The sequence below is a fragment of the Adiantum capillus-veneris genome, chromosome 17 (genome assembly GCF_014529385.1).
Source record: "Adiantum capillus-veneris isolate H3 chromosome 17, ASM1452938v2, whole genome shotgun sequence".
NCBI lineage: Eukaryota > Viridiplantae > Streptophyta > Polypodiopsida > Polypodiales > Pteridaceae > Adiantum > Adiantum capillus-veneris.
The window spans coordinates 34,565,062-34,637,150 of record NC_140947.1 but is presented as its reverse complement, the minus strand read 5'-3'; the positions used below and the strand labels follow the sequence as shown (position 1 = coordinate 34,637,150).

The following is a 72,089-nucleotide window of genomic DNA, read 5'->3' as shown; positions in this document are numbered from 1 at the left end:
ACAATCTCATTGGGATGTAAAGGATGCACAGGCTCATGCACTGATTGCGTTGTCTGTGAATCGCACAATTGTTCCTCACATTCGTTTAGTAAAATCTGCAGAACAAGCTTGGGATATTCTAGCAGGTCTTTATGTAAGCCGCAATAAGGCTAAAATTGCTTTGCTGAATAAAGAGCTGGAATCGAAGATTATGCATGAGGAAGATGATATGGACACTTTCCTTGCTGGTATCAAGGATATCAATGAGAAACTTATTTCTGCAGGTGAAGCCATTTTAGATAGCTCCCTTGTGCAGACTGTTCTTGATGACTTACCAGATTCTTACTAGACTTTTGCTAGTACTTGGAGACTTATGACCCAAGGAAATCCTTTAGTAGGACAATACTCTAGCTCCACAATTTCATCCTCAATTAGCTCTTGAACATAATGATATTGAACCTCAATATTCTTTGTGCATGCATGGAAGACGAGGTTCTTGGCAATTGCCATGCAACTCTGGTTGTCGCATTGAAGTGTTGTTGTTGAATGAAGAGAAACACATAAGTCCACGAGGACTCGCCTTAGCCAAACTGGTTCACAATCTGCAAAACAAGCAGCTTCATACTCTGCTTCCATTGAAGAAAGAGTGACGGTTGGCTGCTTCTTGTTGATCCAAGAAAACACTTCAAAACCAAGTGAGAAACAAAATCCAAAAACTGACTTTCTAGAGTCACAATCTCCTACCCAATCATAGTCACAATACCCACTAAGAGTGTTTGTGCCAATTCCATAGGCAATGCCATGGCCCAAAGTACCTTTGATGTACTTAAGAACTTGCATACCTGCCTTCCAGTGAGATTCTCTTGGTTGGTTGGAAAACCTGCATTAAACACCTACTGCAAAAGGAGTATCCAGCCTAGTGTTGCACAAGAAAATTAAGCTTCCCACAAGTTTTCTGTACTTTTTAATGTCGAGTAAGGGAGAAGATTCTTCCATGGAGAGTTTTTCATTTACCTCCATTAGAGTGCTCACAGGTTTGCAATCCATCATGCCAAAACCTTTTAGGATCTCTGTTGCATACTTTTGTTGAGAGATGAAGATACCTTTTGAGGATTTCCAAACCTCAATCCCCAAACAATAATGCAGCAAACCTATCCGCAAACAATAATGCAACAAACCTAATTCTGTCATTTCGAATTTAGAACTCAAACTCTCACAAGTTTGTTGGATGAGTTCTTTGTGGTCACCTAGGATTATCAAGTCATCGACATACAAGATAATAACGACTTGTTTTCCATTCTCTCTATGCACATACAAATTTGCTTCAGAAGCACTTCTTCTAAACCAAGTTTTTTAAAAAACTTATCATTTCTGACATACCATGCTCTTGGAGACTGTTTCAGGCCATATCAAGCCTTCTTCAATCTGCAAACCTTTTGTTTTGAATGAGGCGTCTCAAACCCTGGTGGTTACTCACTATACACCTCTTCCTTGAGAAGTCAATTCAAAAATACAGACACGACATTCATTTGGTAAACAACCCATAAATAAATTGCAGCAAGAGCAAGCACAAGACGAATAGTTGTCATTCGAGCTGTGGGAGCGAAGGTGTCACTAACATCAAACCCTTTGACTTGAGAGAATCCATGTGCTACTAACTTGGCTTTGTACTTTTGCAAAGAGCCATCAGCTTTATGCTTTAGGTTGTACACCCATTTTGTGCCGATGACTTTCTTCTTTGGAGGCCGATCCACTACTTCCCAAGTGTCTTTCTTTGTGATGCTGTTGTATTCAGACTGCATCTCTTCCTTCTACTTTGGATCAGCCATGGCCACATCAACGGAGGTTGGCTCCTTCACAGAGCTGACAATTTCTATCATGAGAGCCATGTTGACGATGTGTTCGGAGGCTCTCCTTTGCTCCTCTATTCTCTTTGACCGTCGCAAACCCCCCTCCTCTTCATGAGGATTGTGAACTTGAGGGTTTCGAGCGTCAAAAAGCTGTTAAGTCCACTTTGGTAGTGGCTTTTCGTGTGATGCTGCAACAGGTTGGTTAGATTTATTTGAGTTGTGATCATCGGAGAACTCCTCCTCTTGATTTTTAACCTGAATTTGGTTTGGCACATGGTGAGTTATTTCTTCATTTGATGAGAAAGTGGACAAACCTGGTTTCTCCACCATAATGTGGCCCCTCTTCAAATACCACATCTCGACTGGTGAGTATTTTCTTTGCCTCTGGATCATAGAGTCTATAAGCCTTAGACTCTTCACTGTATCCGAGAAATACGCACTTTTTGCTTTTGGCTTCTAGCTTTGTTCTTTGTGAATCAGGAATATGTGCATAACAAAAACACCCAAATGTTTTGAAATGCAAGATCGAAGGTTTCTTACGATAATAGGCTTCTTGAGGTGTTTCCCTTTCAAAGCCTTTGTGTAGCTTTGATTTAGAATGTACACTGCTGTACTTACTGCTTCGGCCCAAAAGGAATCTGGCATACCCTTGGCTTTGACCATACACCTTTCCATTTCTACGACTGTTCAATTGCGACGCTCCACAACTCCATTTTGTTGTGGTGTGTAAGCTATAGTAAGGTGTTGTTTTATGTCATGCTCATTGCAGTAGTTGTTGAATTCATTTGAAATGAATTCTCCTCCTTGATCTGTGCAAAGCTTCTTCACCTTCTTTCCTATTTCATTTTCTACAAGCTTTTGCCACATTTTAAACTTTCCAAAAGCTTCAGACTTCTCATGAATGAAATACACCTACATCTTTCTACTAAATTCATTGACTAACAACAGAAAGTAGAAAGATCCACCCAAAGTAGATGTAGATAATGCATCAACAAGTGTGAAAGAACTGCCATTTGCAACAATAAGCACAATCTTTCCAACTCCCTTGACCGGATAAGAGGCATTGTTGGCACAAGTGACTGGATTCCCATGAGGGATATCCTCGAGAGAGGTGAACAAGTCACGATGAGAGGTAATGTGCTTTGTAGCACCACTATCAAAGTATTACACTTGAGCATCTGTAGCAATTGACAAACATACATCATGGACATTAGGATCATAAGTGCACTCTCTGCACTTAAAGCCCATTCTGCATCAACATTAGCATCACAGTTTCCTTTCACAAAAGACTCAACAATAACTACATTTGTAGTGAAAACAACATTAGTAGTGGAACCAGCCTCTTTCTTCTTAGTCTCTTTGGCGTTCAACTTAGTACACTACTTGATCAAATGATAATTAGCTTTACAATAATGGCAACACATCTTCTTTTTTCCCTAAGATGTAGTTACCAATCAAAACATCAAAGAAAGAATAATATACCAAAGAGGATTCTAAAAGAAACAATTCAATTAGTTTCTAGGCAATATCCAAAACATAATTCTATATGAAGTACAAAACCAAATTGTTTATTTATTTTATCATATCAAATCCAAAAGCAATTCCAAAGAATACTTTCAAAAAACAAATTTACCAACCAAAGTGCTCTTCTCCTAAAGCTATAGAGTAAGAAGCAGATAGTTGTCCCATTAAGTGCTCCACAACCTCAAAAGATATGGGTACACGATGGATGAGATAAAAACACTAGATGTTACCATTGCTTGAGTCATTAAAAAAAAGGGAAAACCAAGTCCAAAGCAAAGAATCTCAAGGTTAACTTGATTGAAACGCTCATTATCAATCTCTTGATTGAAAGCTCAAAGCAATTTAACCATGTGGGTATTTGTCACTATTTAACTCAACACCACATTAACTTATAAATAGGCATAAACAAGATCATTCAAGACAAGATAGCACTCAAGACAAACAACTTACTTTTTCTTGTGATTATAAAATCAATTATAGGACATATACATCCAAAGCCCAAATTCCCTATGTTTCTTAAGGAACTAGATCCATAAATATCTTCTAAAGAAGTACGTCATAAATTTCCTATGCTTCCTAAGGGCCTAAATCCATAAATGTCTTTCAAGATAAACTTCTATCTTTTACCTTCGATAATCAATAAAGTCTAAAACTGTTTAAAACTATAGAGTGATCGAAGGGTGCCTACGGCTTACACTTGGCACACCCAATGGTTACAAATTTTGGTAGATGAAAGCATGGTACAAATGTATTGGCAAAATGCCTTAGTATTACGGGTATTTTAACCAAAAGGGAACAATAGTCTTAATCTATGTTTTGCAAGATTTTGGATAGATTTTTTCACAAAAGGTATACTTTATTGAATCAAATGCACGTAAGCACTCACCCTCATGATTTTCATCTCTCTCTCTCTCTCTCTCTCTCTCTCTCTCTCTCTATCTATATATCCATATCCCTTGTAGCTCATTCTCCCTCCTTCCATTTCTCTATCATAGCCTTCGTCTCTTAGCACTAGTTCTGTGATTGGACACTTAAGTGTCCTGAGACACTAAAGTGTCCTGTTTTTCTACCAAGTTTTGGCAATTTATTTGTCAAACTAGAAAAAAGTTTTTTACACTTTGCTTCTACCATAGATTGGTTATGAGGGAAAGAAAACACTAGATTTTTCTCCATATCAAAATACAATCTATATGGAGAGAAATCTGGTAAGTTCCAATACATAAATTTCAGTAAAATTTCAAGCTGTTTTGCCAAAAAAATAATAAAATTATTATATCTTTTTGTAGAGATGGCCTATTTTATGTTTATAAAAGCCAAGTGTTAGCACTTAGTGTTACAAAACAATGGAATTCACTTCAAAGATAAGTTTTCAAGTCACATGCAAGCTATAAACATAATTTCATACTTGAGCACGTACTTGATAAGAGCATAATTTTGGGCTTCCAAAGGTCCCCTCATGAAATTGGTACTATTCTAGTGCAATTTGACAACTAGAAATGACTTTATATGTTTAAACCAAGAAACTACGTATTTTTTGGGCTCCCTAACTCAATTAAATCTCGTTGCTTGAACTCTATCTTGAATTCTTTATCATGCAAAAACTCTTGAAAATCTTGAGTTCTCCATAATAACATTGAAACCAAGGTTTTAAGCACCCCAATTGTGTATGTACCACGTACTTTGATACATTTAATTGATCTACATGGAAAGTTTGATATTATTTGAGGTTTTGAATGCTTATGTCTCAAGAATGAAAATATGAAAGTTTTCTCTTATGCAGTTTTGAATATTTAAAATGATCCCTTGACATCTTCAAGTGCCTCACTATGTCTGCAAAAGATACCACCAATTTGAGGGACAGATAGAGTAGCAGGGGTACTGATAAAAGATGGATTGAGGCCACATAAAATTTTCAAAGTATAAAGAACACTCGCCCTTTTGTTGGTATACTTGCAATGCCCACCTCTCTCAGTTTTGCCACAATATATGATACATAGTTTGTAAGGCCCCCATATGAGGAGAAGCCAATGGTGCACATATATTTTGTGGATTCCAGCTTTGCACACTAATGAGATCTCTATTCGTGATCGTGGATGGTACGGAGCAAATTCATGGCCAACTTATTTTTTATTCCTTTTGCCAGAATATTCCTTTTCGCCAAAATATTTTGGCTGGACGACGACCGGAAGACAATCGGAAAATGGCCGTACGGTGGCCGGTTGTTTGTGGTCTTTGGCAGGTGGCCGAGTTTTAGGAGGACTTGTCTACCCAAAAGCGGCTACACATGCGTGCATGGGAGAGTCCTACTTGGACTTGGCTATCTAAGGGCAGCTGCACATGGACGTTTAGAAGCTCCCTTACATCTATATAAGGAGGCCTTCTCATGAGTAATTTGGTAGAATGGTGTGCACACTTGATACACACAACACATCCTTGTTGAAGGATTGTTAGTCCCTTGTATTCCTACTTGCTCTAGTTGTCTAAATCGTCATCTAAGCTCTACCTTGAGAGCGCATGGATGGATGACGCCATCACTTTGTAATAGTGTGCTAATCTAAAGTTTTTGATTTGCCACTAATCTACTTTGCATCATTTCTCTCTCTACTCTCCTTGCTACTAGATCCTTATTGTATTCCGCATTTCTTACATGGTACGAAAGCTCTAAGTGCTCGTAGCTAAGAAAGTACGAGAAGTACGTTTATTACTTTGTAAAATCAATTATGTCGGCATCTTCAAGTGTTGTTGTCGGTGCTACTCTGCTTCCCATTCGTCCACCAGCATTCACTGAAGGAAAGTTTGACGGGACCAACTACACATTGTGGAAATTCAAAATTTTTGCAATTTTGGATTCATATCAATTGTTGGATACGGTGTTGGGGCCAAATGGTGCAGACCTGGAGCGCACTGCAACAAATGATTCGACAAATCCAAGCGTTGTAACTCCCCCGGATACTACTCTTCTACGTGCCTGGAAAAGAAGGAATGCAGATGCATTATGCGCCATTGTCATGTGTGTAAGTGATTATGTCCTCACTTTGGTTCAGCATACCACTAAAGCACATGAAGCTTGGAACATATTGGATCGCCAATATAAGGCGCATAATCACACCAGAATTCAAAATCTAGAAAACCAGCTTGCTGTTGAGAAACTTTATGATGAGAGAGAAGGTGGAGGCCTTTATCAAGTGGATTAAGGACCTCCAAGATCAATTAACTGCCATTGGTGTGGCTATTTCTCCAGAAGATTTAGCTCGTCGTTGCATTCGCATACTTTCGGTGAGATATGATGGTCTCATTACGGCACTCCACGCTCAGGTACGTCCAACCCCTCTTATGTTTAAAGAATTGAGTGCAATGTTTCCTGAAGAGGAGCTACGACTCCGGACTAGGGATGGTGGAAGTGATGTTGCCTTCACAGCTAATGAAAAGGCAAGGGGACTACATCAAATGCTTCTAAGAAGAAGCCCAAGAAGAGAAATTTTTTAGGTAGCTGTTTTTACTTTGACAAAAAGGGTCATGCTGTTAAAGACTGCAGAAAGAAGAAAGCAAACAAGAAGAAATGGCACCATGAAAGCTTCTTGGAAGGAAAGAGAATCCGCCAACAATGCTGAAATCGACCTTGAACTATGGGCCGTCATAGAAGAGGTATGCTCATCAGCACAAACTCCGCTTGTTGATGGTTCTTGGATTCTAGATAGTGGTGCATCCCGACATATGACTAGTAACAAAGACTGGTATAGTTCCTGAAAGCCTCTACAGGAACCAATAAGTGTAATTGTTGGGAAGAATTCCAAATGTCCAGCTGAAGGGTCTGAGACAACTTCTTTTCTAGCAGCTATAGGTGAAACTAAAGAGCTCTCTAATGTGTTGTACATGCCTCAAATCAAGAAGAATTTGTTGTCCATTGCTGTAATCACTGATCGTGATCTTGAAGTCCGTTTCAAGAAAAATGGAGCTGAAATCTTGGATTTTAAATGCAACACAGTGGGAAAGGGCCTAAGACACAACAACCTCTACGAACTTTCTGCACTTACAGTCACTACAGAAAAAGATACAACTCAATTATGGCATGAGAGATTTGGTCACTTAAGCAATGTTGTGCTAAAAGAGAGGCAAAAATCTGGGATGGTGGCACACATGCCTCAAATCGCAGATATGATTGAAGTTTGTGAAGCTTGCATGGTGGGCAAGCAACAAAGAAAGGCATTTCTACAAGAGAGTAGTAATCGAGCTTAGTCTCCTCTAGAGTTGGTACACGTAGATCTCAGTGGAAAAAATGTACTTGGGATAAAGAAGAACCTTTTGTCTATATGTGCACTTGCTAGACTTGGTCTTGTAGTCAAATTTGTGGATGACAAATGAACAGTACATGATCTTAGTTTCGATGATGAAATTGTTGCATCTGGCATTTTATGACGTGGCTATATAAGCTCACTTAATATGACAAGTGTGGGCAGAATTTTGCAAATGCAGTTGTGGATTATAAGGCTATTTCAAAGGAAAAACTTTGGCATGCACGTTTTGGACATCTGAATTTTGTCAGTTTGCTGCGTCTACAAAAATATGATATGGTTGCTTCTTTGCCGCCTCTTGAAGCACTTGTCAAACATGTTTATGAAGGTTGTATTTTGGGTAAGATGTAGCATTCTAAGTTTCCAAAGGATGATACAATTAGGGCCACATGCAGGTTGCAGCTTGTGCATAGTGATGTTTGTGGACCCATGTAAACTCTGTCCTTGGGCAATTACCTGTACTTCATGACTTCTATTGATGATTACTCCAAGCATGCATGGGTATATCCGCTTAAAGCTAAGTCCGAAGTGTTTTTGTGCTTCAAGCAATTTCTGGCTATGGCTAAAAATGTCTCAAAATGTAATATGGACACCCTCCATTCTGATCAAGGGGGGGAGTATATGTCTCATGAATTTAATGCATTTTTGGCTAGTCATGGGATAAAACACCAATATACAATGCCTTATACGTCTCAGCAAAATGGTGTTACTGAGAGGAGAAACATGTCACTTACAGAAATGGCACGATGTATGCTGAAAAGTCAAGCTTTACCGCATTCGTTTTGGCTTGAGAACATTACGTGTGCCACTTATGTACTAAACAGGTGTCCTACAAAAGCTTTGCAATCTATGACTCCATATGAAGCAAGGCATGATAGAAAGCCTTCTATTGAGCACATGCATGTTTTTGGTTGTTTGGCATATGCTTGGTGCCACAAACACAATGCAAAAAATTGGATGATAAGGCTGCCAAATGTATTTTTGTTGGTTATAGTGCTGAAAGCAAAGGTTATAGGTTGTATCATCTACAAACAAAGCGTATCTTGGTCTCATGGGATGTTGTGTTTGTGGAAGATTATGTTCAGCCCTTGCTATCATATACTAGAGACATTAATGGTAAGCTAACATGACATTTGTGACGCTCTGTTGCCTCTTTTCAGTGGTGGAAGTTTGAAAATAAATTCCAATGAGACAAATATACAGCCTATGGGGGTTTCTGAAAATGTTACAGATCAGCCTATTACTGATGCAGATGTACATGATGTACTTGATGAGGAAAGGGTTGAGAATGAGTAGGTTAGAGGTATGCCTAAATGGAAAGTGCATACTTTGCGTGGTAGTAAATTGGATACACCTTTTTTTAGTCGTACTCGTTCAGGTTCTTGCCATGCATCTTATGCATCAGATTGTTCTGCTTTGGCTGTGTCTAACTTACATGATGTTGAAGAACCTCTGTCTTTTTATGGAGCACAAAATTCAAAAAATTAGATGACTGCCATGCAATCTCAATATGATGCACTTATAGAAAACGACACATGGACTTTATGTGATTTGCCTCCTGGCAAAAAGGCCATTGGTACAAAGTGGGTTTACAAGTTGAAACGCAAGTCGGATTGATCTTGCTATAGGGCTCGACTTGTTGCAAAAGGTTATGCACAACAAAAAGGCATAGATTATGAAGAGACTTTTTCTCCCACTTTTCGTATGACTACTGTGAGTTTTCTATGTGCATTGGCAGCTCATTTTGGTTGGGATTTACATCAGTCAAACATTGTTACTGCTTTCTTGAACGGTGACATACTTGAGGAAGTTTATGTAACGCAGCCTCACAGTTTTGTCAAGAAAGGACAAGTGGATAAAGTGTGCAGATGTAAGAAAGCTTTGTATGGGTTGAAGCAATCTCCTCGTGCTTGGTATGAGAAAGGTGGCACTCATTCGGTCAAACAAGGCTTTCTTAACAATCCAACTGAAAGCACATTGTATGTAAAGCATGAGGGTGATGTACTTCTCATTGTGGTTCTCTATATGGATGATTTGCTGATCACTGGACCAAATAAGAGACATATTGCTGAATTTAAGGCTGATTTGATTGCTACTTTCAAGATAAAAGATTTTGGGTTGTTGCATTATTACTTAGGTATACAGTTTAAGCAGTGTGATGGTGGTATTGCCTTGTGTTAGAAAAGTTATATAGAGACATTGTTATGTAAGTTTGGACTTGAGGATTGCAAACCTATTGCCACTTCCATGGAAACAGGTTTGAAGTTGAGTCTTCATGATGCTGGTAATCCTGTCGATGTCACTCTTTACCAAACTGTTGTTGGTTGTCTCATTTAGGGATGCAACACAAGGTCGGATATTCAATTTGCAGTCTCACAGGTTAGCAGATTTATGCATAGCCCAGGGTCTAAGCATTGGCAGGCTGTCAAGAGGATTTTCTCCTACCTTAGTGGCACTTTACATCTTGGCTTGTTTTATCCCAAGGGGGGATCATTGCCGCCAAACTTACATGCTTTTTCGGACTCCTATTGGGCTAGTTGTTTTGACACGTGAGTGTCCACAAGTGGTGTTTGTTTCATGCTTGGCATGTCATGTATATCATGGTTGAGCAAGAAGCAACCTATTGTGGCCACTTCTAGTTGTGAGGCTGAGTACAGGGCAGTTTTCACAATTGCGGTTGAGTGTGTATGGCTCAGACGTCTTATGGTTGATTTGGGTGTTGGAAAGGACAATGGCAACACTATCTACACTGACAGTCAGAGCATATTGGCAGTTGTGAGGAACCCAATTTTTCATGCTCGCACAAAGCACATTGAGGTGCATTACCACTATGTCAGGGAGAGGCTCTCAACAGGAGAGATCACCTTGGCTTATGTGCCAACACAAGACAACCTTGCAGATCTTTTCACAAAAGCATTGTCTCAAATGAGAAGTTCGAAGCTTTCCGCAAAGCTTTGGGCTTACTTCGCTTTGTGGATTGATCATGTCCGCAGGGCATGGCACTTCCCTATACTCTATGTGCCAGCTCTCGTTCACCGCATCACTCCCAGGGGGGGTTTGTTATCATATACATGTGGTAGTGATGTGTGTGAACACACTTAGGACCGTCGTGGCCTCTTTTTCCTCACTAGGAGGTTCTTCCCCCCGTGCATTGTATGTACACCCATCACTCTAGGGTTATCTATGTTTCCATTGCAGACTAAGTAATACACTCTCTGTTGTGTGCCTTGAGCTTCCTTCGCTTCTCCAAGTTGTGTGTGTTTTCCGACAACCCTAATTCCAACATTTTGAAGATGACTAAATTTGAGACAATTATGATATGGAACAAACTTCCAAAAAAAAGGGGGAATTCTCTTATAGCAGATCATTCAAGTCTTGAATTGTTATTTCCTCAAATACTTGAAATGAGAAAAGAATCCTTTACTACATAATTTTTTGCTTTGACTTAAGTGGGGAGCACAATAGTTGGTTTTTATTGTCTTCGTGTTCACTTAGCATAAGATTACTGCCTAATGCCACAATGCTAATTTGTCTAAATCTCCTCACATTTTTCAATCTTTGATGGTCCTTGCTTACTTCGCATGCACAATATGCAATTTGACTACAATTAGGCTATGTCTTTATGTACTATATCACTCTAGACTCTTCAATAACATGCTGGCATTTTCATCAATGCATTCTCCATCATTAGCTATTGTTAGAAGCAACCAACATGGACTTAGATATGCACGTCTTACATAAATTGTAGAGCCCTACCAAGGGTTGTGGAACTTCAGTATGTGATTCTTAATCGAATGGTTGTAGATGCAACAATTGTTTTTTTTTTTTTTGTAGCTTTCTAAGATGCAAAAGAGTTATCCATTCTAGTTGTTTCATATGGAGGTGAAGGATAGATGACTCGTTGGTAAATGAAATGCAAGAGAAACACTTGTGTTGTGTCTTGAAGGACACTTCCTCATGGTCATTTTAGATGGGTAAATATTTTTCTACCTTGGTTTATTGAGATAATATGGTGATAGATATGGAGAGCACTCTGTGATCTCTATCCTATACTTCCTACTTGCTATTGAATTTGGTACTCTTCTAGAGCATGGAAGGATTGGGACTCTAAAATCCACCATAGAGCTGCTTTAGGATTCTTTGGCTTAGCTCTATTACTCCCTTTGGATCGTCAATAAATGATAAAAAGCTAATCATTATTATGGCTGTAGAGAGTATCTTTCCCTCACACTTATGCCCAATACATTACAAAAAGAATGACTTTTACCGGACATACTTGATTGCAACAATACATAAAACTCATCCATTACAACACAATCTTTAGCATTGACTATTAGTTTGTGCCAGAAACTCTATTCTTTTGTAGACTTCAGACTCTGTTACCACTTTTCATAGCAACTCTAGTTGGGAATATTCAAAACCACCATCGACATTTGCATCAACATGTAGCATACTATCGCTTGGGGTTAACCAAACATACATTCAACATCATCTTCGTATTTGAGTTATTGATCTAATCCTTTGCATCTTTTGTTGCATTTGCTATAGGTAAAATCTGCAGAGGGACAAGGTGATATTTTCTCCAACTTAATGACAACCTTTGGAGTTGCAAGAACATCTACCCACCCCAAAGGTTCTCGGTTTTGTTCGAAGCAATCGTTCAATTGCAAGCTTCATCTCTAATGTGCCATTCAATCATGTTGACCACGCATGTCCTAGATGTTGACCTTGCATGGAATTCTAGAGCTCCGCACATCCAAAGCTCTAGCTTGAAATATTTTTATGGTCCCTTTTCTTCCCTCATACTAAGAGTCAACTTTTTCCATAGAAATGTAGGTCCACCTACCGAATGGTCATGGATGTACACCCTTTTGATTGAGGCTGTTGCACAGCAAACCAGTAAATGTCGTCATATGGCCAAAATATTTTAATTTTTGATTGCACTAAAAAGGTTGAACACCCTGAAAAATTAGTCAATCTATATCTGTATGGATTTAATGTGGATTGATTAATTCTCCAAATAGATTTGAAAATATCATAGCTTGTTGTACAACACTTAATCAAAGAGAGAACTAATGCAAAACTCAAAATCCAAAGAGAGCTTCACAACCCTTCCTTAGAGAAATCGTTTTTCCTTTTATTTCTTAGAGACGGTTGATGATGCAATCGGATACTGGTCCTTGCAGAGCTTTCACAAAAACAGAAACCGCAAACAAATTACAAGGACGTTTATTACAACCTCGGATTGCCTTTCACAAAAACCGCTGAAAAGCCTTAGGACGGACAAAAGCAACACTATACATGATGAGGACCCAGGAACAGCTGGTTTGGGCCCCCTTGTCCTGCTTCTGAAAAGCTCTTTCTCAATATGTGGGTACTCTCCTGCCTCTTCAGCATAATGTCTTCAATTGACTTTGCACACTTGAGAGTGAGTATATCTGACTCGCAATCATTTGCTGCTGTAAGCAGCTTGATCCAGTTCTCTGTAGAAAATTGCAAGGTGGTGAGTGAGAAACTCTTTATTGCTTCCTCATCAATGTCATGCTTCACACTCATTCAGTAAGTAAAAATTGAAAAATCGAAGGGGGAGAGACTACTTTCAGACTTCTTCCTCCTCCACACAATGCTATCTTCGATGTTAAATGCAGCAAATCACAAATACAAACACTGCTAGAGAAGTAACAGAACCTTCAAGGTCCAGGGTAGTGGGGCAGCCCATCTGGCACCGTTGATGGACTGTCCTTTACTGACCAGAATATGATGGCGCTGCTGCTGGATTTCCGACAGCTCAGCATGAAGAAAAATATGAGCCGCCCATGGATTACTCACATGTCAGCACGCGGAAAGAAAACACAGACCGGAGTAAGATGGTGACTGGAGAGAGCCTGCACGGTTGTCCACTCCCCTTTGGATTGGAGAAGGAAAATCTCTTCCGAAGGTTGAAGCAGCCAGTAAGTTTCCCAACGTCAGCACATGAAAACAATCAGGAGCAATGTCACAAATTTCTGACTGAGCAAACTTTACGGCAAGGAGCTTCGGCTCTTGGATGAGGTGGAGAGGTGCGTGCTTGCTGACATGGAGAGGAGCTTGCTGGCTTGGTAGGCGTGGCAGTAGATGCATAGTAGGTAGACACACAGGCACTCCTTGCATGGCAGGTGGATACATGGGTGGACACACGAGTCCTTTGGACCCCCATGCACGGTAGGAGAGCAAGTACATACATGGCCAAGCGACCTCACAAGTGGCAGATACGTGTGAGAGAAAATCTCACGTGCTACATTTTATTTCAAGGCTCAGTTTGCAGGAGGTAAGCTTGGACAAATTGGCCCGGTTCATGGGCAACCACAAATGGCACACCTACTTTAAGCTAATTAAACACACCTAATTAAAGTGAAAGGGAATGGGGTTGTGGCAGAAGTGAGTGTGCCGTTCATGGTGTAAATAGTGTGCTAATTACATGAGATTAGAGAGAGAGAGATTGACACTAAATAGAAGCAGCAGCTCCAAGCAGGCGCGGGCAGCCCGAAATTGAATGAATGTGTGCGAGCGCCCCTTTTAAGGGCTTTTGACTTTGAGGTCCCCTATAATAGGATGTACTCCCACGTTTTCGAAGACTTAAGAGGCTTTGAAAAAACACCTTTTACTCCCCAAAAATTACTCTGAGCATTAAATGCTCCCCACACATACACAAGATGTTTTTGAGCTGCAGTTCTGCAGAAATTACTAAAGTTGAAAGAGCACTAATCATGCAAAAATTGATTGGGCAATAAATTGCATATATGAAGCCCGGTTGGAGCAAATAGATGGTCGACGCATAGCCCTCAATGAATGCGTCTTCCACACACAAGTAATGCGATGTAGTATGAGCTCTGAAGGAACTAATTGAAGATAGCAAATATGCAAAAAACCGCACTGATGCAAGGCTAATTGAAGATGAAAATTGTGCAAGAAATCAAGAAATCAAGAAATCAACACTAAATGTAACTTTCTCCTCTCGTAATCACCAGAGGGTAGTGAAGCATGCTCAAGCCCAAGTGGTGATAAGGGAGTGGGATTATTAAGAATGCTAATTCAAGAGATTAATAGCCTTAGGTGTAAACCGTCGGCTCTGATACCACATGTAAGGGAATGGGGTTATGGCGGAAACAAGAGTGCGCCGTTTATGGCGTAATTAATGTTCTGATTACGAGAGAGAGAGAGAGAGAGAGAGAGAGAGAGAGAGAGAGAGAGAGAGAGATAAATGAAATGTTATATTAACGTCTTCAAAAGGCCAAAGTGACCTATGAGACCAGAAAGTTACAATGTGGTGGATCTGATACAAAGTCAGAGTCACAAAAGTAACAAAATGACAAAATAAACATACTATGCTATGGAATCCTAAACTACTAGGTGTGAACTAAGCAGCTATAGCTGGGAAAGCTAAATCACAAGAGATCCAGCATCGGCCACTAGCGGATCTCATCAATCTCCTCCATGGTCAGTCCTCCATGGTCAGTAGTCTGACTGGGCGTCGTGCATGTCGGGCCAAAGTGATCCAGATCCTTTGATGCAGCCTCCATCGATGTTGTGTAGTCCTCTGCAGTCGTGGGCGTCCGGATCTCCCCATCTCGATCGCTCGATCGATCAGTGTGCCTTTGGTGTAAGGCAACGAGCTCTGTTGTGGTGGTAGCTCCTCCGGGTGTCCAGTGTCTGCTCTAAAGAAGTTTGTGATCTGTCTCTGAGACTGCCTAGCCTGTCCTCTCGTCAAGCTCTCTCTGTGTCTGCGCATCTCAAGCAAAAACAAACCCAGGCATCTCTGATCCTCGTGAAGCATTACTCTGGAGAGTGGTCCAAATCCCTCTCTGAACAAGTAGTGGAAGCGGCCTCGTATCTTGTAGTAAACGGGGCAGTGGCATGTGTAGTGCAACTCTGGGGGCATGTCCTAGCCTCTACTCGTACTCCACTGTATCTCCCAGTCTCGATCCGCAGCTGGTGTGAAGATGTGTGTATCTGGCCAATAGCACATCGTATCCCATGAGACAAGTGGGTGTCCATGTATCAGGGCCTCGTCACAAAACCGTCCTCCGTAAGCTAAGAAGATGCTCTCTGTAGAAAGCCATCTTCGTGCTCAGCTCCTGTACTGGCTGTATCCATGTCCTCCTGGTGTCTAGCTGAGTCAAGTCCTCGCGGATGAGCCTACTGATCTCGGACTGTGTAAGAGTCAGAGAGGGTGCATCCAGTGCGTACTGGAAGGGGAGCAATCTGTCTATGCTGAACCCATGCGCCTGAAACCATGATGTCATCTCCCCATACCAGCATGCTGTATCTCCTTGCATGGCTAACTGTCGAGAGGACTCAAGTGCAAGGCGGGCATATCTGTCTCTGGGAAGTTCCCACATGCGGTGTATGAAGGAGACAGATCTGGTGAGTGCCTCAACCACTAGTTGGGGGGCAGCTAGCTCTGCTCGGATAATGGCACGTGGTACTGAAGCCTTGGCTCTAATGAGGCGCGAGATCATAGAGACCAGAGGCTTCTCCATGTCTCCCCATTCATCAATGCGACCCGTCCTCCCGTGATGATCCAATGAAGGTTCCCATATCGCAGCTCCATAGAGCAATGAGGAAGCCACCAAAGTGTCAAACAGCCAGAGCTTTGTCTGAGGCTCCTGAAACTGAACCTGTGAACACATCCTCTCCAATCTACCGCTCTCCTCAATGAAAATGTTGGTCCACTAAAAACCACTCCAAGGTAAGTGTAAGCATCTGTATACTCCACTGTCTCCTCGCCATATATGTGAATGCGGGTGCTGACCTCCTGATCCACTGTGGGGTGGTATTAAATACCATGACCTTGGTTTTACCAAGGTTAACAGACAAACCACTTTCATGGGCAAACCTATACAAAGCATCCAAGTGACGTTGCATCCCCTCTCGAGAGTAAGAGATCAACACAATATCATCAGCATATAACAATAGTGGAATCCATGTCCCTGCCAGCTGTGCACCTCTATCACCATCTCTCTCAATGTAGTCAGAAACCTCATCCACATACATAACAAATAGAGTAGGAGAGAGCAGGCAGCCCTGCTTCACCCCAATAGTGGAGTAAACCGGTGTAGATAGACCCTCCGAGGTGCATACATGCCCCACTACTGACCTGTATAATGCCATGACCCCCCAAATGAGCTCTGTGGGTACTCCCATCTCTTGTAATCTGTGCATCAATCTAGCTCTAGGTACTGTGTCAAATGCTTTGCAGAAGTCCACAAAACTACAATAGATCTGTCTCCCATGTGATCTGCCCTCCTGAATGATGGCTCTGAGTGCCAAGATATGTTCAAGAGTAGAAAAACCTCTCTTGAACCTTGCCTGCCCGGCTGCGCGTATCCCCTCCCTCTCTGCCCATCTACTCAGTTGCTGCTCAAGAATGGATGCGTACAACCGTGCCAATGTGTGTCCAATCATGATAGTGTGATAATTCCCACGCTCCATAGGGTCTCCTGACTTGAAAATAGGTACAATAGTAGATAGGCTCCAAGTATCACGCAAGCCCTCACACATGGCACGGTTAAACATAACTGCTAGAAGCTCTGCTAGTAGATCTCTGGCATGCATAAAATGCTCAGCCACTAAGCCATCATGATCATATGCTCTCCCAGTCCTCATCCTGTCAATGACCTTCTTCACTATCTCAGCGGTGAAAAAAGCACGTGTGTGTGGGCATGGATCGGGGGGTCGGGAAGGGGCGGCTGTCCAGGAACTGTGTACAGAGAGGAACTGTGTACAAAGATGATGCGTACTGGCCGAGCCGCCATGCCTCACGTGAATCCTAACTCAGAAATAGCTGGTATGGATCCTGTTCTAGGCGAGCCAAAAATGCTCTCTTCTTCCGCCGCACTGGCGTCGGAAGTCAATGTGTGACTGTCTGTGAGTGATGTCCCCCAAAAGCACCTCCTCTGAAGTCTAGCTCTAGTCTCACGGCATTCCTCATCATAGCAGCAATTCTGGGGCATGCTCCCAGAACGGCTTCTCTGCTCAGGCTGGGTGTGTGGGTATGCCCCTACTGCTGCATCATGTAATGTCTGTGTCAGTATAGTAGTAGGCTCCTCCAGCGGTCGCCCTGGCTCCTCCTCTGTGCACAGGCGTCTGTAGATCCCATGTATGTATACAGAATCCGTCTCTCGCGTGAAGGTGTAGCGAGTAGGGGCTGCTTCCCGTAGCCTGTGTGCTACACTAAACTGAAAAGAAATGGTCAGCGACACAAGAGCATGATCCACTACTACACCAACGGGTCTGGGTCCAACTGTGAGGTCCTCGATACTAGAGATGAGGCTCGGGTGCCATGACATAATCCACTGTGTTGGCTCCATGTCTGTGTGGAAAGCATGTAAAACCCCCGCGGCGGGAAATCTCTGTAGGCCATTCAGGATGGCCAATCCATGTGCAGTCCCCATGTCTATCAAGTGTCGTCCATACTCAGTCTGTTCTCCATCCTGTGATAGTCTGGATAGGCCCGTCTCTGCAACATCCCAACTCTCTCAGCATCTCCTCTGAAGTATCATAAAATATGTCTGATGATGGGCAATCCTAGCATTGAAATCCCCTAGAATGATGATGTCACCATCTCTAGAGAAATTCCATATGTCATCATCCAGAATAGAGAAGGGGGACTATCCTCTGGGTGGTGCATAAACTGACGTACTCGGGGGAAAGTAGCAAATAGCAATGTAAAGATATCTGCCTGTCTCTGCTCTCAATCTCACCCACATGTACCTGGCTTGCTCATCCCTGCGGGCTATATGTATCAATGGCTGCAACTCCTCCTTGAATAACACTGCCACTCCTCCTTGAATAACACTGCCACTCCTCCTGAGTCCCGCCCTCTGTGCTCTGATCGTGTCTCCAGTCTACAGGTTGTCTCCCATCTATACCCACTAATGTGAGGCATAGATTGCCCCGAGGCCTAATGTGTCTCAGAGTAGAAGACGATGTCTCTTCCCGTAAAACTATCCTCAAAAGCACCCACATCAAGGCGCATAGATCCATTACAATTCCAGGTGGCAACTTTCAATCTGGTCCCATAGGTCTCGTACCATCATGTGGAGCGCCGCTCTACAATCACCACCCGGCCATCTCTGTAGAAGGCCGTCTTTCCTTTCTCCCTTGCCGCTTGAATCTCTGGCATTACCTCTCTCATATGCGCAAGCTGTGTGAGAGTGAGGTCATCTCCAAGGAATATGCCCGTTTTCTTTAGTGTAGGGCGCTTCTTCAAAAAGTCCTTCTTTGCCTCCATGGATGGGAAACGGATGATTAAAGCTCTCCCTTTTGAAGTCTCCCCATTGCCTTGTGTCTTCTTCCCTACCCTCCATGCCTTTGTGTGAGTAGCCTCACGACCCATCATGCGGAGAAGTTCTTCGACTTCTCCTTCCACATCATCTCAGTCTTTTAGATCGGTTACTCTTATATGCAAGGCTCTAGTTTTCCTTTGCTACTCTTCTTCTAGAGTCATGTTGATGATTGTAGGAGTGGGGACAAATGTGGTTTCTTTCCCTTTCCCTTTTGTTAGCGACTTCTATCCATTTCTCGGCCTCATCCGCCTTCTTCTATGTCTTCGTGATCACATCCATCCACGAAGATGTCTTTACCACATTCTGTTTCTCCTCCTCTTTGATCATCCGTACCTGCTCCTTGATGACCTTAATTTCCTCTATCACCGAGGGTTGGAATTCCCCTTCCTCTAGTCCACTGCTTGCTCCATCAACCAGCTCTCGCTTGAGGGTTGAGACCTCTTCTTTGAGTGCTTGTGAATCCGCCTTAAGTGCTTGTAGCTCTGTGTGCAAGTCTTCTTTCTCCTTCTTCCATTGCGTGCCCTCGTTGAGGAACATTTGAAGAAGGTAGGCCTTCTCTTTCCACCATCCTTCCGTATCTGATTTCCATTCTTTCATCTCCCTTTCCATTTGTGTTATCCGCTTGTTTGTACGCATGAAGGTTGCCTTTGTATGGGGCTTGCAAGCTGGTAAAGCGCTTATGACCATTCTTTCATCTCCCTTTCCATTTGTGTTATCCCCGCTTGTTTGTACGCATGAAGGTTGCCTTTGTATGGGGCTTGCAAGCTGGTGAAGCGCTTATGAACTCTATTTGTATTCGAGTTATGCATACAAAGTTGTCCTCTGATTACGCATACATAGTTGTCCTCAGTTATGCATACATGGACACCCTCATATGTGCATACATACCACAAAAAAATATCAAGACTTCTGCAATTTCAGAATTCTGCCAATTTTTGCAATTTCAAATTCTTTCTGCTTTTCTGCAATCTGTAATTTGCTTGCTGTTTTTCTGAATTTTCTGCAAATTTTGAAAAATTTTCCCTGATTCCTGCAGGTCTGGTTCTGATTCTGCAGGTCTGAAACTGAAAATTTTTTCTGCAGGTTCTGAAAGCTCAGAGACGCCCCTGCAGGGGGGGGAGGGGGGGGGGGGGGGGGGGGGGGGGGGAGAGGGGTGGGGTGGGGTGGGGGGTAGAGGCTGGGGGGCGGGAGGGGCTGGCTGGCCGATGGGGGGCCGGGGAGGGGGGCGCAACAAGAAGGGGGGGGGAGGGGGAGGAGGGGGGGGCTGAGGGTGGGGCGCGCTGTCACAAGAGCAGACTAGCGTGACACAGAGAGAGAGAGAGAGAGAGAGAGAGAGAGAGAGAGAGAGAGAGAGAGAGAGAGAGTAATAGAAGTAGCAAATCATGATTAAATTAATGATCAACTAGATGCAAATGATGAACAATTTATCTGTCTTGAATGAAAAATGTTTGACCAAGAGAAAGAACAAGTAAAATGATGCTCTAGTAGCTCAAAACAAAGGGGATAATAAAGGCAAAGGAAAGTTCTTGCAAGAATCTAAAACCAATAAAGCTTCCACACCAACTGAAGATTTTGAAGAATCTCATCATTGCACACTTTGTGGAAAGAATGGTCATGTTGAAGGAAAATGTTTTGTTAGACAAGGTCTCTCAAGAAGTTAAATACTGCAAAGAAAGCCAAATCCAAGGAATCTAACAACAACAAAAGCAAAGATAAGTCCAAAGAAGAAGGAACTGCAAAGGTTGCATACACTGCTTGAACTTCTGTAGCGTGCTCACCTGCTGTGGCTGCTGCTCTGTAGCTTGTTCACTTGCTGCTGCTGCTGCTCTGTAGTGTGCTCACCTGCTGTGGCTGCTGCTCTGTAGCGTGCTCGCTTGCTGCTGCTGCCCACACCAGTAACGTAGCAGGCGAGGGCGAGGTGGCGAGGGCGAGACCACAGCAGGGTGAGGGCGAGCAGCAGGCGAGGACGAGGGCGAGGGCGAGACCACAGCAGGGGAAGGGCTTGGTGGCGAGAGCAAGACCAGAGAGCAGGGCGAGACCAAAGGTCAGCAAGGGCGAGGGCGAGACCACAGGTCAGCAGGGTGAGGACTTGATGGCGAGGACAAGAGCAGCCAGGACGAGGGCGAGGCCTCAGGGCCAGACCAAAGGTCAGCAAGGGTGAGGCCAGCCAGGGCAAGGGCGAGACCTCAGCAAGGCGAGGCGAGGGCTTGGTGGTGAGGGCAGTTGGAAGAATGGTAGCATGTGAGAGTTCATCAGAAGCACCAAGCAAACAGACAAAGGGACTAGCAAGAGCAGGGAAGATTAATAGGAATACGGAAATCGGGTCACTTTGGCCCTGTTCACATGGACTCAGCCGATCCAGAGCATCGAGCTATACCCGCATCGCCAATGGAGGCCATGAACGCTTCGCCAATGGAGGCCATGATCATTTCGCCAGGATGTAAGCCCCATGCGAAGGCAACCTTTGCGCTTACAAACAAGCGGATAACACATATGGAAAGGGAGATGAAAGAATGGATAACACAAATGGAAAGGGAGATGAAAGAATGGAAAGCAGAGACGGAGGGACGGTAGAAAGAGAAGGCCAACCTTGTTCAAATGTTTCTCAATGAAGGCGCGCAATGGAAGAAGGAGAAAGAAGACTTGCATGCAGAGCTACAAGCATTTAAGGCGGATTCACAAGCACTTAGAGAAGAGGTCACAGCCCTCAAGCGAGAGCTTGCGGATAGAGTAAGCAGTGGACTGGAAGAAGGGGAATTTCAACCCTCGGTGATAGACGAGATCAAGGTCATAAAGGAGCAGGTACGGATGATCACAGAAGAGGAGAAACAGAAGGTGGTAAAAACGTCTTCGTGGATGGATGTGATCACGAAGACGCAGAAGAAGGCGGATGAGGCCGAGAAATGGATAGAAGTCGCTAAGAAAGGAAAAGGGAAAGAAACCACATCTGTCCCCACTCCTACAATCATCAACATGACTCTAGAAGAAGAGCAGCGAAGGAAAACTAGAGCCTTGCATATAAGAGTAACCGGTCTAAAAGACTGAGATGATGTGGAAGGAGAAGTCGAAGAACTTCTCCGCATGATGGGTCGTGAGGCTACTCACACAAAGGCATGGAGGGTAGGGAAGAAGACACAAGGCAATGGGGAGACTTCAAAAGGGAGAGCTTTAATCATCCGTTTCCCATCCATGGAGGCAAAGGACTTTTTGAAGAAGCGCCCTACACTAAAGAAAACAGGCATATTCCTTGGAGATGACCTCACTCTCACACAGCTTGCGCATATGAGAGAGGTAATGCTAGAGATTCAAGCGGCAAGGGAGAAAGGAAAGACGGCCTTCTACAGAGATGGCCGGGTGGTGATTGTAGAGCGGCGCTCCACATGATGGTGCGAGACCTATCGGACCACATTGAAAGTTGCCACCTGGAATTGTAATGGATCTATGCGCCTTGATGTGGGTGCTTTTGAGGATAGTTTTACAGGAAGAGACATCGTCTTCTACTCTGAGACACATCAGGCCCCGGGGCAATCTATGCCTCACATTAGTGGGTATAGATGGGAGACAACCTATAGACTGGAGACACGATCAGAGCACAGAGGGCGGGACTCAGGAGGAGTGGCAGTGTTATTCAAGGAGGAGTTGCAGCCATTGATACATATAGCCCGCACGGATGAGCAAGCTAGGTACATGAGGGTGAGATTGAGAGCAGAGACGGGCAGATATCTTTACATTGCTATTTGCTACTTTCCCCCGAGTACGTCAGTTTATGCACCACCCAAAGGACAGTCCCCCTTCTCTATTCTGGATGATGACATATGGGATTTCTCTAGAGATGGTGACATCATCATTCTAGGGGATTTCAATGCTAGGACTGCCCATCATCGGACAGTATTTTATGATACTTCAGAGGAGATGCTGAGAGAGTTGGATGTTGCAGAGACGGGCCTATCCAGGCTATCAGAGGATGGAGAACACACTGAGTATGGATGACACTTGATAGACATGGGGACTGCACATGGATTGGCCATCCTGAATGGCCTACAAAGATTTCCCGCCGCGAGGGTTTTACATGCTTTCCACACAGACATGGAGCCAACACAGTGGATTATGTCATGGCACAGCCGAGCCTCATCTCTAGTATCCAGGACCTCACAGTTGGACCCAGACTTGTTGGTGTGGTAGTGGATCATGCTCTTGTGTCGCTGACCATTTCTTTTCAGTTTAGTGTAGCACACAGGCTACGGGCAGCAGCCCCTACTCGCTACACCTTCACGCGGGAGACGGACTCTGCATACATCTACAGACGCCTGTGCACAGAGGAGCCAGGGCGTCCTCTGGAGGAGCTTACTACTACTGACACAAACACTACATGATGCAGCAGAAGTGGCATACCCACATACCCAGCCCGAGCAGAGACACCGTTCGGGAAGCATGCCCCAGAACAGTTGAGATGATGAGGAATGCCGGGACACTAGAGCTAGACTTCAGAGGGAGGTGCTTTTGGGGGACATCACTCACAGGCAGTCACAAATTGACTTTCGACCCCTTGTGCAGCGGAAGAAGAGGGCATTTTTGGCTCGCTTAGAGCACGCTCTATACCAGCTATTCTTGAGTCAGGACTCATGGGAGGCATGGAGACTCTTTCATGAGCACTCCCCCCCCCCGCCATCACTTCTACAGAGGCATGGGGCCAGTATGCATCATCTCTGTACACAGTTCCTAAGCAGCCCCCCCTTCCCGACCCCCCCGATCCATGCCCACACACATGTGCTTTTTTCACCGCTGAGATGGTGAGGAAGGCCATTGACAGGATGAGGACTGCGAGAGCATATGATCATGATGGCTTAGTGGCTGAGCATTTCACACATGCCATTTACTAGCAGAGCTTCTAGCAGTTATGTTTAACCGTGCCATGTGTGAGGGCTTGCCTGATACGTGGAGCCTATCTACTATTGTACCTATCTTCAAGTCGGGAGACCCTATGGAGCCTAGGAACTATTGCACTATCATGATTGGACACACATTGGCACGGTTGTACGCATCTATTCTTGAGTAGCAGCTAAGTAGATGGGTAGAGAGGGAGAGGATACGCGCAGCCGGGCAGGCAGGTTTCAAGAGGGGTTTTGCTACTCTTGACCATATCTGGACACTCAGAGTCATCATTGCGGAGGGCAGATCGCGTGGGAGACGGATCTATTGTCACCAGGAGGTGTATTTTTCCTGTTGCCTTCTGTAAATAAGTACTAGATATTTTTATTTATTTTTATTTTTACTTGTTTTCCTCGGAACCCTTGAAAAGGTGCAAGTGGACATTGCATGGCCAGTGTGAAACGGCTGCAGCCAAATGGGTTTCTCACATCGGGGATCTAGGTCGGTCAGACAGGGACTGCCCGGGCCAGTTAGCACTGAATTCTGATGAGTATGGAAGCTAGTGTGCGCCAAACTAGAATTTGAGCCACTCGTCAAGTCACAGCAACTTTATAAGTTGAAAGGGGCCAGTAAATTAACCCACATTGTAGATGTTGGTCAAATGGTAGTCTTCAATGATGGTCAAGAGACCGATAGGGACGCCATGGAAGCATCTCCTAAAATTTAGGGAACTGCTATTTTTGACCGGAAAATGTGTTCGCGTCATTAGCTCTGGAATGACAAGGGGAACATTTTATTGCTCTGCTGCCAAGTCAACCGACGCACTAGTTGAGATATTTTTAGCAGGGAAAGCCCAAACTCGGAAATTGGGCGACGTGTCAGCCTGTGAGTGATTCTGCCACTCTAGGAGGCAAAAACGAGCTGCATATCAACAAAGGGGGCGCCATTTTCAGCCTCAGGTGGATTGTAGCAGGTACAGAAGCTATGGAATGCTTACCTTGCCCTCTATGCACAGTATGGTGACAGGAGTGATGCCCCGCACGCTACATACTGCTCTCTTTCTCCCCTACGTACAGTATGTTATGCCCCACTAGTGGGCTTCTCATTTGACCTATGTACAGTTCTGGGGGTTTATGCGCGTTTGCCAAGGCAAGAGCCTTCTGAACAGGAACCGGATTAGCTAATTGCTAATCCCCAACAGGTACGCACAGTTCCATCACGAAAGATTGCGAGTTTGGAGAGTTTTCTCTCGTGAAAACTCGTCCAATTCACAGGGGAACTGTCCCATTGCGTGCGGGAGCCCTTGGGACACGCGTAGGCGTGTTCGCTCCGCTAAAAACGATCTGAAACAGCGAATTACAGCCTGCTGTGTTTTTCTGCAGGTTTAGGGTTTCGCACCTAAACTGCAAGGGAACATCGGGGGAGCCTCGTGAGAGCCTTGGGATGCGTGTACAGGCTTTTGGGCTCCCGGCAGTGAAAAACAGAGAATTACAGCCCGCTGAATTTCTGTGACAGCTCACCAGAAAGCTTCCAGATATCGAGGGAATCTGTCCTAGACAAGTGTTTTTGACCTACAGGGGTTTTTGCGCCGTTATGCTGTCGAAATCCGGTCGAAAACCAGCGTTTTCAGCCCTCGCCAGGTTTGGACAGCTTTGTGAAAGTTTGTGCTAAGTGGTCGGATCGTCTACCTTAATTTGAATAAAGAAATACCGAAAGGGGCGCCAGTCTTTGGGGCCTACAGGGTGTCGGTCTCGTGTGCGCAGTGACATTCTAGTCGCTGGACGCAACTGTGTTCTCTTCCCTTCTCAGTGCTCTGTGTAAAGTTAACAGGTAATTGAAATAGTACCGCCCTCTACGTTGTACGGGCCGGTTATATCTATTGTAGCTTTGTGGATTTTCGCAAAGCGTTTGACACAGTGCCCAGAGCTAGATTGATGCGCAGATTACAGCAGATGGGAGTACCCACAGAGCTCATTTGGGGGGTCATGGCATTATACAAGTCAGTAGTGAAGCATGTACGCACCTCGGAGGGTCTATCTACACCAGTTTACTCCACTATTGGGGTGAAGCAGGGCTGCCCGCTCTCTCCTACTCTATTTGGTATGAATGTAGATGAGGTTTTTGACTACATTGAGAGAGATGGTGATAGAGGTGCACAGCTGGCAGGGACATGGATTCCACTATTGTTATATGCTGACGATATTGTGTTGATCTCCGACTCTCCGGAGGGGATGCAACGTCGCTTGGATGCTTTGCATAGGTTTGCCCAGGAAAGCGGTTTGTCTGTCAACCTTGGTAAAACCAAGGTCATGATATTTAATACCACCCCACAGTGGATCAGGAGGTCAGCGCCCGCCTTCACATACGGCCAGGAGAAGGTGGAGTATACAGATGCTTACACTTACCTTGGAGTGGTTTTTAGTGGGCCAGCATTTTCATTGAGGAGAGCAGCAGAGACTAGATTGATCAGAGCCCATGCAACATTGGGTAGATTGGAAAGGATGTGTTCATAGGTTCAGTTTCAGGAGCCTCGGACGAAGCTCTGGCTCTTTGACACTTTGGTGGCTTCTGCATTGCTTTATGGAGCTGAGATTTGGGGACCTTCGCTGGATCATCAAGGGAGGACAGGCCACAGTGATGGATGGGGGGACATGGAGAAGCCTCTAGTCTCTCTGATCTCGCGGCTCATTAGAGCCAAGGCTTCAGTACCACGTGCTATTGTACGAGCAGAACTAGCAGCCCCCCCACTGGTGGTTGAGGTGCTCACCTGATTTGTCTCCTTCATACACCGCATGTGGGAACTTCCCAGAGACAGTTACTTTCAGCACGTGAATGCTTAGAACCCCAGGGCATCTGGTTGTCTATACGACCCAGAAAAGTGCACATTCTGATGTACAATGTAAATTGCTTGTTCTCGACCTGGAAATCATCGAACTTAGAAAGAAACAACCAATCAAAGACTATTTTGTAGGTGCACTTTCAAGTGGGGAGACAGGAGAGGCACTAGCCCCGGAACCGGAGCCTAAAGCCTCACTTTGAAAGCTGGCTGAGTGTGTGGTGCATTATTCTGCGTTTTTTTGCTGAAATTTTCTCTTCAACAGTCTCCTTAATCTGGGCCTTCTTGAGCCACTTTTTTCCTGCACTCACTTGCTTTTCAACTGTCGCTTGCTGCATTTTCTCCTTCGCCCTCACAAGGACTGCTTTTCCAACCCAGTCTGTTCACGGCCTGCTGAGTAAGCAGGATGCCATGTCAGCTCCACCAGATCATCCCAGTCAACGCCTGTCTAGACCAGCACACATCACATCTGCAACATCAGCAGCACGCCGTGTCATGTGTGCTCCCAGCGTGATCCAATGACATAGGAAGATAACAGACTATCAGAGGACTTGAAACAAATGAGAGCTAAGGACGTCAAGAAGGCACTCTACAACCTTGAATTTTTTGGCAGTGGCTGTAACCACACAAATGTGGTTTGAAAAACAGGCCATGTAAAACTTAAGTCAATCAAAGCAATTCATGACGTTAAGGAAGCCGCTTCTATAAGTAACCTCTTGCAATTTCATGACCAAGAAAATTCCTTCCTCCCATTTTGTACTCAATGATTATATTCTTAAAAACTGTAAAACAGATTCTGGCTACAAGCGTTTTGAAGCCTAACAGTAAAGCATTGCTAAAACTTGCAAGAATAGCAAATAACACAAAAGGACTAAGAGAATCACACCTTGAGTAGGTGTGATTTGTATTTCACAAAGTGCCTTCAGAAGATCAACACCATACTGCACGTAAACATCAACCAATCTTCAATAAGGGAACACAGTTGACATCACCAGCTCCTTGAAGGATCACAAAGTAGAAGACTAAACCTTATGTGCAGCTTGAAGTAGATCAATTCCCCGATGCTCCATCAGTTCCTGATCTACAGAACCTGTATAAATAAACTTCACCATGGCCTTTGCTACATTAAAGGATATATCCTTTAGCTCAAGTGTATTTGAGTGACTCGCTGCCATGCTCTCCAAGTTCAGCTTCAGCTTCTGCAAGATGGGAAAATATTCACAATCACAACAAATAATCACATGAGAAATCAAAGTGCACACGTGTACAACTTTGGATGCATAAGTACTTGATGTACTAAACTTTTGCAACGAGCAGGTAAAGGCGAAAAGTGGTATATGCATAGTGTTTGACACATAAGGTATGTGTGCATGTGCACTTGTGTGTGTATGAGCGCTTGTGCAAATGTCTTCTCTCACTCTCGCATTCAACCACTTGCACATTTCTCTATTAAACTGTTTGGTTTTAAGATGCTTGCACGTTTCTCTATGAAGCTGCAGAAAGACAGTCAGCAAAAAGATTTTAGCATCCGAAAGGGTTAACCCATCAACCTCTTGGTATGAGAAAACTCATTAAGAAGTGCTCAAGACCAACCAAATATGCAAACCATTGAACACAGATAATCCAAACACATTGGGTAGTATCTAAACACCCTGCATACACGCACGCCCCCATTATTTGCAAATCCATAGAGGAGGTTGACTACCTGGCATGTCTCTTCTATCTTCTTTGAGCCCTTCGTCATAGCAAGTACCTCTTGTCTTTACTTAAAGAAAACATGGTAATGCAACACACAAACCATGCAGACGCAAGGACTAAGTGAGCTACAAAGGGGCTTACCTCTCAACCTTTATAATGGTGGGGATGGTTGCTCAGGTGACCTCCTCCGTTTGCTCCATCATACATGATCTTCAGGCGGCTCGCCATGTCTTCTCAGAAGAGAGAGAGAGAGAGAGAGAGAGAGAGAGATACTCATTACACGATAGTATTGCAACCTTCAAGGCAAAATTCAAGCCTAAGGCCCCTTTCCCATGAGGGAAGGGTCTGTACCCAAGAAGTACACCAGGCATGAGGATGTAAGGGCCTTTTCCCATGCAAAAAGTATTCAGAACAGGTAAAAACCGTTTTGTAGGGTTCGGGTTTTTTAGAAAAAAATAAACTACTTAGTGCACACAAAAACTGTGCACACATGTGTGTGTGCACGCTCACGCATGCGAATGCCCTCTCGTCCATGTAGCATGGTCTAGATGAACCCCTCGTCTAGCATGTTCAAGCAATGCTCACTGTAATACGACATCTTCAGGAGAAGAGTATCTAGGTGTGATCCACGTCTCTCTAATGGAGAGCTGCCATAGATCCTGTCTGATTACTGTGTTCCTCTCACTATGTGAGAGCTCGATGAAGGGCGAGTCCGTGACATACTAGAAGGTGGTAATCTATCCATGTCTAGTCCATCTGCTCCAAACCACTCTCTCACTTGCGAGTACCAAGACTCCTACGAGCTTGACTCTGAAATCTGTCTAGAGGCCTCGAAGGCTCCATGTGTGAGTCTAACGGTTTCTCTCTCATCCTCTAAACGAGTCAAACTGTCCTTTCCATTCCTCTCTATCCTTCGTCCACTCTTTGAGCAAGGTGTCACAAGTTGGTGGCGTGGCATGACCCCAAGGGAGTTAGACCATAATGGAACCTTGAAATGGACTAAACCGGCCGGACCGATGCAGCCCTAAAAAGTGCTGACGTGGCTAACAATATAGACGCCCAAGAAAAAAAAGTGCTGCAAAACGTCAAATGTACGGGTGCCGCAGAAATCACGGGAAAGCTGCATGGGTGCCTATTTTTGGGTTTGAGTGGTTTTGAGCGCACAACTTTTCATAGCAGTTGCTTTTTGAGGCCAGAAGCCTTTAAATACAAGCTAGGGGGCTCATTTTGGCATTCTCGCGTGTGCGTAAGCAGAGGAAGTGCTCCCCGACAATTGTACCTTTTTTTTTCCAAGAAAGAATACAGGCCAAAGGGCTACAACCAGCCTCTGCTATAGAGGACTACATCAAAACGTGGGGAGACCAATGAAAAGACAAGATATGTACAATGAGGACCATATCATGAGATGAGACGAGGGAATAACCACACTCGTGGCTGGTAGTGCCATCTAGGCACACCATGGACTATGGTGAGGAAAGACCCAGGGCTCCAAAATCGAAGGAAGGCCTCGCGGCGCTCCTGCATGCCGTCAGAGACGCCCTGAAGTCTCTCAAACTGAACTCGAAGTGTATGGATCAGCTCCAGCAAGATATCACAAACAATCTCTGCCAGAGGGACAGATTGAGCCTCGAAGATGCGACAGCAACAGACCGCCAAATGAACCAAATGTCAGGCCGCAAATTTGTAACGATGAGGGCACGAAAGGAGATAGATGAATTCGATGGGTCTCGATGCAAAGGCACATCCGTAAACAAAAACCATATCCCTAGTCCATGTGTGAATGTCTCTAACACCATGGGTGGGCGTGACTATAGCCAAGGTGGACTGAAGTAACATCTTCCAAGGTTCATTGCCTTGGAAAAATCTCTCTCCACATGTTTTGAGATGATGTATTATGTGATGCTGATGATAACAAGGATATAGGGTAGGCTTACATACCTATCTACCTAGGTACATTCATTTCTTTTTATTTTTAACCTTTTGGTCTCATAGGTTATTTTGGCCTTTTGAAGACGATGATATAACATTTCATCCTCTCTCTCTCTCTCTCTCTCTCTCTCTCTCTCTCTCTCTCTCTCTGCGCGCCACTGCTGCTGCTCCTGCGCGCACCACTGCTGTTGCTCCTGCGCGCGCCACTGCTGCTGCTGTTTCACCCCCTGCGCGCGCCACTGCTGCTGCTGCTGAACCCATTGTAGCTGACCTGTTGCAACTGCACGCTGCCAAGGCTGTAGCACTTGCCGCTGCCTCACTGTGGCAGCATTACCAAGTGCACCAGGCCCGCTGCCCCCAATCTCTCACACACGGATACATACCCACACACACACTACACACATACACGCATACACACAAGTACTCCCTCTCTTCCCCTTCTCCCCTCTTCTTCACAATATGAAGAGAGGGTAGTTACGAAGACAGCCATGTCTTCCCCCATCATCAAGACGCCGGCATCGACAATGAAGACAACGTTCATGCTCACGAACAAGAGGCTTGCACAATTGGAGAAGGACATGAAAGAATGGCGGATGGAGAGAGAGATATGGGAGGAGGAGAAAGCCACCCTCATCAAGCTATGGAACGAAGAGAAGGAGGACATGAGAGCGGAAATCCAAAATCTCAAAGAGGAGAAGGAGAGAAGGGAACGGGAGAACGGGAAGGAGAGGGAGAGATGGAGGAAAGAGCAAGAAGAGATGAAGGCACAAATCGATCTCCTTCATGCTTCCATCACATCCCTCACCCCCGAAGAAGGAGAGATTAAAGAGGAGGCTAAGGAAGCCCTCAAGGAGGAGATCACCAAAGCCCTCACCGCAAGCATTGAGGACAAATTAGAGGCCACCAAAGAAGGATGGGTCGAAGTGGTCAAAAAGAACATCAAGAAGGTTGCAAGAGAGGAAGCCCAAAAAGATGAGGTACTCATCGTACACACAACCATCGAGGAGGAGAAGATGCGACAAGCTCGCCGTCTCAATGTGCGAGTGACCGGCATCAAAGAAGAAGAAGGGTCTACACCCGAGAGCGATGGGAAAGCTTTATGCAAGAAAGTGGGATACAAGGAAGAAGAGATCCCTTTCTCCAAAGTTTGGAGAGCCGGCAAAGATCCAAAGAAGAGAGCTCTCATCCTCCAATTCGCCTCCGAGGAGTCTCGAACTTCTTTCCTCCGAAAGAGGGTCATCTTGAGAGGGCTAGAAGGCCCCCCGATTTATCTTGATGATGACCTCACAAAGATGCAACAAGATCACCGTCGCGCGTGCATGCCTAGAGTCCACCAAGCCCGCAAAGAAGGGAAGAAGGCAGTATATCGAGATGGTAGGGTTATCATTGATGGCAAGACCATCGCATAGGGACTCGCGGCCTGTGGGACACACGAGGAGATTCATGTCACGGTTTGGAATTGCAATGGAGACCTATGGACACACCCAGAGAGACTTGAGGAGGTGATGAGAGGTCGAGACATCATTCTACTTACAGAGACACACGAGAGCCCAGAGAGAGGGCTACCACGGATACATGGATTCTAGTGGGAGTCTCTACATCGGGGGTGTATGCGCCAGCACACCACTCGTGGCTCAGGAGGAGTGGCCATACTCTTTAGACAGGGGCTTCACAGTAGACTACAGATTGTTGCCCGGGACCCACAGGCCCGCTACATGTGGATTCGCCTCGAGCTCTCACGAGACAGGATCGTCTACATTGCCCTTTGCTACTTTGCTCCCACAGGCTCCAGATTCGCCCCTATTGAGCAGAGTCACCGTACACATGCCTCACGGAGGAGATTATGGAGTACTCCACACTGGGTGAAGTCTTCCTTATGGGAGACTTCAATGCTCGTACGCGCAGTGAGCAGTGTGAGGCATATGACCACGAGGACCCAGAGGCACTACACACTCTAGATGAGGAGGCTACTATGAGAGATACAGCAGACAGAGCTCCAGTCACAGCCTACGGACGACATCTACTTCGACTTGGCTCCCAGCACCGTCTCGTTATTTATAACGGGATGGTCCAGTGGCCCACCTCAGGGGGCCTGACTTGTATGCCACATGGAGTTGCAGAGGGAGGGGGGAGTACAGTCGACTATATTCTGGGACCCAGGGAGGCTACACACCTTATCACATCCTTCACCATTCCACCCATACCCATCGGAGCCGACCACACATACCTCTCTTTCTCCATCACCGGAGATACCATCCCACACAGCTCCACAGCACACACTCCACACACCACCATCCATTTCACACATGAGCTAGCCTCTCTTTACTCGGCCGAGGTCGAGCATGGCCTATGCCTCCTCCACCCATCCACACCACTCTCAGTTCTCACATCACATATCTCTTCCGTTCTCCACACTTCAGCTATTAGCTCCTTTCCACACACCACTCACACAGGACGCACTCCCCCCCCCCCCCCCCCCGGGACTATGCCTCAGAACCGCTGGTATGATGATGAGTGCAGAGAGCTATACCGACGCCTCCGCGCACAGCGAGCCTTAGGAGAGATCACAGAGAGAGAGGCCAGACGGCATATGAAGACGCTGACATGCCAAAAGCGGCGAGCATTCGAAGAGGCACAGGAGCTTGAGCTATACCGCCTATTCATGAGCATGGATAGCGCGACAGCATGGCGCACCCTGCGCGAGCCACGTCCGACTACAGCTATTGAGGATCCACAGATATGGCATGATTATGCAGAGCGACTTTACGAGGTGCCAGGACAGCCTCCTATCCCACAGCCACACGAGCCACGCCCCACGTGCTCCTCCTTCTTTACAGCACAGATGGTAGAGAGGGCCATACGCCGCATGCAGCACAGACGATCAGCTGACCATACTGGATTACAGAGTGAGCACATCATTTATGCGGCCTCCACTATAGCCCCGTTGATTGCACATGTCTTCAACCGGGCTATAGGGGAGGGCTTCCCAGAGGAGTGGACACAGCACACCATAGTGCCTATCCACAAATCTGGCGACACCCTGGATCCAGGGAACTACAGGACTATCATGATTGGCCACACGATGGCCAAGCTATATGGAGCAGTACTTGAGGCACAGCTCAGCTGCTACGCAGAGATCGAGGGTTTACGAGCTCCAGGCCAGGCAGGTTTCAGACGAGCTTTCTCCACCACTGATCACATCTTCGTTCTGCGCTGCCTCATTGATGGGGCAAAGGCGCGGAAGAAGAGGCTTTACTGCTGCTTTGTGGATTTCCGCAAGGCCTTTGACACAGTCCCACGCGAGAGACTCTTCCAGCGCCTTCACAGCATTGGGGTACCAACAGAGATGATTTGGGCCATATATGCTCTCTACGAGAAGGTGACGGGTCGAGTTCGTTGCCCAGGCGGTTTTTCAGAGACCATTGCTAGCACCATTGGTGTTAAGCAAGGATGCCCACTCTCCCCGACACTCTTTGGGCTCTACATCGACGAGATCTCCGACTACATACTGCGAGCAGGGGGAGAGGGGAGCGACTTGGCAGGTACTCCGGTCCACATCATGTTATATGCTGATGATATTGTGTTGATTTCAGAGTCACCCGAGGGCTTGCAACGCCATCTTGAGGCCTTGGACGAATTCAGCACACACAAGGGGTTGACTGTGAACCTTGGCAAAACCAAGGTTATGATCTTTCACACATCCAGTGCAGTGAGGAGCGCTGCCACCTTCACAGCAGCAGGAGGAAAGGTTGATGTAGTCACCTCCTATGTCTACCTTGGCATCACATTCACCAGCCTACCAGGACCCTTCACTATGAGGCAGGCTGCTGCTGACAGGCTCACCCGAGGATATGCAGCTCTGGCCATGCTAGAGCGGAGATGCCACCAGGCACATTTTCAGGAACCCCGCACGAAGGGGTGGCTTTTCGACACCTTAGTCACCCCGGCCTTGATGTACTCAGCGGCAGTATGGGCACCAGGATTGACAGCTGACCAGTGGACACAGCTTGAGAGGCCACAGGTATGTATGATCTCACGCTTGCTCCGCAGCAAGAAGACAGTGCCACATGACATTATTAGAGCCGAGCTCGCCACACCACCCATGGTGGTAGAGGCACTATTCCAGACAGTCTGCTTCATCCAGAGGATGAGAGAGCTACCTCCTGACAGACTTACTCGTAGAGCATTTGAGGCAGCTATACAGCTATCAGAGAGTGGGCATGAGAGAGCATGGTACTCACAGGTCAGAGCATGGTTTGAGGGACACGGTCTTGACATGGAGAGCCTACCACCATTCCAGTACGACCCCCACTCACCATATGTTCACCTCTCTCGCAGTGAGAGGAACTTGGTACTGAGACAGGATCTGTGACAGCTATACACTAGGAGAGTCTGGGAGTCACCTGGCTTGGGGACGAGGATGTCAGATTACAGAGACCAGTTTCTCACCATATTGTCCGGGGGGTTCATACAGAGACCACGCTACATGGACACATATATGCCACATAGCTCACGGGTGGCGATTGGTCAGCTGAGAGTGGCTTCACACAGGTTAGAGATTGAGATCGGGAGACATACTGGTGTTCCCAGGGAGGAGCGCGTCTGCAGAGCCTGCACAGAGGAGGTGGAGAGTGAGGAGCACTTTGTATGTAGATGCAGAGCATACACTGAGATCAGAGGCAGGTATGAGGCCCTATTCAGAGGACAGCCCACTCTCCGAGAGATCATGGACTCTCGAGATCAGAGACAGCTCGGACGGTTCTTACTAGAGATACAGAGCCATCGGGACACACTACTACAGCCACACACAGCTACACAGACAGAGGGGAGACAGTCGCAGCTCACAGACTTCTTTCAGAGGATTACCGCCCCTCCCCCACCAGAGGGGCGGTAATCCCACTCCCACAGGCGGAGGTGAGCCGAGCTAGATGACGACCACGAGTCACAGGCTACAGGGGCGCGAGCTCCCACCACCGACACATCGAGGAGATCCGAGCCCGGGAGCGTCGTGCCACTGAGGAGCGAGTGGCCCGGATGAGGGCCGACCCGACAGCTTTCATCCGGGCAGCCTTGGCACCAGACCCGCCCATGTACCACATCTTACATCCCCCCATTAGTACAGGATGGAGCTAGATAGCTTGATGCATTCTCATGATTGTACTACCTTGAGCATATAGACATGCATATACCCCTAGAGATAGAGCTCCATCCCTCCTCAGATACCCCACTACCTACACTCAGTTCAGTTTTGTATCAGTTTTTGTTTCATTTGTCTTTCCGATAGACGGATGACATACACACCATGTACATTTGATTTGTCTCATAGGCCGATTTCGGCCTGACATAGACGTTAAAAATCTTTCTTTCTTTCTTTCTTTCTTTTCTTTTCTCTCTCTCTCTCTCTCTCTCTCTCTCTCTCTCTCTCTCTCTCTCTCTCGATAGTTTCCTACGACGTTAAAACTCTCTTCTTCTCGTGTGTGTGTGTGTGTGTGGGTGTGTGGGTGTGTGTGCACTAATAAAAAGAGGAAACTGGTATAACCTTTCTATCACCCAAGTGTTGTAGATTGGTTATGCCATTTCCCTCTTGAATAACAGGTCTTGAGTTCAACTCCTCGTCGGCTAGATCTTTACGGTCTCTTGGGATAGTTTCCTACGACGTTAAAACTCTCTCTCTCTCTCTCTCTCTCTCTCTCTCTCTCTCTCTCTCTCTCTCTCTCTCTCTCACACACACACACACACACACACACACACACAAAAAAAAAGGGGGGGGGCAAAAGGTTCGCAATACATACCTTTGAAGCACCTCTCATCAACAACTTTAAGGCACCAAACTCCTTTCCCTCTGCACACACTTGGACCAAATTATGATTTCCACTCTCAAAAACATTATTCCATCCATGCCTGACAAAATTTGCTATATGATGGAGTGGACTCTGCTCATGAACTCCTTTCTCCAGAAGATGTTTTGAAGTGGTGTTTGCAAGAAGCTTCAATACTGGATCCCAATGTCGGTACTCCCAACCTGCATTCATCAACTTAGATATTATAAGCTAGAAAAATTCACAATCTGTTATCAGTAAATGACACATCGTGCTGCCTTTAAACTTCAAAATGTAAACATTCCTGAGTCTCCTTCACAAGGATCAGTTTCACTGAAAGGCTGGAATATGCTAAAATGAAACAAGAGCTAGTCTTCTTACATTTACTAGGCTTGCAATATATGAAAGTAAAAGGAAGTTTGTGCCTTAGCTTTTCTCTCATGCCCAGTAGTGTTCTCCCAAACAATCAATATGATTAAAAGAATAGGATAACAAGGAAATTACCTCGTAAATACAGTGCCGATTTCAGTTCCAATGCAAGTAATAAAGGGGTCTTTTGATCCAAAGAAATCTTTTTTGTCTCCATTAGCCCACCTGATGTACTCTTCACATCATGTCGAATGATTGACAGTTTGCTGGCTTGTGGGGGTGTAGCAGCTTTCAGACATGCGTTTGCACCAGACTTGAGAAGTAGCTCCAACACATCTAGCTTCCTTCTTGTTTCATATTTATAGACAGCCAAATGTACTGCTGTCATACCCTGCCAAAAACAGCTGGCTTGGCTCGTGCTTTAGCATACAATTAAACTGCTGGACCAGCATTACTAGACACATCGAGGACAACATAAATGAAAAGAACCTCAAGAAAAGCATATACTTTGACCAATTTCGTGGACCATCCTACCTTTTCCCTCTTATCATTTTCTCTCCTCTTACGAATTTACCTTCGATATACGCTGCTGCTAAAAAAAATATGAGGGCAAGAATAATAAGAAATAAACTGCTCTGATACATTTAAAAGCCTCCATTTCATACACACATTAAACAGGAAACATTTCCATAAATGGAGATGGCTACCTTTTAGAGACAAGGAAATGGAATTTACGACTTGGAAACGGCCCCCTCTTTTCAAAAGTTTACTTAGAAACAAGAAATGTTTACGTAGATGGAAGGAAGCTTGCTACTCCCTAGGAGCGGGGATAGATCATGAAGATCAATCTGTGAATACCATTCATCATCCGTCAAACAGAGATCGTAAGGACAAATCTGTGAATACCACTCATCATCCGTCAAAAGGTCCGTTACTCCATTAAATCATAAGAAAGTGCTCTCTCTTCTGTTCTCTCTTCATGTCTTACAGTCTCATCCCAATATTCCATGTCTACCACTTGCCAGCTTCCATAAGCTCCGGTGCCATCTTTCATTTGACCAGCCATATTTTTTCCTAATTAAACTGAATCTCCATTTTATTACCTTCGTGTTTCAAAACTAGAGACGGGTTTTTTTAAGACTCAACCCAAATGTTTGTTTGACAGCTTGAGCATACGGTCACTCTTTGGTCAGGTTGTCTTTCAATCATAGTTACAGGGAATGGCCATTTTCAGGTCTCCGTTCCCCGTTCCCATTCCAACTTCCTGTTCCAAATCTCCGTTTGTGTTTCACACATGAGTGATTGTAACAAGGAATGGCATTTCATGCTTGTTGCCGTTCCCCGTTCCCTATTCCGATTTTCCCGTTCCAGGTAACTATGCTTTCAATGGCCATATTCTCGGAATCCTCGCGTAAGTTGGTGAGACTTTTGTCTTCTAGGGTCTAGGCCCCTTGGCTGGGATCTGCAAGTTGGCTCACTTCTTCACTGGCTTGACACAGCAGAGAGAGAGAGAGAGAGAGAGAGAGAGAGAGAGAGAGAGAGAGAGAGAGAATCCCTACAAGGAAAGCTCTACTAACAAGAGAGTACACAAGCACTCTGTACAACTGTCAAAATGGGGGGAAGTCTCACAAAATTGGGCACCACCACCAAGAAACCCTCCTAGATGAGGAAACCAAGGAGATGACCTTCAAAACTCTCAACACCCCCTCTCGCATCCTAGGTACACAAGATCTGGCATCTGGGGCCACCAAAAGTGAAGAAGGAATACGCAATTTCAATCCACCACTGCATTAAGCACACCTCTCTACAGAAAACCATAGTGCCAGGATAGACAATCCTGTCCACCAATGGCAACCGAGTACGCACAACCGCCATCAGTGTACACAAGGTCCATGGTACCTATGTCAATTGTATAGGCTAGAGCTGCTCCGCTTGTACACCATGCCCTGTGGGCATATTATTAATAGCTGTAGGTTATAGGATATAAATCGCAGATCAATCGCGCCTCCTTCGAGAACTAATTGAGACATCGTGCTCCAATATATGGCTCACAAGGCCAAAAGCCAACATACACGTGTCTTGTGACTTAGTATCACAAAGATGAACAACCTTTGACTCATTTACTACACCATTATCTAGAGACTAACCGGGTCTTCTGGGCTCTGCCAAGGAAGGAGGCAACCGCCTAAGCCTAGTGTTGATAAAGCAAACTAACAGAAGGGTTATCCATCTGGACGTCTTTGTGAGTCCATGAACGTAGGTGAACCAAGTGTGTAAAAGTCGAAACAAGTGCAACCGTAGCTACCTCTCCAGATATCAAGAGTATCATCCTTTGGTGCCTTTTGCTAGATCAGAGAGACTACTTGGGATCAATCACTAGAGATTAGATAATGCTAATCACAATGTGGTTCTATACTTGTTATTAAGGTTATAGAGGATAACCGAGAGAATCATTCATGAATTAGAAGAGAAAACTAGATTGATTAGCTCGAAATGAGTATGCCCCTGATATAGGAGTAGATTTGGGTGATGTCATGGGGGTGTTACATCACCTAGGTGCACAACGCACATGACCACGTGAGTTTCACATGAATTTTGATGATAGAGAGTTTGTATGGCTAGATGGGATACGCACCTACTTAGGTGAGTCTAAGCTTACCCAATAAAATCTCAATCTATCCACATAGCTCTGCATACATACATTGAGAGATCAATCTCTACACCTTTTTCTCGTCATTCTACAACATCAATAAGGCAACTGAAAACAGAAGCTCTATTGAAGCTAAAAAGAGATTGTACAAATTTTTTTCTTTCACAGAAGTTGAGCTTGAGCTGATTCTAGTACTTAGAAGACACTATGATCGGATTCTTGGCATTTTAGATCAAGCTCTGAGGAGGCGACAGGTCTTCATTAGCCTTTGGAGGCATCCCTCATGATGGAACATGGCCTTTGCCAGCAATACACACCACCTATTTAGGTTTTCCATCCTTCCATTTTGTGGTGTAGACTGTAGTTAATGTATGTTTTGATTTTATCTTGGGAGAGTCTCCCTCTTTGTACATCAAAGCCTTGGTGGTTTTGCTTGCAAAGCCTCACTTTACTTGCACATAAGCTTATTTATTACCCTTGCAAATTGAGGAAAACCGGGTAAATCTGAAAGGAAAAAATACAATGCATGAAGCAAGTCCATTGTTGCTAATTGGACTATTTTCTTATTTTTAATGATTAAATCTCTTTTTTAGGATATTTTATTATGTGCACTAAGAACTGTTAAAAAGATTGTAGCTACAGGAACGGACAACTCTGATGTGTCATTTGATGGGTGACGGTAAATATCGCGAAGGAGTTTCCGTAAGTTCGGTGGAAAGGGCCGGGTTACGAGTGCCCCTGATGCGTCACATGATGGGTGACGGGTGCATTAGTAAGGGGGCATCCCGTAGGCTAAGGAGGAAATCCGAACTGAGTAAGAAAATACGCGTAAGAACGCAAGCACAAGAATAAAGATGGGTTCAATGAAGCTTTTTACGAAAAGCAAGAACAGTCGCGGGAGGACAGATGTTTTCCCGCGAGGACTCTGTGTCTGCATTGCATCTGTGCCGTGTCCTGCAGCCGGGGACGCCTGGAATGTGTTCGTGTAGCATTGTTTTCACTAACTAAGTGAGTTTTTAAAGTTTGAACAGGTTCACACTTTATTTTATAAAGTGGCCGGTCACTTTTAAGTGACCAGCCCTTTATTAATAAAATAAAGCAAGTCTCTAAAAAAGCCAGCGCTAATAGCTACGCAGGGGGCTGAATTTGCAATCCCTCTCTCTCCTATCTCTAGAAAGCGCCAGGTTCAGCGATTTCTCTCTCCTCTCTCTAGGAGCGCCAGGCTCTGCTTTTTGGGTCTCTATTCCCGCCGGGTGCCAGACCCTATAAAAGGGCAGCCAGCGTTCCAATTTTGGGACATGCCGGAAGCAGCAAAAAGCACTAGCGCTGGGATTCTTGAGTAGAGGCTGGCGACGGAACTTGCAAGTGTTCGCGTGACGACTGAGTACGGAGGTCGATTCTCCGAGCAAGGAGCGACAGGTATAAGGTGTTGATACGCATTGAGAATTGTTGCTTCATGTGGTTTGTTTTGCAAGAATCTCCCGTCTTACAGGAAGGCCCTTCACGGGAAGTACGGCTTCACGCCTAAGTCCCTTACGGGAAAGTACGGCTTCGCGCCTAAGTCCCTTACGGGAAGGACGGCCTTGTGCCCAAGCCCTTTACGAGAAAGCACGACCCTCGGGTCTAAGATTACAGAACGGAGGGGTTTCCTCGGGTTCTCGTGCTTGTATAAGAATTCTCCCTGAATAAAAGAATACTCTTAACGGGGGGGGGGGGGGCAGCCCATCTTCTGGTCCCCAATACTGTGTCGATCTTCTCCCTTCTCTCCCTTTTGCAAAGTATATTATTTTTCAGATTTCTAAGTGCTCGTGTACGCTCCCGTTTTGTGACAGTGTTATCAGAGCTCGGACTCCTCTCTTTCTCTGCAAAGAAGGACGATTCCAGGAAGAACGGGAAGAACCATGTCGAGCCAAGGGAGAAGCGTTGAAGAGGAACTTCAACAAGTGCAAGCTCAGCTTGCGGAGTTGCAACAAATTTTACTCTTGCCGGACGTCCAAAAGCTCTTGGGCGGAATGAAGAAAACGAATGGAACTGATGCAGTCAAGCATCCAGACAACACTGTTGGCCACATGAGGCAAGAGAAGAACGTGCCAAGGTGCACAAAGGATCTTCGGATCGGAATGAACGGCCTACTTCAAGGAAAGGCCAGGAAAAGCGCTCTCTCTGCTAGACGAGAGCAAGGACATCTCTATCTCATCTCCATCTTACTCTCCTGATTATACTTCTACTTCTCGATCATCTCGTCAGAAGAAGGAAGCAGCTACTACCGCCACTACCATACATCAACCTAAAGATAAGCCTCGATTCAAGAAGCAAGGTCACAAGTCTCAACATCGCATGAGAGTCTTCAAATCAAGCGACAAGGACATCAAGTTCGAAACCTACAACGGATGGAGAGACATCTCCAAAGCACTGTCCTTCATCAGACAGTTTGAAGTCGCCTTTACCAATGGGCACTTCACAGAAAAATCCAAATTACGCCATGTGGGGATGCACCTCAAGGAAACGGCAAGTAATTGGTGGTTAGCCAAGATTCTGGAAGGTTCTCAGGCCAGAACTTGGGAGAGCTTCAAATCTGAATTTTATGAACAATTTCTTCCGCCTGACTTCGAGCAGGACATACGGAAGGAATGGGACTGGCTTGCCCAGAAGGAACATGAAAGAGTAACGACTTATGTGGACAAGTATTGGTCGGTTCTTCTGAAGGTCACTCCCTTCATGAAGATTGCCGACGAGGAAAAGAAAAGAAAGTTTGAAGCGGGTCTCCAACCGCAGCTTCGAAAGAGTATGAAGGTGTATCCGCATGATACTCTTCAGAGGATGATGGAGTCAGCAATCATTGCTGAGGATTTGCACTCAACTGGGACGCCCAGAAAGATGGAGCATAGCACTTACCGTGCAAGACAAAGAGGGGTCTACGATGACCAAGGGGGCCAAGGAAGAAAACGTCCTCCATCGAGGGAGGATGATCATTCTAAGAAGCTAGAGGGCACTGGCAAGCGAACTAAGTACCTTTCTCCTACTCAACTTCAAACTTTCAGAGAGGAAGGAAGATGCTTCTACTGTGGCGAGAAAGGACATATGAAACCGGATTGCCCGCTAAAGCAGCAACGGCAAGAACAAGCCTCTACGAGGCAAGAGAAAGCAAGGAAGGAACCCGCACCACCAAGCTCAAACTCAATTCCAGATGTTCAAGGAAACACAGAAACAGAGAAAGGGAAGCGTCAACTTCTGAAGGGTTGGGGGTCTTTGAACAACCAGCGAGTACTGATTCTTTATGATCCAGGATCCACGGATAACTTCATCTCCCTGGATACTGCAGAACGTTTGTGCCTTACACCGGCTCAGCTTGGCACACCGGTTACATCCGGATCGGCATTCGAGGGGTTGACAACCAATGCAACTCCCGTGCAAGGACAGCTCAATCTTCGGATTGGCGAGTACAAGGACCGCGAATCATTTTTGATGGCACCCATCGAGGGATGTGATATCATCTTGGGTATGCCATGGCACTTTCACATGACACCTATTCCCAATTATGTGGAAAAGACCCTCACTTTTGATCATGGGGGTAAGAAAATAAAGATTCAAGCTGATGCAGGAGATTGGCAGTTCCCAATTGTAAGCCATATCTCCATTAAGAAAGAAATGAAGAAGTGTGTTTCTGCTTACTTGATTTTTGCAAAGGATAAAACTAGTAGGGACTCTCTCTCTAGTCTGGAAATTAAGCGCCTTCAATTTATTGAAAAGTACAAGGATTGTTTCACGGAAACACTTCCTGATGAACTCCCTCCGGTACGCCCGGAAGATCACGGCATAGATCTCATACCGGGTAGCTCGCCTCCCAATCAACCCCCTTATCAGGTGAGTCTTGCTCAGTAAGAGGAAATTTTGAAGCAAGTCAACGAGCTTCTAAAGAAAGGGTTAGTACGGCCAAGTGCTTCACCCTACTGCTCTCCCGTTCTACTGGTGCAGAAGAAAGATGGCACGTTTCGAATGTGCATAGACTATCGGTCTTTAAACAAGATCACAATCAAGAATCACTTTCCGATCCCTCGGATTGATGATATACTTGATAAGTTGCAGGGTGCAAGTGTCTTTAGTCGCATAGACTTAAAAAGTGGGTATCATCAGATACGGATCGCCCCTGAGGATGTCCATAAGACTGCTTTCCGCACAACCTTCGGACTATATGAATTCTTGGTAATGCCTTTCGGCATGACCAATGCTCCTGCGACGTTCAATCGCATGATGGACCGCATTTTTAGCCCGTATCGAGCTTTTACAGGAGTATTCTTTGACGACATACTCATCTTCTCTAAGTCAGAAGAGGAACATCAGAAGCACTTGGACTTAGTGTTTCAAGAATTGCGAAAGCATGAGTTGCATTTGAATGCAAAGAAGAGCGAGTTCTTTCTCTCTGAGATACACTATCTCAGCCATATAGTCTCCCACAATAAAGTGAGTATGGATCCTGCCAAGATCCGAGTGGTAGAAGATTGGCCTATTCCCACTACGGTACATGATGTACGTAGCTTTCTGGGATTATGTTCATATTATCGAAGGTTTGTCCGAGGAGTTGCTCATGTAGCAGGACCACTTCATGACTTGACAAAGAAGAAGATTCCTTTCAGATGGGGATCGAGACAACAAGGAGCTTTTGATCGGCTCAAGTACTTGCTAAGCCATGGACCTATTTTGATAGTGCCTGACTTAAGGAAACCATTTGAGATTCACTGCAATGCTTTAGATGATTGCACCGGAGCAGTGTTAAACCAAGAAGGCCATGCAGTGGCTTATGAAAGCAGACGGCTTAAGGATGCAGAGTTGCATGCATCAATCTACGAAAAGGAACTCACGGCTGTGATTCACGCCTTATCCAACTGGAAGCACTATCTTCTAGGAGCGGATTTTGTGATCAAGACTGATCACCAGAGTTTGCGGTATTTTCTTAAGCAAAGGAAACTATCTGAGAAGCAGATGAGGTGGGCAAACTTTTTGTCTATGTTTCACTTCCAGATCCTTCACACGGCTGGGAGTAAGAATCTGGTCGCAGACGCATTGTCTAGGCGGCCAAGGGTGAACGCTATCACTTCGGTGTATCACCAAGAATTAGAAGCACTACCGGATTTGTATCCGAATGATCCAGACTTCTCCACCATTTGGGGAAAGCTACATCGTGGAGAGAATGAGTTTCCCTATTCCATCCGGGACGGTTATCTCTACCCATAGTTACCCGGAACGCGGAACGGGAACGGCAACGGGATCCCCGCGGAACAGGGGAACGGCTAGGGGTCCGGAACGGGAACGTCGCGGAACGGGAGGTATAAAAAACACCCAAATAGTGCAATTTTTAGCTCCTTGTGTTAAAATACAAGGAGTATTAGAGTGCTTTGACTCTAATACTCACAAAAAACTCGTTTTGAAGACCATTCAACCTTGCTATGACTAGCTGATGAGAGAGAGAGAGAGAGAGAGAGAGAGAGAGAGATGGAGAGGGAGAGATTTGAGAGAGTGGGAGGGAGAGGAAGAGAGCTTGAAGGCTTGAAGCCTTGAGCCTTGAGAGAGTGAGTCTTGAGAGGGAGAGATCTTGAGAGTGAGAGGGAGAGAGCTTGAGCCTTGAGGATTAGCTTGTGAAGAGAAAGGGAGAGGGGGGTGCATTTTATGAGTCCTTGAGGCCTTGCACACTTTCAAAAGAAGCCCAAACATTTACTTCAATTTTTTCAATTTTTGCCAAATTTGTTTGTAGCCGTTGGCCGTTCCAGGGGCATTCCGGAACGGTCCGGGGGCGTTTCGGAACGTTCCGGAACAGCCGTTCCGGTTTGCATTGGCCACCCAGAACGTCAGACATTCCGGGACGTTCTGGAACGTTCGGGAAGGGAACTGCCCCCCGGAACGCCAGAACAGGGGCTAGGGGGCGTTCCCCGGTAACTATGTCTCTACCACCATCAGGCCCTATGTGTGGCGGAACCATTAAGAAAGAAGATCATGGATGAAGCACACGCTTCGCCTTATGCGGGTCATCGGGGTATTCTCCCTACGACCTTAGCAATGGAAAGATATTTCTTTTGGCTTAGCCTTAAAGCAGACATTGATAAGTATATCAGGGAATGCTTGGTTTGCCAAAAAGTGAAGTATGATCGGCATAAGACGCCTGGGTTGCTACAACCTTTGCCTGTGCCTAATGAACCTTGGGAAAGTATTGCCATGGACTTTATCAAGGACCTCCCTAGAACTCAGACTGGAAATGACGCGATCTGGACCATTGTGGACAGGTTTAGCAAGCAAGCACACTTTATACCAGTCAAGAAAACGATAAAAGCAGACCATATGGCTAGGGTCTTCCTGGCACAGATCTTTAAGCATCATGGAATGCCTAAGTCAATTGTGAGTGATCGAGATCCTCGCATGACAGGAAATTTTTGGCGTGCCTTGATGGATAATCTTGGTACAACGTTGAATTTTTCATCTGCCTACCATCCTCAAACGGACGGGCAAAGTGAGATAGCCAATTCCACAGTATTGGATATGTTAAAAGCTTATGTGTCAAACCGGCAATCTGACTGGGAGAAATATTTGCCTCTTGTCGAGTATGCGTATAACAATACCATACACTCATCGACGGGGAAAGCACCTTTTGAGATTCTCCATGGTAAGCCTTTGCTTCCACCCATCCTTTTAACTAAGGATAAGATCTTTGCAGCAGATGAATTTGTCCGGGATTTGGACACCGCCTACGGGCAAGTTAGGAGAGCTATTCTACGCTCTCAGGAAAAGCATAAGAAAGCTACAGACAAGCACAGAAGGAATCTAGACTTAACAGTCGGACAGTTAGTCTTACTCAAGTTTGAGAAGGCAAGACTTAAGAAACAAGCGTCTCATAAGGGGAAAGTGGTAAAACTTTCTACCCGTTATTATGGGCAGTTTAAGATTATTGAGCGAGTGAATGATGTCGCTTTCCGATTAGAGCTACCGCCTAATTGGAAGATCCATAATGCTTTCCATGTGAGTTTACTCCGGCCGTATGTGAGACCGCCTCCGAGCCAGCCTAGCGCTGAGGAACCTCCTGAGGTTGAGGAAACAGAAGAAATACTCCAACCGGAGCAGATAGTCAGTCATCAAGAGCGGTCTCTCAAATCCGGAAAGATAACATGGAAGTATTTGGTTAAGTTTAAGAACTATTCGAATCTAAATGCTCAGTGGATGACGCAGGAGGAATTAGCAGCTTATCCCGAGATACAGGAGGTATATGTCCAAGCACTACAGTTGAGGTCAATTGTTTAGAAGCCAGAGGGATGTTGCTAATTGGACTATTTTCTTATTTTTAATGATTAAATCTCTTTTTTAGGATATTTTATTATGTGCACTAGGAACTGTTAAAAAGATTGTAGCTACAGGAAATGCCATCAGGAACGGACAACTCTGATGTGTCATTTGATGGGTGACGGTAAACATCGCGAAGGAGTTTCCGTAAGTTCGGTGGAAAGGGCCGGGTTACGAGTGCCCCTGATGCGTCACATGATGGGTGACGGGTGCATCAGTAAGGGGGCATCCCGTAGGCTAAGGAGGAAATCCGAACTGAGTAAGAAAATACGCGTAAGAACGCAAGCACAAGAATAAAGATGGGTTCAATGAAGCTTTTTACGAAAAGCAAGAACAGTCGCGGGAGGACAGATGTTTTCCCGCGAGGAGTCTATGTCTGCATTGCATCTGTGCCGTGTCCTGCACCCGGGGACGCCTGGAATGTGTTCGTGTAGCATTGTTTTCACTAACTGAGTGAGTTTTTAAAGTTTGAACAGGTTCACACTTTACTTTATAAAGTGGCCGGTCACTTTTAAGTGACCAGCCCTTTATTAATAAAATAAAGCAAGTCTCTAAAAAAGCCAGCGCTAATAGCTACGCAGGGGACTGAATTTGCGATCCCTCTCTCTCCTCTCTCTAGAAAGCGCCAGCTTCAACGATTTCTCTCTCTCCTCTCTCTAGGAGCGCCAGGCTCTGCTTTTTGGGTCTCTATTCCCGCCGGGTGCCAGACCCTATAAAAGGGCAGCCAGCGTTCCAGTTTTGGGACATGCCGAAAGCAGCAGAAAGCACTAGCGCTGGGATTCTGGAGAAGAGGCTGGCGACGGAACTTGCAAGTGTTCGCGTGACGACTGAGTACGGAGGTCGATTCTCCGAGCAAGGAGCGACAGGTATAAGGTGTTGATACGCATTGAGAATTGTTGCTTCATGTGGTTTGTTTTGCAGGAATCTCCCGTCTTACAGGAAGGCCCTTCACGGGAAGTACGGCTTCACGCCTAAGTCCCTTACAGGAAAGTACGGCTTCGCGCCTAAGTCCCTTACGGGAAGGACGGCCTTGTGCCCAAGCCCTTTACGGGAAAGCACGACCCTCGGGTCTAAGATTACAGAACGGAGGGGTTTCCTCAGGTTCTCGTGCTTGTATAAGAATTCTCCCTGAATAAAAGAATACTCTTAACGGGGGGACCAGCCCATCTTCTGGCCCCCAATAATGTGTCGATCTTCTCCCTTCTCTCCCTTTTGCAAAGTATATTATTTTTCAGATTTCTAAGTGCTCGTGTACGCTCCCGTTTTGTGACATCCATCCGCCACACACATCAACAATAAACCTTTTAGGCAAATTCCAATGAATTTGATTAAATGAATCCCAGCATCCAATGATCCATAAAATGAGCAACGTGCATAATCATTTAGCATCTATCCATACATGTCAACATCTGACTTGAAGTTATAGACGGCGATTCAAACATGGACCGAAACTTACCAAAACCTTTGAAATCCTTTTTATTTTGGGTTTCAGTGGCTGCTATGCTTACATCAAATTTTGCATTGGGTTATTGTGCAAACAAAAATAAGCCGTATGAACCACTAAAAAGAGAAATAATTTACACAATAACATATGTTCATAACTCATATTAAAAGCTTGAAGACTGAGATATGTGCATATATATTGTACATGATAAAACATAAAAAATTGTATGTTTTTGGGAGGAAAATGATCTCAAACTAAATACCACAATAGATGTTTTGTCGTATGGTTCTGCACCTGATCGTTATAGGCATTAATATCCAGAGTGTTGGACTTGAGAAGAATGTGAAGAAGCTGAAGGTTTCCTTCTTCAATAGCCCGAAAGAAGCTGGACTGGTTGCGTGAGCTTTGGCTCTCGTCATCATGAGATAGCACAACAGTCTCTAGATTTGAAGCCAAAGATGTGCAAGCTGCGCTTTCTTCCTCCATTGTTTTCTATACATTTGAAAATGGCTAATGAGTATAATGGCACATGTTCATTTTCTGGAATGATTAATAATAATAATTCCACTTGCTAATTAGTAGCATGCAACCTCTTGGGTGACTCAAAGAAAGGCACTTTCACAAATGATCTCTCTCTCTCTCTCTCTCTCTCTCTCTCTCTCTCTCACACACACACAAACGCACGCGCGCAGGAAAACCCAAGGACCAGTATGGACTTACTAGAGGTGCTGCTTGGTTGATGAATCCTCGGTTGAGCGAGCAAATGTACTGAGAAAGAACACCTGCAGATCCAGTCTAGAGAGGAATATAGAAATGCAAAGTGTACAGTCGCCTCTACACTAGAGCCACAGTCTTTCTATTTTCTATTTTTTAATTAACATGCCACGTGCTTGAGAGTTTAGAGCCCCCAAAAAGTCACCCTCCAGTCTCAACTAGTCTTGCTTGGTGGGCCTGCCCTCAACACTATCTCGCAGTGGCTTTTTTAGGAGGGGATCGATCGATGGCCAATTTTAAACTGTGGGAGCGGGTTATCGCGGTATGTCGCTCTTGCGATGCCGCCCAAATTTACTAAACTAACCCGAATTTATCAAGAACATGTCTCCCAATGCTTTCAAGAAACACGCGGAGACAAAGTGGTTAAGGTGATAGGCTCTCAACAGTGACGCTGTGGGTTCGAGTTGGGGGGAGGGGGGGTGCATGCCACCCGAATTTACAAGTTTTGGTGCACCCAAATTTACCCATTTTCTCGAATTTACAAGAAGCGGATCAGATGGCTCAGATTGCACCTAATCCCCGTAATAAACGTGGGCCATTGATCCCCTCCTAAAATGCTCGTCTGAGATAGTGAGGAGGGTGGGCTTGCCTTGAGAACTTCATACTGACACCTAGTATGGGAGAAACGAGGACCTATATAATATGTCCTCAATTATTTAGACTAAAGTAAAGATGCACATGATGCATTTACTATTGTAATACACTACATGTATTCACTACTTGTGCATCCACTACTTCAATACACCACATGCATTGGCTAGCAATTGTATGTAAAGAGTTGCGTGCGTAATTAACAACAATGTCCAAGTAAATTAAACCAAATGAAGTAATGTGTAAAATTCTAAAACAAGCAAATGGATAAAGCGTGAATAAACTGCAACAAGAAGTGAAATGCTTTACTGACGTGCAATGTTGTATTGGTGCTTTTTCATTGTCCAATCCATAGGCCAATATTTGAGTCAAGCTACAAAAAAGCAATGTGAATAGTTAAACATTATGTCTTGCAATGAAATGTCATAGAGTGAAATTGTAAAGTATACAGTGCACATCATGCAGAAGTGTCATACAAAAATATGGTGGAGAGTTGACATTGTGGTCTCTCCGAAAATTATAAGAAACGGAAGTCGTGCCCTGTCGCGTAGCGTATATGTGTTATGTGTTGCGCCAAGCAAACACATAGACATGAGAAATTAGATGTTGATAATGGACCTTGCAGTGTTGTCAAGCTAAAGTCGCGCTCGTGCAATCGAAACGTCAAGTGTTGTGAATATATATCTTCCTCGCCATACACAAAACATGAAGTAAGATAAACACAAAAGATGTAGGATATTGATTAAGCTTAAAGAGAAGCAGATCTTACTTTATGTTCTATGTCAAAGGTCCAGTACATAAAGAGTTATAGATTCTTTTCTACAAGTGTCTTGCAAACCATACTGTACTTAATTAATATTTGATTACAGGATCTGGAGGGTACCCCTTTCTCCTCTCCGAACAATTTCTACTACCATCCCCTTTTTAGCATGAAGTGCGGAGAGTGTGTTTTTTGTTATTGCAGCCAATAGCGCAAAGATAAGAGGTAAACCTGATTTGCTGAGGTAGTTCTGTGAGCTGTTTACTTGCACCTCCGTCTAAACTAGTGAAGGAAAAAGCTTCCAAAGCATGAATTTTTACTGGAAGATCGTGTGAACCCACCCTAAGTAGGGAATTCCCTAAGCAGGCTGCTCATTGCCGATTAGCTGACATCCAATCTCGATGACTTGACTGTGAAAGGTGGGATGTCAAGCTTTACATTCATAAGTTAGCCTATCGTAAGTGTGGCCTTGGGTCCCAAGTCTGCCTATTCTTTCCAGAGTCAAATTCAAGAAAAGGCTCAATTTGTCAGACAAGACATACTTCTATTGTCTCGCCTATCCAAAAAGAGAGGAGTTTGGGCTTGTCATGTTTGGCGGCTCCATAGCATATTGTTTGCCTCCGATTTGTTCCAGCAACCCTATTGTACAGGATACATAGTTTCGCAATACACGTAGGTCTTGTTCTCATGTGGCTTCTTGGAAACCAAAGGTTGTGGCTATGCCATCTTTGTCTGTCGGTCCCTCATTGCGGATCGAAGGCTTCAAGTGCCCTCATGAGGAGGCTCAGGATTTGGCATGATATGCATGCAACGGCCGAACTTAACCTGCAACAATTGTATACTTACTCTTCAAGTGGTTCGTTGCAGTATTTCTTATGCATGCCCTGGGCAAAGATTTTTTGTATTTTTTCCTGAGGTGTAACTTGTAAAAAGAGTGCAAGGAATTGATCCTACTTCAGACCCAATCCCAAATTTTGCAAAGGGAGGAGGGGGTTTCAATACAAGTGAACCCAAAGCAGAGTATAGTTTTTACCTAGGTCTTCTTTTCTTGAGAGTTTTGCTGCTGGTGACCATTCTTGGTCGTCAAGGTCTGCAGGAGGGGGGCCATGAAGAGAGGTACAGGGTACATAGATCAGAGGGCACACAGAGGTCTTCCCAACTACTGATGTGGTGGCACCTAACTTGTCGAGCGGCTGATCACACTTCGGCTATTGACTTGTCAAGCATTGATCACATTCTGGCTGCTGAGGTGTCACACTGTGAGATATGCATGGAGGTCCGCATTCTAACTGCTGAGCTGGCGTGCATCCTCTGCTATAGTTTCAACTATGGAAAATAATGCGAGTAGCTTCGACGACTGAGATGCTATGCCCCCCGACTGTAGACCTTGACGGAGGGGAGCACCTAGCAGTCCAATATTCTCCATCAATGCATCCACCCCTGCTCAAGAAGATCTCCGGGATCTCATATCCAGCCTCACAATCGGCCAATCTTGACATACTCTACCACTGGCACAACACTTTAAGAAGTTCAAGTGCACGACAAGATAAAGCCATCCTCCAGGGTTTCGGGCATCTCTCCCCCCATTCTTTACACTGTGAGACAGAACGTTGGGGCATTGGCGAGGAGTCTCATCGACTTTGCACCTTATGCCCTCATCAAGTGCGAGAGAGTGAGTACCACACACTACTTGAGTGCTCAGCTTTTGACCACATTAGGTCCTCTTTTCCCCAAATATTTAGCCCATGAGCTCTCCCTACATACCCTCCTCTCCCAACTAGGATGTGGACTCTCTATTGCGACGCTCATTTCAACCATTTTTGAGCATCGAGAGTCACTTGTGACTTTCACTCACACCACGTGACATGTTCATTTGGTCCCATAGGTCATATTTGACCTTCGAGGATGATCATAGAACTATCTCTCTCTCTCTCTCTCTCTCTCTCTCTCTCTCTCTCTCTCTCTCTCTCTCTCTCTCTCTCTCTCTCTCTCTCTCTCTCGCTCCTCGCAGACATGGTTCACAAGAACCAGTATGTGGGTTGGAGGAGTTCCATGTGAACGGCCTCAGAGCAAGCAGTTAATCAGATTGAGGCTCGACATGAGCGAGTTAACAAGGTTAATATCTCACGAGCTTGCTAACATTACAGTTTTGGACATAAGCATCTTTGGTAGAGCATATTTCTTGGGGGGGGGGGGGGGGGGGGGGGGGAGAGAGAGAGATGTGTGTGCGTATATGGCTGGGTGCAGAGCGAATGCTAGTAACGGGTTCAGGTTGATGGGAGCTCCAGAGCGACTGCTGCGAAGGATGACAATCACGAAGCTGATGGTTGCAAAGCTTTTTTATAGATTATAGACCGTTGCTTTTCATGGTGTTGCCATTTTACGCTTTTTTTACTACACGTTGGCGTTGACCGATGACCATGCCATGTGGTGGCCTCTGCGTGCAGATTGCACAAAAAGAGCCTTTAGCTCACCAAGTAAACATAAAATCTTGTACCTTGGAACCTCCTCTACACTATCTAACACGGGGTCTTAATGACCCCCAAGCGGTGGGATCGACAGTCGAGAAGTGCAGACACAAAAACAGAGAGGCGTACGGATGTTGATTGCTGAAAAGTAAACAAGGACAGGGGGGAGGGACGTAAACTCGCTTTATAATCAAGGGCGCTCATAGTGGTTTCAACGAACCACACGCATCTGCGTGGTTATCTCGTTAGGCTCCCAATCGCAAGGTCGTGAGTTCAAGTCTCTGGCCCTCGTCCGTGCGTTGACTTTTTGTAGACACTCCCTCGGCCTTGAGATTTGCGTGGCCAGTTTCTGGCCGTCAATCCCACCGCTTGGGGGTCGTTAAGACCCCGTGCTAGATAGTGTTGAGGGACCTTGGGGCACCATAGTACCTTATGGCTACCCAGTATCAACTTAATAGCTTGGAGGTCTTGCTTGTCCACAAAGTGATGAAAGAGCTTGACAATCTAGTGATGCCAATCTGTGATTCGGAGTTGGACTGGAATGCCTGGAAATGGCCCGGAAGTAGTCTCTTATGGAAACCGCATACTAAAAGCATTTATATAGGCAAGGATGCAAAAGAAGAATTGGACTAGCCCCCTTAACAAGTTATGGAAAAAGCAATGGCCAGAGGAAAGGTGGGAGCATGTAATGGAGAACATATGGAAGCCAAAGGTTCCGCAGTACATAAAAGGTTTTCTTATGGAAGGTTATTTGGGGTGCTCTACCGACGGGGGTGAAGATTCAGGAGAGAGGGATTGAGTCAGATCGATGCTTGGGGTGCAGGTTAGCTAGTGAAGATCTGGCCCACCTATTCATGAACTGCCCAACTATCAAAGGCCTCGCAGGGAAAGTATGCAAGTGGGTCCAGAGAACATGGAAAATTAGGTTTTTCAAGACTGACCTATGCCTTGGAGGTAAAAAATTAGGTAGTCCTGCACTCCTTGTCAGCACTCAGATCGTCAGGTACTTCCTCTTTCATAAGGGATGGCAGACAAGGAACCGTCGTGTCTTTGAAGGAGGTTTTGAGGTGGCAAGCTTCGCAGAAATTATACAAGAAAGCAAAGTGATAATATGGGCACTCGGGCACAAGCATCACTCGGAGAATTGGTGTAGGACTACTTGTGCCTTGTTGTCAGCAAATGGAATGCTTAGGATGGGGGCAAATCTTGGCCACAGGTAAATGCTTAGGATGGAGGCGAGTTGTTAGGGGTGGCTGCCCTAATAGCCGATGTAATTATGATCCCTGGATGCTGTCATGGCTTCACATGAGCATGAAAAAACCTTGTAATTTTTTAGGCTGCTCAATATAATTCACTCACAATTGTGAGTTTTTCTATAAATAAAAAGAAAGAATTAAGGTCTCTTTCACACACTCCAAAATCACCCTAACGTGCAAGCTTTCCTCAAGTTTGGAAAAAAAATGATGAAATATTTATTTACATGAGAGAGAGTAGTAAACCCCCTCTTAGTTAAAATCCCTTTTATTTAGTAGGAATCTTAGGAGATTAATAAGGTGTCTGTTGTAGGAATCTTATGAGATTGGAAGAGAACGTGGATCTCCATCATTGGGATGTTAGGTGCCTTGCACATGGCTGCACACATGGATTATTTAGTAGCAAGCACAGGTAGAAAATTGGGGCCAAGTATGCAGCATGCTTGGCCGGTGTAGGCCAAGCAAGCTGCGTACTTGGCCCCAATTTTTAGGTCAACACACTTCTTTATGTGGTCGAGTTCAAAAACATAGTGTACTGGTTTGCGAACTAATCTAGAGCAATAGGTGCAAATCATATGAACTGGCCCCTTGAATCCGATTTTGCCTTTTGTCATTTTAGAAATGCCTCAAGCTAAGAGAACTCAATGAGATTCTAGCATAATTTTTATTTTTATTTTTTTGGGTTTTGTGTTTTTTTTTTTTTTTTTTTGGGGGGGGGGGGGGGGGGGGGGGGGGGGATGAATGCAATGAAATGTTTATTTATGTCTTTGCTGAAGGCTTAAAAGATCTTTGAAACAAAAAAATACATCGTCTCAATACAAATGTCTACAAAAATAAGGTAGCAAACGTTGAAAATGTAAGCAAATAAGTGGACTAATAGAGCCACTTGGTAGCATATTTCCCAAAGCATGTTACATGTTCTCTTGAGTGGGCAACCACTATAAAGTGCCATCACATAAATTCTCTTGTGGGCCCCTGCAATGTGTCATCAATCTCCTCCTCTATAAAGAACCTCATAGCTGTTATTATAGCCTCTCAATCATGACGTCGATGCAACAACAATAAATATATCGATGATGTATGTACCCGAGGGATGAGGGTGTCTAGATCTAATAATCTATGTAGCTCTATCTTGAGAGAGTACCATCAACAAAAAGTGATGCATCCTATGTTTTTGATAAGGGCTATTGCTCTAGAAGAAATCATAATCAAGCCCCTCCACAGAACGGGTTCTTTACTAAAGTGTATTGAACTCCATAATAAAGCATGTATGTGCCTGTCTCACTCTAGCAAGAAAAACCCAAAGCATCTCTAATCAATGTAATCAATTACCCTCAATAGAGACACGAAGCCTTGTCTAAAGAGAATGAAATCATCCACATATCTATAGTATATTAGATATTGACATATGTATTGCTCCTTTGTCTCTTACACTAAGTCACTATATATCCATAGTATATTAGATATCGACATATGTATTGCACTAAGTCACTATATATCGACATAGTATATTAGATATCAGAAGAGAGAGAGAGAGAGAGAGAGAGAGAGAGAGAGAGAGATCATCATTATCAACAACATCATCATCATGCATAGGTTTCCTCTCTCTCTCTCTCTCTATTTTGGAGAGAGAGAGAGAGAGAGAGAGAGAGAGAGAGAGGATCAGTTAAGAGAGATAGAGAAGTTGATATATATATCTATACTATAGATACTAGGGGGAGGGATTCAAGCACCCTCCTTGGCCACGTGGGTGAAACCAAATCAAACAACGAGAGCGACACACACACACACACACACACACACACACACACACACACACACACACACACACACACGTAGAGTGAGTTCCACTAAATGCAACAAGTCGTGACTATAGACACGTGCACACACTTACAAGGTCCATGTTTGTGATCCATGTGAAGCAAGTTGTGAACTGGGTTGTTGCTGGAGGATATCGAGTTTGGACTTTGCAAAAGTTGTACACATGTTCCAGATTGTTATGTACATAGTTACCTTCACATCTTTTTGTTCTTTTGGTTGTGGATTACAATAGCCTTTTTTTTAAAAGCAAAAAATGGTTAGGGCAACACTACATGTAGTGGAAAATGCATACATTTTTCACTAAATCGCTATGGTAAGTGTTTCCACAAGATCTATCATACATATGTAATTCATGCTTTTATGATGTAGAGATCTCTTTGGGTCATTCCAAGTTTTGTTTAATTGCAAACTTGGGACTGCAATGGAATTTTATCTACTGCACTTAGTAATTTGTCTGTTTGTTTGAACGATGAAAGGTATAGGCGGGTCTCTTTGTGCCAGTGGTGATCTTTTCAAGAACATTATATGCAGCCCGTATGATTGGTTTTCCATTTTAAGACCAACACCCCTCCAAAAGCTTTTGTTTGTAAAGGAACCAACGATCTGTGTTCTTCGTTTATGATGTCTTCCCGTAAAGAGCAAACACTGTAGCAACCTAGAAGGCATGTGGCTGGTAGAGAGCTCTTTACACGAGTGGGGTGCTTCAGGAGTCTACTTGCACTCAGCCTTCTTATAGAATGGGGGAGGGATTCCGGCACCCTCCCGAGTCACATGGAAGAAACTAAATCAAATAGCGAGCGCCACACACACACACACACACACACACATAGAGTGAGTACCACTAAACGCAGCAAGTCGTGACTATAAACACGTGCGCACACTTACGGGTCCATGTTCACGATCCATGTGAAGCAAGTTGTGAACTGGGTTGCTGCTGGAGGATATCAAGTTTGGACTTTGCAAAAGTTGTACACATTTTCCAGATTGTTACCTGCTGAAAGGGGATGGCAATGGGCATGGGAAGTGATCGAACACAATTGCACTGCAATAACTCGCACGATAATCTTCTCCCGCCCCCTTCTCTCTCTCTCTCTCTCTCTCTCTCTCTCTCTCTCTCTCTCGCACCCAACATGGAGTGGAATAAATCGACATTTGACATCATGTAAACAAGTATCATTAAATTAATTTAATTTGTGTCATAGTAAGAGCGAGCGAGACCCGCTAGTAGGCGGGTCGCGCAAGCTAGTAACTAATAAGACATAGGGGCCACCACCCAAATATACAAAGGGAAAAGAGGGCAACGTGACTCTCTTTCACAGCCATACACATTTTTTTGAAAGATGCTCCTAACTGACAACCCTTCTCTCTTTGCAAAGTAAATGCCCCACTCCTCTTGACCGACTCCTCTCTTGGAGGAAAAAGTGAAGTCATGAGCACCTATATAAGGTGACTACTTTTCCAAGACTTTCCATCAAGGAGTTGTACACCTCTAAGAACATCATTACCTACACTTACTCTTAAATGGACCCCTCTAACCAGGTTTATGTCACTTATCCTTCTCTTTTTGCTTTAGATGGACATCTATAACATGTAGGAGTATCTCATGACACTTGCCTTCCACCTGAGAGACTAACAATGTCTTGTTTGTTTTTTGTGGGTGATGGTGGCAGGTAACAAGATAACCCTTTATCTAATGCACTTGCATGGAAGCATAAGGACCCTCCATTTGGTCTTGTGATAATTTTCTCTCAAGTTCTCAACCACGGCATTTCCTTGTAAAATTATTGCTTGAATTAATCCTAATGGATATTGCAAACATGTGTTTTTTTCTCTCTCACTGTGGAGTAATTTGGCTAGCAAGGTGAAAAATACATCATCACCTACTCTCTCTCTCTCTCTACGTCTTGTCCGCACACATCCATCATCCCTGCTTATCACATCTTGTCTCTTCTATTTTTGGCAAGAAGGTATTGGCAACACAAGCAGGTACTCTTTCATTTTTAACAAGACAAATACACTCAAAAACCTGCAGTACCTTTCTCCCTTGTTCTCACGCACATGCACACCCCCTTTCGTCCCTTGCCATCTCTTTCGTAAGCTTTGGATCTCCCTGGCTTGTCCTCAACATGCTCCATGTCATGCCCTGTTGCGCCTAGGATCAACCACTCCTCAACAAGCTTTCGTCATGCCTTGTTGCACCTAGGAGAAGCCACTCCTCAACAAGCTTTAAAAAATTATTCTACAACACATGCACCTCGCAAAGCCCATCATGTAACCCCTCCTCCTCCTCTTTTGATCATGATAACCCGTAGGACATTGCACTCTTGGACAAACCTAAGAGAGAGATCCCCGCTCCTTCATCAAAAAATTGGAATCGACCTAACCCCATCCAACCCCTGTCGTTATCCTCCCTACGAGCTCCTCTTAATCTACAAAAGGACGCACAATGTTGTTGTTGTCTCCCCCTTCGTGTGTGCAGCACCTGCTGTGGTCATCTGCCCCATTTGAATGTCCTACGCTATACCAATCCTCCACAAGATTTTTTCACTGCTGGGTGCTGCTCGTTAGCTCTCGCCAGCTCTGAGGCGAATGATATGAACAAGCAGGCGGATGCGGGGCAAAGAATATGGGAAAAGGAGGTTGCGGACAGACAACAAAAAAGCTGGAGAGTATAACTCTCTCTTCTCTTCAACCTGCGCAGGTGTTGGCTCTCTCCCTGCGTGCTCTCTCTCTCTCTCTCTCTCTCTCTCTCTCTCACACACACACACACACACACACACACACACACACAAATAGAGGCATGCATGGGTGAGGATAGTGGGAGGCAGGAAAGGGAAAGGAGGGGGTGCAACATAACCTACAACAAGCGATCAAGACAGGCAATTTGAGTGTTGAGGGTTTCCTTGTTGCTCTTCTTCCTCTCTTTTGCTATGGTGTCTGTGCTTTCTTGCACTTGCGTGGCTCAAAGTTATAAGCAAGAGCCGGTGGTTGGCCAAGCAGTCGCACCCTCCAGGGAGCATCTTCAAAAGTGCTTCTTGCAAGCAGGTGATTGCCCAAGCATTCCCACCCTCAGCCACCCTGTTTGATTGTCCTTGAATTTGACACCAATAGGAGGCTACAATCTTCCATGCCATCCATACACATGACTGATCAGAACATCTTCCAGCAGACCTGGCATCCTCAACGTTCAATCTCCATATTTGAATCTCCAAGGTCAGCAAAGTACTTCTATTTGAGGGGTAATTGTGAAATCCCTGAGCATGAAAGAGGTGCGAGTATTCTACAGAATGAAGCTTCCATAGCCACAAGGAAGGCTGCAGATAAAGGCAGTCCGCCTAGTAATGTGAGTGTCTGGTCTGAGGGCCAAGATTTCTGTCAATGGTGGCTCCGTCACACTGGTGCTAAGAGTAGCTTTGGCAGTGCTGGTGGAGTAGTATGTGATTGTCTGCACCCAGCTTTGTGAAAACCATTATGATACAACAAGGCAGTAGCTCTTCAATGGTTTAAACGAGTGTCTTTTCTTTCCATCGACCAATCCAAAAATTGTACATTTTTAAAAATAACCTCCCCCTTTTCCTAAGGTCTCACTTCTTTTAGGGAGGCCAAAAATACATAAATAGTTTCATATTTTTAGTCCACTCATACACATTGGATCCTTCACATTTTTCAACAAACCACCACTACCACTCATGACTCTTTCTTGAATGTTGCAATGCACTCACCAATCAAACATTTTCATTATATATATATATATATATATATATATATATATATATATATATATATACATATATTTTTTTTTTAACACATGAGAATTTTCACTAACAAAGGGGAACACATCACTATGGCCTTAGCCCTTTGGGCAGGGCAAAAAAGAGCTCCAAATAGGTCGAGACTAATGTCAACTCTAGATCCATTATCTTGATACTTAATGTCACATGAGAATTCGCCAAGCTAGTGAACACCCTTAAATACTTATTCACACTCCTACTGGCTCCACTTCTTTTTTTTAGTGCGAATCTTTCACGATTCTTTCGTCCTGCCTTTGCCAGCCTCTCACATGGGCCTCATCATGCGCACGCATCTCAGAGCTGTGCCCTCCCTTGCTTTGCCCAGTCATGCAATTGCCTTGGTTTGGCCACGCGAGATCCCCTCCATTCAGTTGTACGCTACTCCCCCTTGTCCCCACACACACACACACACACACACACACACAGACCGCCTGAATGCTCTGCCTACCCTTGCTTTGTCTCTTGCCTCTTCCATTCACGTGCATTTGTGGGTACTCTTGTCATTCAAGCTGTCTGCACATTGTCGCCCACGTTATCTCGCCTCTGTGTGTGTGTGTGTGTGTGTGTGTGAGAGAGAGAGAGAGAGAGAGAGAGAGAGAGAGAGAGAGACTCTCTGCTGCCAAACCTCCACCTGCATGCCCTCCTTTGCTGTGCCGTCGCTCTCTCTCCATGCGTCGAGGCTGCTCTGTGCTTGTCTACCTAGCGTTGTCTGCATGTAAAGTCAACAAAAATTACCAAAACACTATCACAAAATACCCCTCGAATTTCAAAAATTTCCAAAGCACTCCTAAATTCCCAAAATTCCCTTAAAATTTTCAAAAATTCCCAAAATATCCCTCACTATATTCCCAAAATCAATACAAGATGATAAAGCTAGAATTTGAGTTGGTTATCTAGGCTTCATACATGAATTGCTTGATTAATTTTAGACATAATTGCCGTTTTTGCGAGACAATTTGTGTGATCATGATGTAACAACCCACCCAAGATAACACTATAGTAGGTTATCATGTAGCTCAAATTTTCCAGATCTATTGATCACCTTGTTGCTTATCACCGCTATAACAATATGCTTGCATCTACAAGTAGCCATGGGAGGCGAGATAGAAGTAGCAACGAGGACGTGGGTGGAAGAAGGTCAAAGATATGGCCTACGTAGGGGGTGTAAGCAATGTCCAACCCACGTAGGGCATTTGACAATATCCATATAGGGCATCTCAAGATAATGCATCGTCTCCAGCCGGTGGGTGAGGAGGAGGAAGTGGAGGCAGTGGTGGTGGTAGGCAAGGGTGATAGGCAGAGCACTGCCAGCTAGAAACAAGAGATGCAAAATGTCCATTACCATTTGCAAGGGAAGAGATGGGTTATTGATAATCACCCTTTTTGAGGGAGGGGGAGAAGAGAGACAGTGAGAGGGGGAGGGGAGACAGATGTCCTCTTTTTCCTCTTTGAGAGAAAGAACTTAATTTTTTATTTTTATGCATCGAAATTATGATTGGACCCCTTTAAAGCCTATCCAATAGGATTCAAGCACATCATGAGGGCCACATGTGGAGAATTTTTCCATGTGTCTTTTATGCTTATTAAGTCATTTGGTTTGAATTGAACACTTTAAGCACTTAGTCAATCAAGCATGGAAACCATTTATGCCTCTTTAGAGTTTATCTTTGAATTGAACACTTCAAGAACCTTAGTCATTTTAAGCATAAAAATCACCCTCAAGCTTTGGGCAAGGTTCCCACGAACCACTTTAAGCACTTTAGTTAGCAAGCCGACGAGCACCTCATACTTGGGTAGGGTTACCACCTCAAGGTCAGCCCTACATTGCGTAAGGTCAAAGGACTTTTTAAAACTAACTTTTGGAGGTCTTTAATGAAGCTAACCCTAAGGTCTTTAAGTTCCATTAGGTAGCATTGCTCTTTAACATACTATCTCTTATTTGGATCCCTTTAACCTTGGCCCCGTGTTGAGATAAATCCATAAGCACATGTCTATATTCTAACCCTTGTTTTAGTTTATCTCCCACATTAAATGATCAGTTTAATATGAGAAAATAATTTGGGTTGGTTAGATATTAGATTTTATGACATTACCTCTCTCTTGAAGTCATAGTCGTCCTCGACTATGAGGTAGAAGAGATAAAGTTTTAGTCATTAGTCTACGTTTCTTAGTGGGTAGAGGATCCCTTTTCACCCTACGACATCATTCCATAATGGATGACTAGTCCATTTGGTGCTTGGGAGATGTAGCTGCAGCAAGCATGTTTGCTAATTAGTCCATATCATACTCCCAAAGTAGAGCAACAAATTCTACTTGGTGTTTGAGTGACATCATCATCACAAACATGATTCTAAGCATGCATACTATTTAAATTTGTGCAAAAAGAGGATTAGTCCTATAAGACAAAAACATTGTTAATTTAGAAAGCATTTACATTTGCTTACCCTAGTGCAGCATTGTAAGCATTGACAAGGTTCATACTATCCTTAAGCTGTATTCCTTGTATCCATCTAGCATCTTCAAAAGGATAATTTTTGAACTTAATAAGAAATCATTGGATAATCTTACCATGCCGTAGTACCTTGTCTTCATGCAGAAGGACAGCTTCGGGTTGTAGCACCTCTTCTTGGTCTTCGATTTCTGGAGGGTCTTCAATAATTGGTTGTCTTGGTGGCTCTCCTTTGTAGGGCTTAAGTAGGCTCACATGAAAAGCATTGTGTATGAGCCAATGGTTAGGCAACTTGAGTTGATAAGCAATGTCATTGATTGGCTTCAAGATTTCAAAAGGACCATAGTATCTTTTTGCTAATTTAGCATAATACTTTTGATGCCCCGTAGGGTTTTTGCCCGTCGTTTGCCTCAATTGAGTCTTGGGAAACTTAAGTAAAACACAATCATTTTCTTTGTAAGTTAAGGCCCTTCTGTGCTTGTCACAACAACAGCTTTTTTCCTTTATTGAGAGATGGATATAGCTTCCTTAACCTTTTGAAAAGATTCTTGTAGGTTATGGCTATACTCATCAGCAACGAAGATCTTCCCATGTACTTTAAGTAGCAAGGGACTTTTAGGTATTCCCTCTATGATCTCAAAAGGTGCTTTTTCCGTAGTAGTATGGATAGTATTATTGTACGCATACTCTACAAGGTGTAAGTACTTCTCCCATTGTGAGCGTTGATCTACTTCTGTAACATAAGTCTTTAGTAGATTGAGTATTGTAAGATTGGCTATCTCACTTTGGCCATCCGTTTGTGGGTGATAGACCGAAGAGAAATTCAATCTCGCACCTAGATTTTCAAAGAGACCTTTTCCAAAATTACGGGTCATTCTAGGATCTCTATCTGACACGATGGATGTTAGGAATCCATGGTGTTTGAAAATCTGAAATATGAAGATCGTTGCCATTTGGTGCGCCTTAATAGTCTTTTTGACAAGAATAAAGTGTGCTTGCTTGCTAAACTTGTTAACTATCGTCCATATTCGTGTATTCCCATGGATAGACTTGGGTAATCCAAAGATAAAATCCATGGATATACTCTCCCATGGTGAATTAGGGATTGGGAATGGTTGGAGTAATCCAGGTTTCTTTCCTCTATCATACTTAGTCATTTGGCATACCACACATTTTGAAACATATTCTTGTATGTCCACTTTCATGGTAAGCCAATAGAAGTACGTCTCTACTCCTCGAAGAGTAGGTTGAATGCCTCTATGTACCACATAGGGAGGAGCATGGGATTCACACATGAATGTCTCACAAAGGGAGTGGGTAACACATAGCCTATTGCCATGGAGAAGGTAACCATCCTGCAAGGTGAATGGTCCCTCTTTCTTCTCGAAAGCAAGGGCTTACATTACATCTTTAAAGTTAGGGTCAGTAGCATACTCATCCATCATAGAAGATAGATCATTGTGAGTTTCTATAGACACCGTATTGACTTTTGGTCCTTGTGGAAGTGCATCGGCCACTTGATTGTGCTTACAAGCAATGTGAGCAATATGAAAATAAAATTGCGAAAGAAAATTTTCCCACCTCATTTGTTTGTCGAAAAGCTTGGTTTGCGTCATGAGGTACTTGAGACTTTGGTGGTCAGTTCGTAAAATAAATGGAGTCTCCAATAAATAGTGCTTCCATGTGTCTAGGGCATATAGAACAACTAAAAGCTCTTTCTCATAAATGCCCAAGACCTATTCATTGACATTGAGCCTTCGGATCTCATATGTTGTGGCATGCCCTTCTTGAAGCAAAACTGCTCCAAGGCAATCACCACAAGCATCACATTGGACCTCAAATGACTTTGAGAGATCCAAAAGCATAAGGATAGGTTGAGACGTAAGCTTCTCTTTGAGCTTGTCAAAAGCATTTTGTTCTTTAGCAACCCATGAGTACTTGATGTTCTTCTTTGTTAAGTCATGTAATGGTCCAGCTATTTGAGAGAATTTTGCTATGAAGTGTCTATAGTATGCACACATACCAATAAAGCTTCTTAGCTCAAGTAGATTCCTTGAATTAGGCCATGCTTTTATTACCTCCAACTTTGATGGATCCATATGGATATCATTTTGAGAGATAATGTGACCTAAATATTGAATCTCTTGAAGGAAAAATTCGCTTTTATTTTGGTTGAGAAAAAGCTTGTTCTCCCTCAATGCTTGAAAAATCAATTGGAGATGTTAATTGTGCTCCTCAAGAGAATTTGAGTGGCCTGAAGATTTTTGTCCATCGTGAGTTTGAATGCGAATGGAGCATTTTTCAGGCCAAAACTTATAACTTATCAAATAGATCTTCTAGCCATGATAGGGGAAACATTTAGTGCTCTATAGTCGACACACATGTGATATGTGCCATCTTTCTTTTGCTCTAAAAAGACTGGTGAACAAAATGGAGAGGAGCTAAATTCTCCACATGTGGCCCTCATGATGTGCTTGAATCCTATTGAATAGGCTTTAAAGGGGTTCAATGAGAATTTAGATGCATAAAAATAAATAGTTAAGCTCTCTCTCAAAGAGGAAAAAGAGGACACATGTCCCAAATGATGTAATTAAATATTACTAGAGAGAGAGAGAGAGAGAGAGAGAGAGAGAGAGAGAGAGAGAGAGAGAGAGAGAGAGAGAGAGAGAGGTGGACCAAGCATGAGAGGGGGGGGGGGGGGGGGGGGGGGGGGGGGCGGGAAGGGGTATACTCTCCTACACACACTCTCTCTCTCTCTCTCTCTCTCTCTCTCTCTCATTATGTGAAGTGCAAAGTGCAAGAGCTCCATCTCCTTCTTCAAGCTTGTTGAGAAGTGGAGTGTTGGTGTGCTTGTTGAGAACTGGAGAGCCTACACCAACACTCTTTGCTATGGAATGCAAATCCAACCAAAAGCCATGCTTCAATGCTTAAGCTTTCCATCTTCTTCATCTTCATTACTATGCTATTATGCTATGCTAAGCAAGAAGAGTGATAATAAGTGAGGAACTATTTATTTCTCCTATGGATGATTCTTCTTCCTCTTCCCTACCCTCATTACCTGCTAGCTCTCTCCACCTTCGAAGGTGTTTGAGGCCTTGGGACTGAGGCTTGGGATAGTTAATGCTTTTTGCAAAGTTTATGTTATGCACGTGATGCATGAAGCTTTCCATCTTCATAGCATCACCAAGGTCACAAGGAACACAAAGATTGTATTGTAACAATTCTCTCTTGATGGGAGAATCTATAATACAAACTCCTTTTGGAGGGGGGACCGGCTCCAAGTAAATCCGGTCCTCAACTATTGTCATGTTCTCTAATACTCTCTCTATTGCAAAAGTATTGTTCATGCCAAGTTAATTAAGTACTATGTTTATGTTGCTACTGTCAATTATTCTGCTATTCTCAAAGTTCATAGGCCATTTCCATTACACTATATAACCAAATGGGTGTTGATTCCTTCATTCTAGTGCAATAAAGGCCTTGTCACCCAACCATACAAGTGGGCGAAAAAAAGGCTCTTGAATTGTTGTTATGGTTAAATGAGTTCTCTTGAACATGCATCAGTCTATCGCACCATACACACCAAAAAAAATTACTTTAGAGTGACAATTGAGGAATGATCATCAAGAATCAAACGTGCAAGGACATGTGTTGTTGTATTTCTTTGAGATACATCTTCAAGATGTGCATCTATGCTGGTATCGATCTTATGTATCCTAATGGCTTTTTCCCTCTTTAAACAGAGGTGTTCTCAAAATAGCCCTATATGTCTGCTTCATGTTTAAAAATATATATTTATCCTCATAGCAACCCACACTAGTGAACATTGTTTTGAGGGCATAAAATCATAAAGAACTTGTCACCTCATGTATAAACACAATCTTGCTAAGCTCATTATTATTGTGTCTCATGGCCTTTGGTATTATTGACATCATTTTATCCCATAGTAGATAATTCACATTGCTAGCGCCATTCATTATATAATCCTTATTTGAATCATCAAATATCCTACTAAACTATGCCAGTTATTCATTGAATTGCAAAGTTAAGGTTAGATGGATTGCACACTGCCATATTATTTCCACTTGCCTCTCTTTCTCAATGTCACCAAAATCTAGCCAATAATTTTTTTTGGATTACTTGCTATTTGTTGTAGTACACAATGTTTTGTTTGATTGCCTCTACCAACCAAACACTTAGACTAGGTTAGCTTAAAACAAATTTTTACCTATCCCTCTCACAAGCAACTTCTCTTTAAAGATATAGTCTCTTTTTATTCATTGGAGCAGTGTTTGGTAAGACCGTTACTCTTCCTTGGGTGCTTTGTTAGGTAAGTGCATCCTATTTCTATCTATGTATAACTATGCTTACCTTGTTTGGTAAGACCATTAATCTTCCTTGGGTGATATATTAGGTAAGTGATTTGTTAGGTAAGTGCATCATATTTCCTATCTACCCATAGCTATGCTTACCTTGTTTGGTAAGACCGTTACTCTTTCTTGGGTGTTCTATTAGGTAAGTGCTTTGTCAGGTAAGTCCGTCATATTTCCTATCTACCCATAGCTATGCTTACCATATTACTAATAGGCCAACTTGTAGGTGGAGGTTCATAGCGATGACATTGACCATCTTTATATACCTTCTAACTTTTCTCTTTATGCAATTGAGAAAATGAGTGTGCATGGACCGTCTTTGTATACCTTCTAACTTTGCTCTTAGCAATGACATTGATTGTCTTTGTATACCTTCTAACTTTGATCTTTATGCAACTAAGAAAACGAGTGTGCATGGACTAATCATAAATTTCTTTGTGCAAGTGGTGCTACTTCCTTCCATGGCATCCCCAAGTGCTCAACGGCTTAGGAGTGCTATCGAGTGAATTTTTTATAGCAATGTACAAGCCGGTAGTGGTTGCTGGGTTATTATCAACTAAAAATGATTTTTGTGGGTGGCATTGCAACCAAGTTCAAGAGGTGCACACAACGTCTCTAGGAGAAACATAGCTTCTTGAGCACAACATTGGAAGGGAATAATTATGGAGTTAAAAAAAACTCAAGATAGTAAGCGGCTAACAACATTAACTCAATCAAGTTTCCCTACAAATTTTACTTCCCCTTTCATTTGAATTCTTAGTATTGTCTATTTTCTACTTGCACCTCATAAATTGCTTCAAATGTGTGCATGACATATACTGTTTGTTCATTTCTTACATATATTTTTCCATGTAATTTCAAAGAGTCAGAGCTGGTAGAGTCTTTCACAAGGACCATTGAAGCCATCCGCATGGAACTTGGTGAATTGCTATATGTAAGTTTGTTATTCTCTGAGCTTTCCTCACGGAACATGTTTTTTTATAGCCATACTTATGTCACACCTAGGCAAAATGGGTATGGCAATCTATTTCCCATTTACTCACCAAGCATGGAGAGTTTGGAATGGCCTACACTAGATAACAGATTGGTAGCAATAACCTAATGGAGAGGGAGGTGGATGTGCAGTTGGATGGAAAACCACGATGGTCAATCACCGGGGAGATAACATTAAGTGTTGTGTAATGGGGGAGAAATTGTTGTTTAGATACCATATTGCAAAGCAAAGCTTGTCAATGTTCTTTCCCTATAGAAGGTGGACGCAGACAATGGGAGTATGGAGAGGCACTCAACATTGATGTTGTTGCTTGAGAAATCGTAGACCTTCAAATATATCTCCATGATGATGCGGTACACAACTACTCTATGAATAATGACTGGCAACTCGGCCATACTCGCAAGTATCTCAATGTATCTCAATGTGATATGTACATTGCCCAAGCTGTATTTCTTTGTTGTCAATCGAAAAGTTGTTCAATTTAGAATAAAAAAGGCTTTCTTCGTTAGAACATTGCGCCCCCTTGATGTATTATTGTAAAACCTTGTAGCTGATGCAAATTTTGCTCTTATCATTTTCAAGTTTTTATGGAGCATTTCATTTTCTAACAAGTTTTCAAGCGAAAACATTCAACTTGATTAGTTGCAAGATTTTTATTAATCTATACTTTCTATTTATGTTATTGGATTTTTTGGAAAGTTTTTAAAGTGAATTTGGGTATATAAGCTGTTACCATATACATGTAATAGTGATGTGTGTGAACACACTAGGACCGCCGGGGCATTTTTTCTCTCTTTAGGAGGTTTTTTCCCCCGTGCATTATATATACGCCCATCACTCTAGGGCTATCTATCTTTCCATTGCACACTAAGTAACACACTCTCTATTGTGTGCCTTGAGCTTATCCTTCTTCTCCAAGCTGTATGCGTTTCTCTGCAACCCTAATTCCAACAATTGGTATCAGAGCAGGTGCCGTCCTCCTAGGCTTAGTCGTCAGCAGCTCCAACACTCGCCTGTTCACTTTCTCCGATTTCTGTGAGCTTTGGCGAGCGTTCGCAGGTCTGCTTAGATTTCTGATTCGGGCTCATTTTGGCCTCTGTTTCCACTATAGGCAGTACTGCACAGGCTATTTTGTCATTTTGTGCAAAATTTCTGTTAGTGTTGTTTTTTGCATAACAAGTGCCTTACAATCTTCTACGATTTGTGCTATATACATAGTTACGTTTTCTACGTTACATTTCTCCTCTTTTCGTGTAGTTTTCACATCAGGTGCAACATTTCCCATGGCTGACTGTTAACAACATAGATGTATTCAAGATGTTTGTTGCTGAGGATAAATTGGATGGGGACAATTACCCTATCTGGGCTTACATGATGCAACATATTCTTGTGTCAAAGGGCGTCTGGAATATTGTGTAGGGCATTGATGTACGTCCTGGTTCTGAGGATGCAGGCGATGTTGAGGATGTGGCAGGTCTTGCTGCTATTAGAGTTGTTTTGCCTACGATAGAACAATCTCGTTGGGATGTAAAGGATGCACAGGCTCATGCATTGATTGCGTTGTCTGTGAAGCGCAGTATTGTTCCTCACATTCGTTCAGCAAAATTTCAAAACAGGCTTGGGATATTTTGGTTGGTCTTTAGGCAAATTGCAATGAGCTAAAATTGCTTTGCTGCGTAAAGAGCTGGAGTCGAAGACTATGCATGAGGAAGATGATATGGACACTTTCCTTGCTGGTGTCAAGGATATCATCGAGCAACTTATTTTTGTAGGTGAAGTTATTTTAGATAGTTCCCTTGTCTTTTGATGAAGCATAGAATTCACAAAATTGGATGGCTACCATGCAATCAGAATATGATGCACTTATAGAAAATGACACATGGGCTTTATGTGATTTGCCTCCTAGCAAAAAGGCCATTGGTACGAAGTGGGTTTACAAGAAACGCAAGCCGGATGGTGAGATCGATTGCCATAAGGCTCGACTTTTTGTAAAGGGTTATGCACAACAAAAGGCATAGATTATGAAGAGACTTTTGCTCCCACTTGTTGTACGACTACTGTGCGTTTTCTATGTGGATCGGCATCTCATTTTGGTTTGGATGTACATCAATCAAACATTTTTACTGCTTTCTTGAATGGTGACATATTTGAGGAAGTTTATGTAACGCAGCCTCGCAATTTTGTCAAGAAAGGACAAGAGGACAAAGTGTGCAGATGTAAGAAGGCTTTGTATGGGTTGAAGCAATCTCCTCGTGCTTGGTATGAGAAATCTGACACTCATTTGGTCAAACAAGGCTTTCGTAACAGTCCAACATAAAGCACATTGTATGTAAAGCATGATGGTGATGTACTTCTCATTGTGGTTCTTTATGTCGATGATTTGATGATCACTGGACCAAATGAGAGACATATTACTGAATTTAAGGCTGATTTGAATGCTACTTTCAAGATGAAAGATTTGGGGTTGTTGCATCATTACTTGGGTATACAGTTTAAGCAGTGTGATGGTGGTATTGCCTTGATCAGAAAAGTTACATAGAGACATTGCTATGTAAGTTTGGACTTGAGGATTGCAAACCTATTGCCACTCCCATGGAAACAGGTTTGAAATTGAGTCTTCATGATGCTGGTGATCCTGCAGATGTCACTCTTTACCAAACTGCTATTGGATGCCTCATTTAAGTATGCAACACGAGGCCGGATATTCAGTTTGCAGTCTCACAGGTCAGCAGATTTATGCATAGCCCAGGGTCTAAGCATTGGCTGGCTGTCTAGAGGATTTGTTACCATATCACATGTGGTAGTGATGTTTGTGAACACACTAGGACCGCCGGGGCATTTTTTCCCTCTTTAGGAGGTTTTTCCCCCCGTGCATTGTATATACGCCCATCACTCTAGGTCTATCTATCTTTCCATTGCACACTAAGTAACACACTCTCTATTGTGTGCCTTGAGCTTACTTTGACTTCTCCAAGCTGTGTGTTTTTCTCTGCAACCCTAATTCCAACATAAGAAACTTTGTAAATTTTTATAGTTCATCTCTCACTTTAACAAACCTCTAGCTCTAAGCTCTCCTTGCATCTTCCTCATGCACGAACACCTCTATGGAGCCGATAAGAACTTTTGCATTTGTCTTTTGAGATTCATCAAAGGGCTCACCAAATGAAAGTACAAGACAGAGGATGAAGATGAAATCGTAGACTTGGGCATGGGGTGCATAGGCACCCAATTCATAGCTTGAGACATGTTTCATCAAAGGGCTCACCAAAAAAAAACTACAAGACAGAGAATGAGGATCACCTCATAGACTTGGGCATGGGGTGTATAGGTACCCAATTCATAGCTTCACACATGGTTCTGGATTTTCTTGTGCTTGAGAGCATGGACAAGCGAAAATCAAAAGAAAAATCTAGCAAAAAGGACCCAATAATCATTGTGGAAGAGGCAAGGAAGATGTCAAAGAGGTTAATGAGTAGATGGAAGCATCCATGGCACTTGTTCTCTTATAAGAGCCCATCACCACCGAGGAGGAAGATTGGATAATAGAAAGAGAGGAAGCATTGGAGAAAGTCCCTTAATTCTAATTACTCACTTTGCATGCACTGCCAGTGGAGAATTGTCAATTTCTTTTCCTCAAAACATTGCAAAGATGCTTGGATTCAGAGAGGATGAATCACTCTTGTTGCTTGCTATTTATGAGATCATGAAGAATCTAAGTGGAAAGGAAGAACTGATACAATTTGAAATCGACTTTAAAGACTAAAGTCTTTTGGCAAGACTCTCCTATCTGCCCAATGAAAATGAGAAACATTTGGTACAAACAGTGGTGCACCCTAGTGGAAATAAAATATGTCGCTTCCTTTCATGAGAGTGTGACCGAAAGTAGTTCCCACCCACATAAACCACTGATTCCAATGGGTGTAGACAATCGTTCCAGCATCGACCTTACAAGGAGAACTTTTAAATAAATGAATCAGGATATTGAGGTAAAACATACTTAGATCTAAAGGATTGTCTATGATCTTCTAACAAATAGAGGTAACGTTCTTTAAAATGTTTTGCAGACTATATACCATGTTGAAAAGTTTGTTATGCAATTGGAGGCTCTTGCAATGTGCCCATTGGTAGGGATAGTTCTTTATGGCACTACCTGAGCCACTTGGGACTATCCATTCTTTGAGCTATTCACATAGAGTTCTTGAAGCATGATTGTGCGGAACAACTCAAGTTCAAGGCGTTGAGTGCCATGCTTAGCAAATATTCCCTCACCCTTAATGCCAACAAATGTATACTAGTGGACTGCAAAACCGTCATGTTTGCCTTTGCAGGCAAGCGCCATGGGTCAGTCCTATCCCATTGTGCCCTAAGCTTAGGTTAAGGGGTGACAACCCTGTGAAGAGACTGTAAAAACCCTGGGTATTAGACTTGCCCTTTGTCCCATACCAGCTAATGTAATTTGCAAAAAGATAAACACTGTATGATGTAAAGTCACATACAATATAAATAAAATTGTGGTTTTTTGTATTGTCTTTTTTTTTCATTCATTTTGTACTATATAATTTATTAATTGGTTCTTTCTATTTGTACAAACTTTTGATTAAGACAATGTGTGTCTGAGTCAAGTTTCTTGAGGGTGATCGTCGAGCAATGAGTATGATTTGGAGACATCATTCTAATCCAAAAATTGACTATGATAAGCATACGATCATTGTCACGCATACTGAAAAGTCTTTCACATTACAAGCTAACCAAAAGCTAGAACTAGAACTTCTTCTTAGTCACACTTAAGCTAAAAGACTAGCTCAAAAAGATAACAAGCTATTTTTTGTTCTAATAATGAAATTGAAATACACGAAGACGAATTGTCTCCTTCTCAAAAGAACTTTATTATGAAATATAATTTTTT

The 72,089-nt window shown here is 44.0% G+C and overlaps 2 protein-coding genes across 4 annotated transcripts; one reads left to right on the top strand and one right to left on the bottom strand.

Moving 5' to 3' along the window:
* Positions 1-12,614: 12,614 nt before the first annotated feature.
* Positions 12,615-48,785, bottom strand: LOC147437046 (uncharacterized). Its single transcript, XM_086486450.1, has 7 exons — positions 48,630-48,785; positions 48,204-48,401; positions 36,628-36,883; positions 36,097-36,326; positions 27,706-27,876; positions 27,564-27,618; positions 12,615-13,128 (listed from the first exon to the last, which is right to left on the bottom strand). Exons 2-7 carry the CDS (start codon positions 48,393-48,395, stop codon positions 12,941-12,943), a joined length of 1,092 nt encoding a protein of 363 aa, XP_086342576.1. The 5' UTR covers positions 48,396-48,401; positions 48,630-48,785; the 3' UTR covers positions 12,615-12,940.
* Positions 48,786-57,665: 8,880 nt separating this feature from the next.
* Positions 57,666-67,764, top strand: LOC147437045 (uncharacterized). 3 transcript variants are annotated; one of them, XM_086486447.1, is made up of 3 exons: positions 57,666-58,277; positions 67,053-67,123; positions 67,195-67,331. In XM_086486447.1, exons 1-3 carry the CDS (start codon positions 58,187-58,189, stop codon positions 67,267-67,269), a joined length of 237 nt encoding a protein of 78 aa, XP_086342573.1. In that variant the 5' UTR covers positions 57,666-58,186; the 3' UTR covers positions 67,270-67,331. The 3 variants fall into 3 exon arrangements, with proteins under 3 accessions (XP_086342573.1, XP_086342575.1, XP_086342574.1); XM_086486449.1 differs by having other exon boundaries at positions 57,729-58,277; positions 67,059-67,123; positions 67,315-67,764; XM_086486448.1 differs by having other exon boundaries at positions 57,790-58,277; positions 67,315-67,764.
* Positions 67,765-72,089: the final 4,325 nt, after the last annotated feature.

Excerpts from the sequence above, each read along its gene's own strand:
- LOC147437046 (XM_086486450.1), bottom strand. The coding sequence starts at position 48,395 with ATGGAGGAAGAAAGCGCAGCTTGCACATCTTTGGCTTCAAATCTAGAG. Across the intron at positions 27,877-36,096 it reads TGATGAGAGGTGCTTCAAAG|AAGCTGAAGCTGAACTTGGA; the intron begins GTATGTATTGCG and ends CCCATCTTGCAG. Across the intron at positions 13,129-27,563 it reads ACAAATCACACCTACTCAAG|AGAACTGGATCAAGCTGCTT; the intron begins GTGTGATTCTCT and ends AATTTTCTACAG.
- LOC147437045 (XM_086486447.1), top strand. The coding sequence starts at position 58,187 with ATGCGGGGCAAAGAATATGGGAAAAGGAGGTTGCGGACAGACAACAAA. Across the intron at positions 58,278-67,052 it reads CTTCTCTTCAACCTGCGCAG|AGTCAGAGCTGGTAGAGTCT; the intron begins GTGTTGGCTCTC and ends GTAATTTCAAAG. Across the intron at positions 67,124-67,194 it reads AACTTGGTGAATTGCTATAT|GCAAAATGGGTATGGCAATC; the intron begins GTAAGTTTGTTA and ends TGTCACACCTAG.